Below are 72089 nucleotides of genomic sequence, written 5' to 3'. Positions count from 1 at the left end.
CCGCTCACAGATCGTAGGTAGGACGCACGCATGTTATGCTTTATATACACTGCGCATGCGTGAAACTCCACCCGCCCTTGCCGTTCTTTCTAGTCTATTCCCCACCCCTTCTCGTTTGACGCAGTGGGGAAGAGCACATGGTGGAGACACAACAGGTGCTTGCTAATAGCAGCAACGAGGAGGAGGAGGAGGAAAGGTCGGAGCCAGAAACGTCACGATCCCGGAGGAGAAGATTTAAGGCATCAAATATATCCTTTGTAGAGATGGTGGAGATGGTCGACATATTGAAGAGGGCCGACTATGATGGGAAGTATGGACTTTACCCACACCCAAATGTCAGAAAGGCCAAGATCATGCCGAAAGTTGTGAAGAGTCTGCATAGGAATTTTGGGGTACGTTGATCCAAGGATCAACTGAGGAAACGGTGGTCGGACGTCAAAATCAGGGAGCACAATCAGTATAGAAGGATCAGGAGAGTGCTGCAAAAAAATAAATAGTTGTGCTGTGTTCCTATTCATTCTTTTTATAACATTCGTGCTGCTCCATGTGCTTTTCTTTACTGTTGTACAGTTTAAAATGGCAACTTTCATGTTCATGGACACATTATTCGTTCATAGGAAACGTTGTTCGTTCGGCCAATAAAACACCATGTTTTATCCAGATGCAGTTCAAGACATTTTTTATGGCCTACTTCTCTTAAAATAATTTTGTTGTCTAGATGGGTTAGTAACTAAAATGAAGTGCAAACTAGATTCTGTGTAAGGAGAGGACACTCAGCAGCAGTTTACACATCTGGACGCTGGAGCACTAGTGTGGGACACCAGAACACCCTTTTTATTAGGGGCCCCACACAGGTGCTCCAGTGTATACTATAGGGGTGTCTCCATCTGTGAAGCTTGTACAAAATAGGTAAGTATTCAAGCTTGACAAAGGAAAAAAATATTTCTTCATCTTGCAACTCGCCAAAAGAGACAATTGTACCCCACTTCCAAGCAATGTTTCATATTCCTATTTCTGCCATCAAATATCTGTGTGCTAAGTATACCTATTTTTTTTAACATAGGGGAGAAAAGACTCGGAGGACACCACTTATCAAAGGACACAACAGACCCCCCACCCCCACCCCATGAAGAAGTGGAAATCCCCCAAACCCAACCAGAGGAGGAGGAGGGAGACGTTGTGGAAATAGTCACCACAACAGTGTCTGCGACCACAGCTTCAGGTAAGAGATGGATGCCTGCATATTTATAATACATGGTGTGTTTTTTTTTTTTTATATATATTTTAGGTGTGGAAGAAGGTCATTTCACCAGTGAAAGTGCCCAGATCCTGATCGGGGAGATAATGGGGTGTAATAGGGACTTGGAAAAAATCAAGCAAAACATCAATGATGTTCAAAACAAAATGAAGAACATCATTGATGTTTTAGGGAGAATTTAAAACCCCTAGAAATCCCTAACTTATTTGTGCTTTGTGTTTTTTTTTTCTGACAATTTAGAGACAATTTTGTGACATATTATAGAAAAGCCAAATTTTGAAGATGCGCACACTGTGTCAACATGTGCTATCTGCCATCACGGGAGATCAATGTACGCGTTTTGGGGGTGCAACCCCTTCCTCAATAATAAAGTAGCTGAGAGAAAGGGGTTGCACCCACAAAACACGTCCATTGATCCCCCATGATGGCAGCTAGCACATGTTGACATTCGGCAATTTGTGTGCATCTTCAAAATTTGGCTTTTCTAGGGGTGACTTCACCCCATCTGCTGAACACAATGTCAAGTCTGTAGTGTGAGGCCGGGTTGCCGAGAGGGCACCCTTTGCAGCCTAAGTGCAGTGCGTCCCTGGATTTGGGTACAGGGAATGCAATGCACAGAGGTGCACGGGTTGCCAGGGATACAGCAAGCTGGCTGGTTGGCTGTAAGTAGCTAGAGTGCGTTGTGGCAGCCGTGCGGAGAGAAGTCTTGAATGGTAACAGCAGGGTAAACCAGGAACAGGGTCCGCAGCCAGGCCAGGGGTTTAGATACCAAAAGACTGTCCGAGAGAGGTACAGGAACAAGCCGGGTCATACACAGAGGGCAGAAGATCGGAGAGTAGTCAACCAAGCGGGGGTCTGAGCGAGGAGATAAACAGGAACACAGGTCAAGCCGAACAGAGGTCAAGCAGGGGTCTTCAGAGTATACAAGGCACAGGAGCACAGGAGCTGTTTGATAATCCAGCAAACTGCAAGTGTCAGTGGCAGGTTTAAATAGGCCGGGGGGGGGTGCCCACAAGATTAGGGCGTGCTCACTAGACTCGCCTGCCACCATGACGGTTACTGGTGGAATTGCCCACAACACGGCCATTTCCCTGACAGTGCCCCCCCCCAAGGGGCAACCTCTGGTTGCCCAACCGGGCACATCTTTCGGGGTAACGAACTCGGAATCTCTGCAAAAGTCTAGGAGCATGTATATAGGCTGCAGGTTCCCAAGAACTTTCTTCTGCTGGGTAACCCTTCCACTTTATAAGAAATTGAATGATCCTACCTCTCCGGCGGCAGTCCAGGATGGCCTCAACTTCATACTCTGTTTCATCTCCCACAGAAACTGGAGGCGGAGGATCTTCTTTCCTTCCTGAAAAAGGACTAGAGATAACATGTTTAAGTAAGGAGACATGAAACACAGGGTGCACTTTATAAGAACTCGGGAGTGACAGTTCAAAGGCTACTGGATTAATCTCCCGTCTAATCTTGAATGGGCCAATAAATCTTGGTCCCAATTTCCGGGAGGGACAAGGAAGTTTAGGATTTGCCGAGGAGAGCCAAACCTCATCTTCAACCTTAAAGCTAGGGCTCTCCCCCCTCTTTTTATCATATTGTTCCTTGTAGTCCTCTTGGGCCTTTTGCATAGTTAACCGAAGAGTTTGAAAGTTAGTCTGAATGGATTTTATCCTGTCTTGAACTGCTGAAACTGAGGTCTCTGGAATGACATTAGGTAGAAATGAAGGATGGAACCCATAGTTGGCCCAAAACGGTGATTGATCGGTGGTTGAGTGTACTGAGTTATTGTATGTGAACTCCACACAGGGGAGTAACAAGGACCAGTCATCCTGGGAAGTGGAGCAAAAACAGCGTAAATATTGTTCTAAGGTCTGATTAGTCCTTTCAGTCTGACCGTTGTTCTGGGGGTGATAGGCAGAGGATAGGCAAACTTCAATAGACAAAACTTTGCAGAGCTCTTTCCAAAATCGGGAAGTAAATTGGACCCCTCTATCAGACACAATGCTGTCAGGAAGGCCGTGAAGTCTGACTATCTCTCCTTTGAAGGCCTTTGCTGTGTCTGCAGTGGAAGGAGTACCTATCATAGGCACGAAGTGTGACATCTTGGACAGACGATCTACAACAACTAGAATCGTTGTGAATCTTTCAGAGGGTGGCAGCTCTACTATGAAGTCCATAGATATATTCCTCCATGGTTGTTCTGGTACCGGCAAAGGACGTAGCAGACCCCAAGACTTAATGTTGGACCCCTTGTTTCGCTGGCAGGTAGTGCAGGAGCTTACATACTTTTTGCAATCAGTTTTCAAGGTAGGCCACCAAAAGGATCACTGAATAAGATCCATAGTTTTCCGTACACCGAAGTGGCCAGCAAGTTGATGATCATGTAAAGTTTGTAAGACCTGGATTCTGGCGTGTTGTGGGACAAAGATCTTGTCCTGATACCAGAGATAACCCCCCTGGCTTCTTAAAGAGGAAGTCTCTGGTTCCTGGCATTGGAGGGAGGCCTGTTCAAGAGAAGACCTTAGATCAGGTTGAATCAAAAGAAAGTTCTGTGGAGACAAGATCGTACTGGATGTTATTTCTTCTGGGGTATCAGGAAACATTCGGGATAAAGCATCGGCCTTGCCGTTCTTGGAGCCAGGGCGGTAGGTGATGTGAAAGTTGAATCGTGAAAAGAACAGAGCCCAGCGAGCTTGACGGGGTCTCAGGCGTTTGGCAGTGCGGAGGTACTCGAGGTTTCTGTGATCGGTGAATATCATTATTGGGTGCGTGGCTCGCTCAAGAAGGTATCTCCACTCTTCTAAGACTGTCTTAATGGCCAGAAGCTCACGATCACCTACGTCGTAATTCCTCTCGGGCTGGCTCATTTTCCAGGAGGAGAAGGCCACAGGGTGAAGCAGAGACTTGGGTCCTAGGCGCTGTGAAAGTACTGCTCCTGTAGCTACCTCTGAGGCATCGACCTCTAAAATATAGGGTAGGGCAGGATCAGGGTGTCGAAGAATTGGTGCAGAAGTAAACAAAGACTTCAGTTTCTCAAAGGCAGATTGGGCTTCAGAGGATCACAGGAAGCGAACATGTAGGCGGGTTACTTGGGTTATGGGCGAGATGATGGAAGAAAAGTTCCTTATAAACCTTCTATAGAAGTTTGCAAACCGTACAAACCTTTGTACACCCTTCTTGTCTGACGGAGTTGGCCAGTCTAGGATTGCCTGCACTTTCTGTGGATCCATAGCTACACCACCGGAGGAGATGATGAGCCCTAGGAATTGTATGGATTTCTTTTCAAAGTCACACTTTTCTGCTTTCGCGTAAAGTCCGTGTTTTTGTCCGTGTAGTCAGCCAAGCCAGGGTCCGAGCGAGGAGATAAACAGGAACACAGGTCAAGCCGAGCAGAGGTCAAGCAGGGGTCTTCAGAGTATACAAGGCACAGGAGCACAGGAGCTGTTTGATAATCCAGCAAACTGCAAGTGTCAGTGGCAGGTTTAAATAGGCCGGGGGGGTGTGCCCACAAGATCAGGGCGTGCTCACTAGACTCGCCTGCCACCATGACGGTTACTGGCGGAATTGCCCACAACACGGCTATTTCCCTGACAGTCAAACACGGTTTATAAATACTCATGTCTGATATTGCCTTCACTTTCTATAAAAGTTGAACTTTGTACGTTCCAGAGTTGTGTATTTCTTTTTTTTGGTTTTAAACTGTTTTACCTTAAAAGGCAATTTCTACTTTTAATGTGACCTACAAAATTGTTATACAACAAACATGTTGGTTTGTTCTAAAAACCTTTTATAAATGCACATGTGATTGTGCTTTGATTAAAAAGATTGAGAATCAACAATGTGTGGCTTCTTCTTTCAATGCTCAAAAGCATTTTTTTTGTAGTAAAGTTGGTGTTTTCAGTGACAATGGGGGTTATTTACTAAAGGCAAATTCACTTTGTACTACAAGTGCAGTTTCAGTGCAGTCTCTCAAGTGCACTTGTAGTGCAAAGTGTATTTTCCTTTAGTAAATAACACCCAACATTGCTTTCTAATTTTACACAATTACGCCATTTTCAGGACTCCCCAAATTTCAGGCATGGTCAGCTAAAAGAAAGCCAAGCAGTAAATCAAAACAAATATTTGTTCAGTTTAAAATATATTTTTATTGAAAAAATGTCTCAGACGTTGTCTGGCATATCGATGGCCCCCGCAAAGTATTCCATGTATCTTAGACGGACCTCGCGGGCACTCTGGGGGGGCAAGCCAGGACGGCCAGCTTCAAGCGCCGTCAGGGTTGGTTTATTAATATGAATTCCGGCCTTAACTGAGCCAGCATAGTTCCAAGAATTTCTCCTTAAAAAGTTGTGGAGAAAACAGCAAGCCAGGATGATGTGATTGAGTTTATATTCCGCCATGTGTATCGGTGTAAGAAATAGGCGGAACCGGCTGGCCATTATTCCAAACGTGTTCTCCACCACTCTTCTGGCTCTGGCCAGCCGGTAATTAAAAACCCTCTAGTCCGGGGTGAGGGTCCTCATAGGGAATGGCCACATAAGATGGTCCCCCAGCGCAAACGCTTCATTCGCAATGAAGATGAATGGTAGTCCTTCCGCATTGTCTTCTGGAGGTGGCAAGCCCAAGCTTCCATTCTGCAGACGCCTGTAGAAATCCATGTGGGCGATGACTCCACCATCTGATATCTGGCCATTCTTCCCCTCGTCCACACACAGGAACTCGTAAGTAGCCGACACCACCGCCAACATCACAATACTATTGAACCCCTTGTAGTTGTAATAGTATGACCTCGAGTTGGGTGGTGGGAGGATGTGGACGTGTTTCTTATCAATTGCCCCGACGCAGTTAGGAAAGTCCTACCGCTGGGCAAAGTGGGAGGCCACAATCAGCCATTACTGTGGGTTGGAAGAAAACTGTGGAGTCAAACAAGAAATATAAATTAATCATTTTGCACATAAACATGGAAAGCAGATTAGACACAAACATTCTTGGCCAACATCAGTATAACATTTATTTTAATGAGTATTAATAGACAAAGTTATAAGGTCCACCTATCAGATTCCTCCCCCCCTCTCATGGGCCATTTTAAAAATTTTAGGGGGGGGGAGATGTTTTGGACAGGTAACCCTCTCCACTTCATTGAGAGATGAATGCCTAAATAATGTGTATTACTTTGGCCAACCCCTCCTTACTTACACTATTGTCAGCCCACTGGACAGGTAAGAAGTGTCATAATACAAAGATATAAATACACACTGTACACATTTTAGCACATTTTTACATTCTGCTATTACCTATCAAGATAATAATAGGATACAAAAACTTTAAACAGTACCATTTGAAAGTATTCAGGCAGGCCCTTGCACTACATGCTTTGGGGAATTCATCCATAAATCTGACCACAAAAGAGGTGGGTATAGTGTGTATGGATTTGGCAAAGTCAGCAGATAGAGGATTGGTATCAGCTGAGTTAGCAGTTGGGGGGGGAGGGTTCCAAATGATTTTGGGACCCAAAAAAAAAACCTCTGGCACTCTGCCAGAATTTAAAGCACAAATCACACTTTTACACATTTTAGGGGCTATTTATGGTAAAGCACTACTATGGAGCTGACAAAATACATTGTTAATTGAGTAGACGAGGTGGATATAGGCCCAGGAGAGCATGCTGGGGAGGTAAGTGAAGGCAAATATGTATGAAGGACAAAAACATTTTTTTTAAAAACTCAGCATGCATGAGGACAAAGGGGACATTCACAGCATATTACAATGATGGTAATTAGGGAATGAGGAAAGAAATACAATACATTATCAAACATTAAATACAATAAAATGTGATGTTAAAGGATAAAAACAGAACGCACTGAAGAACAGCAAGGCCTGTAAAGAGCGACCTGAAAATCAGTAACGAACGGACAAGAACACAATGACAAGTCAATGGGAACTCGCTGCGCACACTGAAGACCAGATACAAACCCCCAAGCACAAACTGAACAGCAGAAATACGATCTGAAAACCACGAGTCTGAAAAAGCGTGAATCGTCTCTCAACAAACTTTTACTAACACGAAATTAGCAAAAGGAGCCCAAAGGGTACCGCACTTGGTATTGAACTGCCCTTTTATAGTCTCGTCGCACGTGGTGTACGTCACCACGTTCTCGGCGTTCGGAAATTCCGACAAGTTTGTGCAACCGTGTGTATGCAAAACAAGTTAGAGCCAACATCCGTCTGAAAAAATCCATGGATTTTGTTGTCGGAATGTTCGATCAACGTCCAAGGCATAAGGGCGTAAATTTTTTATTTCACTCCTCTCTACCTATCACAGTTTCGAAGGCCATAAAATGCCAAGATAGCACAAACCCCCCCCAAATGACCCCATTTTGGAAAGTAGACAGCCCAAGCTATTTGCTGAGAGGCATGTTGAGTATTTTGTAGCTCTCATTTGTTTTTGAAAATGAAGAATGAAAAGATACATTTTTTTTTCTTTTTTCAATTTTCAAAACTTTGTGACAAAAAGCGAGATCTGCAAAATACTCACCAAACCTCTCAGCAAATAGCTTGGGGTGCCTACTTTCCAAAATGGGGTCATTTGGGGGGGGGGGTTGTGCCATCTGGGCATTCCATGGCCTCCGAAACTGTGATGGGCAGTGAGGAGTGAAATCAAAAATTTACACCCTTAGAAAGCCTGAAGGCGGTGCTTGGGTTTCGGGGTCCCGTACGCGGCTAGGCTCCCAAAAAGTCTCACACATGTGGTATCCCCATACTCAGGAGAAGCAACAGAATGTAGTTTGGGGTGTAATTTCACATATGCCCATGGCATGTTTGAGCAATATATCATTTAGTAACTTTGTGCAAAAAAAAAAATTTTTCTTTTTTCTGCAACTTGTGTCAAAATATAAAATATTCCATGGACTCGACATGCCTCTCAGCAAATAGCTTGGGGTATGGGCGTAGCATAAGTGGTTGCAGGGGTCACAATCGCAACCCCGCCACTAGCTCCAGGGGGCCCCTGCTGCCTCCCTGTCATATTATCATATCCTCCACAAAGTCCAGCTCCGATCTGCCCTAGGGCGCCAGAGAGACGCTCCAGTATTGGGCTTCCACTTTGCCGTCCACACCCCTCTGTTTTCATTGACTGGGGAGAAGCTGTGAGCCATTTCCTGAATGGAGAGGAGCATGGGGGGAGAACAGTCAAGGATGGGGAAGTGTCTGTGCTGTGTGCTGGCAACATGGAATGGTAACCGAGCTCAGCAAGTTAAGAGGAGAAGAGTGCCGTCCTGTAGCCACGATGGGACGGATGTTACTGGTGAGGTATGACACCGCTCAGTGTCTTCTAGTCACTAGCTGGGATTCTTTGTACCCCCCCACCCGGGGATGTCCACTTACCCCACTTCCCTGACAACTGGGGAAAAGACACAAACCTCCGGGAGGTGACCTTCCCCCAACTCCTGCCAACACTGACAGAGAAACCTTCAGAAGTTGCTAAAAAAAATCCCTTAACAACTCCTGAGGGGCCCCTGAGGGGCTGCATTCTCCAGATTTCATGTCACATGGCTTTGCCCCCCCAGATCTAAGTTTTTCCCCCCCAAAGCCCCCTGACCACCCCTTCCACCCTGGATGCTATGCCCGCTGCTGAGCTTCTTTCCCAGTACAGCACTCTATACTGCTCCTCCTCCGCAGGGCTGAAATCACATTCCTTTACAACACAGCCAGTTAGCCATGATCTGCACAGGGTGTATCTGCCTACTGCAACTACACTGCCGTTCCGACCAGAGATATTCACAGGTCAGAACGGCAACATAAAAGCCAGATACACCCTGTGAAGGCTGATAGACTTTGTGTAAAGGAATGTGATTTCAGCCCCGTGTATTTTGGGGGGGGGGGGGGCTGTTTACAGTGCTGGAATGGGAAAGGAGCTTTGCTAAATAATCTGCCAGGGGTCCCTGTCCTCTGATTCTCCAGCAGCGATCCCTGTCCTCTGATTCTCCAGGGGTGATGCCTGTCCTCTAATGTAAGGAGGAACTCTTGGAACTCTAAACTCTTAAGCCACTTTGAGTATCTTGGCGTGCGGTGGGTGTATCTGCACACATGGTGGAAGTGGTGGGTGGTAGTGGGGGGGGGCCCAGGTCAACTTTTGCATCGGGGCCCACAAGCTTCAAGCTACGCTTCTGGCTTGGGGTGTCTACTTTCCAAAATGGGGTCATTTGGGGGGGGGGTTGAACTGTCCTGGCATTTTATGCACAACATTTAGAAGCTTATGTCACACATCACCCACTCTTCTAACCACTTGAAGACAAAGTCCTTTTTGACACTTTTTGTTTACATGAAAAAAAAATTTTTTTTGCAACAAAATTACTTTGAACGCCCAAACATTATATATTTTTTTAAAGCAAGGGTCCTACAGATTAAAATGATGGGTGTTTCATTTTTTTTTTCACACAGTATTTGCGCAGCGATTTTTCAAACGCTTTTTTTTTTTGAAAAAACACACTTTTTAAAATTTTAATGCACTAAAACACACTGTATTGCCCAAATGTTTGATGAGATCAAAAAGATGATCTTAGGCCAAGTACATGGATACCAAACACGACATGCTTTAAAATTGTGCACAAACGTGCAGTGGCGACAAATTACATACATTTTTAAAAGCCTTTAAAAGCCTTTGCAGGTTACCACTTTAGATTTACGGAGGAGGTCTACTGCTAAAATTACTGCCCTCGATCTGACCTTCGTGGTGACACCTCACATGCATGGTGCAATTGCTGTTTATATATGACGCCAGACCGACGCTTGCGTTCACCTTTGCGCGAGAGCAGGGGGGGACAGGGGTGCTTTTTTTTTTTTAATTATTTATTTTGCTTTTTTATTTTATTTTTAAACTGTTCCTTTCATTGTTTTTAATCATTTTTATTGTTATCTCAGGGAATGTAAATATCCCCTATGATAGCAATAGGTAGTGACAGGTACTCTTTTTTGAAAAAATTGGGGTCTATTAGACCCTAGATCTCTCCTCTGCTCTCAAAGCATCTGACCACACCAAGATCGGTGTGATAGAATGCCTTCCCAATTTCCCAATGGCGCTGTTTATATCCGGCGAAATCTAAGTCATTAAATGCTCGTAGCTTCCGGTTTCTTAGACCATAGAGATGATTGGAGACATTCTGGTCTCTGATCAGCTATATGGTCAGCTGGCGGAACCACCGGCTGCATTCTCAGGTTCCCTGTTAGGACAGGAGAGCCAGAGAAAACCATGGAAGACGGTGGGGGGGGTCATTCCCTCCCACTGCTTGTAAAAGCAGTCCAGAGGCTAATTAGCTGCTAGGATTGCTTTTACATGAAAGCCGTCTGAAAAGAATGATACTAAGATGATACCTAAACCCGCAGGCATCATTCTGGTATAATGGTATACCAGTACGTTGCTGGTCCTTGTTGGGCATATAGTGTAATCTTTTTTTTTTCATGCAGCCTGAACAAAAAAAGAGATTGATCGGTGGGTATGCCCACCATTAGAATACCTGCCTTCATCCACCCACTTCTAATGTTGGGCATACATGCACCATTTTGTTTTTAACTGCGGTGGTGAAATCACCTCCTACAGCGCTGGAGTCACGGCTTTACGTATCGTGGGAGCAAATGCTGTTGCTGTCAAGATAAATAAATCCGCGCTGCAGCCGAATGGCGTACCTGCTAAGCAATTGATAGTTAACAATACAACAAAGTAACACTACAGTATAACAGTAAGACTTTCCATACCTGCAAAGCAAATAAAAAAAAATAGTATAAAATTACAATTTTTTAACGCAACCTGTGCCTAAAATATATATATATGCCGAAGCATGGGGGCATCCGCCCCAATAGTTAGGAGCAAATCGCTCCTCCACCCCTGCTGCCCCCATGCTTCGTCATATTTGCTCTTTTTTTTAACTGTGGTGGTGAAATCAACCCCCTCGACAGCGCTGGAGTCACGGCTTTATGTATCGTGGGAGCAAGCGCTGTTGCTGTCAAGATAAATAAATCCGCGCTGCAGCTGAATGGCATAACTGCTAAGCAAATGATGGTTAACAATAAAACAAAGTAACATTACAGTATAACAGTAAGACATACCATACCTGCAAAGCAAATACAAAAAAAAAATAGTAAAAAATAAAACATTTTTTTAACGCAACCTGTGCCTAAAATATATATATGCCGAAGCATGGGGGCATCTGCCCCAAAAGTTAGGAGCAAATCGCTCCTCCACCCCTATTGCCCCTATGCTTCAGCATATATGCTCTTTTTTTAACTGTGGTGGTGAAATCAACCCCCTCGACAGTGCTGGAGTCACGGCTTTATGTATCGTGGGAGCAAGCGCTGTTGCTGTCAAGATAAATAAATCCACATTGCAGAATAGAATACAGTAAAAAAGAGCAGAACAATAGAGAGAGAACAGAGAGAACAAAAAAACGAGAACTATTTTTGTTTTTTTTTATTTTATATTTTTTTGTGTGATCAAAAGTCTGCAGAAGAATTTCAGGGTACGAAGATCGAAAGATCAGCTCAGGAAGCGGTGGTCGGACCTGAAATTGAGAGAGCCAGAGCAGTACCGAAAGAGTGCTGCAAAAAAGTAAGTAGTTGTGCTGTGTTCCTATTCTTTATGTCTTTATTCCGTTCGTGCTGCTCCATATGCTTTTATTAATTGTAACGTTTAAAAGGGCAACTTTAATGTTCATGGGCCCATTATTCGTTCGTATCAAACATTTTTCTTTCGGCCTCTAAAACACCATTGTTTAGGCCATATGCATTTTCCCACATTTTTTTTGGGCCTACTTGGATGCCAAATAGTTGTTTGTGTAGATGGGTTTGTTACTAGAATGAAATGCCAACTAGATTCTGTGTAAGGAGAGGACACTGAGCAGCTGTTTTCACATCTGGACACTGGAGCACTAGTGTGGGACACAAGAACACCATTTTTATTAGGGGGCCACACAGGTGCTCCAGTGTATACTATAGGGGGGTCTCCATCTGTGAAGCTTGTACTAAACAGGTAAAGTATTGCAGCTTGACAAAGGCCAATAAAAAAAATACATCTCTGAACTCGGCTAAAATAGACAATTGTACCCCACTTCCAAGCAATGTTTCCTATTTCTAGTTCTGCCATCAAATATCTGTGTGCTAATTATACCATTTTTGTTTTACATAGGGGAGAAAAGACTCGGAGGACACCCCTCATCCGAGGAGACCACAGACCCCCCACCTCTGGAAAAGGGGAACTAACACCAACACAAGAAGAGCAGGAGGAAGAAGAAGATGTGGTGGAGATTGGTACCACAACAGGTGAGTGTCTGCGACCACAGGCTCAGGTAAAAGAGATGGATGGTGGCAGATTTTTGATACCTGTTTTTGTTTTCTTTCTCTCTTTTTAGGTGATCGTGAGGTTGTGGATCCAGAACGTTTCACATCAGAAAGTGCCCAGATCCTGATCGGGGAGATCATGGGGTGTAATGTAGAACTGCAAAACATACAGCAAAAAATCAATGATGTTATTAAAAAAAATAATAACATCATTGATGTTTTGGGGCGAATTTAAAACCCCACAAAATCACTTTTTGGATTGTGGTCCAATCTTTTAAATATTTTTGCAATGTTTTGAAAAGCCAAATTTGGAGGATGCACACAGTGTGCCAACATGTGCTATCTGCCATCACGGGAGATCAATCGTTTTGGGGGCCATGATCTTGGCCTTTCTGATATTGGGATTGGGGTAAGGCCCATACTTTCCGTCATAGTCGGACTTCTTCATGATGTCGACCATCTCCAACATCTCCCCAAAGGACATATTTGTGGCCTTAAAGCGTCTCCTTCTGGATCGGGACGTGTCCGGATCCGGGCTTTCCTCCTCCTCCTCCTCGTTCCTGCAATTAGCACGCACCTGATGTGACTCGGCTATGTGCTCTTCCCCCACTGCGCCGAACGAAAAGGGGCGGGGAATAGACTAGAAAGAACGTCAGGGGCGGGCGGAGTTACACGCATGCGCAGTGTGTATAAAGCGTAACACGCGTGCGTATTACGTACGATCTGTGAGCGGAGGGAGGAGCTTTGGATGCGCCGATCGTAAGAACGAAGGTAAGAGACAAACTTGTGCCTATACTGCTTCTACATTGAAGCCTATATTGTAACAAGATTAGGAGAGTTTTGTCTGACATTAGGCTTTGTCTTGTGTTGTGTCTTGCAGTGAACATGGATATGCTAATGAAAGATAATGACTTCATGTCAGTATTCCTAGATATGTTAAGGGAGCTGCCCTGTCTGTGGGAGATTAAACACCCCCATTTCAAGAACCAAGCAAAGAGGAAGGCAGCACTGGTGCAATTGTGTGAAATTGTGAAGCAGGTGATCCCCACGGCAGACATCACCTATTTAAAGAAATTAATTGGTGGCCTGAGGAGTACATATCTGAGGGAGCGCAAGAAAGTCCTGGATTCACAGAAATCCGGAGCAGCAGATGACATCTATGTCCCCAGGATGTGGTACTACGACAGGCTGCATTTTCTGGCAGGCCAGACTGAACCCAGGCCATCCCTCTCCAGTCTTCCTTCCACGCTTCCTTCCCCCCCGGCTGAGGCTTCTGACGCCCAACCTGGGCCTTCCAGGCCACATGTGGAGGAGCCCAGATTGAGCCAGGTATAGCATTCCTCTAAATATTTCTGCTTGTCCAATCAATGATGTTACCTAGATGTTAGTTGGGAGTACTAATTTATGATTGTGATTGATGAAGCAAAAACTAAAACCATGTCCTTTTTTCATACACAGGGAAGTCTCAGCCAGGAGGTGGCCGGGCCGAGCTGGCTGGCTGATCTGTAGGTCCCTCCACTCCCCCTGGAAAGAGAAAGTGGCAGGAGGAGGAGTGCCCTAGAGGAGGCTACCAGAGGACTCTTTTGGAGGGCTACAGAGGTCCTGGGAGCACCACACACTATGGAGGAGGACATTGCTGCCGTCATTGCCTATAAAATGCAGAGGATGGAGGAGGGCCAACAAGTCATGTGTGAGGCGCTCATATTGGAGGCTCTTAACAAAGGTATGAGGGGCCAAATGACAGCTCAGACACACCTTTGCGATGGTCCTCCTCCTCCTCCTGCAGGTCCTCCTCCTCATCCTCCCTCTCCTCCAGGTCCTCCCAGTCCTCCTCCAGGTCCTACTCCTCCTCCTGCCACATCTCCAACTGCACAGCCACAGCCGGGAAGGAAGCGTGAAAGGAAGACCAGAAAGTGAGGACCCTGGATCCAGTCTGGTCGGCCAAAAGATGCAGCCTCTTGTGGTACCACAGCCTGGGGACACACATGTCATCTGCTGCTATCCGGATCTCTGCGAATTCTGGACCAGACTGCCCTCCCTTACATATGGACTCCTCAGGCCACCAATTTTGATGTTCAAGAATTGATGTCTGCCGTGGGGGTCCCAGGCTTCGCTAATTTCTCTTGTTGATCCAGTGTTGCCTTCCTCTTTGTTTGGTTCAGAGCCCTTAATAAAGGATTTTTGTTTTGAATTATACTCTCCTATGTGTTTTACTTCAAAAATGACAGTTTGTTTGTGAGGATTCAGGTACATTTCAAATATACAATGTGAAATGAACAAGGGACACCAACAACAAACAATCTCCTTGAGATTAAATAATAAAAGATATCAATGGTGTTGGGGTAACTTGACACACAAAACACACACAAAAATATTCTGGAGGAAAAATAAAAATAACATTGAACAAAGATCAGCCTTTGAAAAAATCCAAACATTAAATAAAAAAAAGGCTTAAAATCCCCCAAAAAATTAAATAAAAAAAAAAAAAAAATTCTGTCAGATGTGACAACTAATAACAATATATTCAGGGAATCCCAATAAAAAAACAAAAATAAAACTTTGTGAGAAGTCTGTGTGAATATGAGCAGCAAAACTACTTAATTCTTGTCACATTATAAAGAAGAGAGTGCGCTGTATTAAACCATTTTTAACATTGCAGCGTGACGAAAGTGCTGTATCCATTGCGAACGCTAAGTTTACCAGAACGAGCTGTTCCGTCTTGGAATGTCTTCTGAGCATGCGTGGCACTTTGTGCGTCGGAACAGGCCACACACGGTCGGAATTGACGCGATCGGATTTTGTTGTCGGAAAATTTTATCTCCTGCTCTCCAACTTTGTGTGTCGGCAAATCCGATGGAAAATGTCCGATGGAGCCCACACACGGTCGGAATTTCCGACAACACTCTCCGATCGGACATTTTCCATCGGAAAATCCGACCGTGTGTACGGGGCATAACTGTAACGGTTTGGTTCCAGGTTCGAGTCTCCCAAAATGCGATGGCATCTTGGGAGACCCTGTGAAAGTGTGCCTAGTCTGTGCAATGCTGTACCCTACGCTAATACTCAACTAGTATATGGTAGTGTTCAAAACATTCACCAATGCAAAGACCAGGATTGTTAGGACAGAAGGGACAAAAATATCGGGTGTCACGCCTATATCCGCACTTTCTACAGACACATTTTCTTTGGGGGGGCTCGTTGAGTAGGGGTACTCGGGAGGACATACGGAAAATGTCTCTCTTGCAGCCGGCTTACTGCATTTGGATTGGGAAAGTGAGGTGGAGCACCATCTGGAAACAGAAGGCTCTGACGATCTCTTCCTGGAATTTATGGAAGGATCCAGTCCATCCTGAAGCTTTGTTTAGCACATGAGCGTTCAGCAAAGCCAATTGAAATAAGTATACAGACACTTTCTTGTATCAGCGTCTGGCCTTACGGGCAATTAGGTACGGCGCCAACAACTGGTCGTTGAGGTCCACCCCTCCCATATTTTGGTTATATTCGTGGACACAGAGGGGTTTCTCCACAACACCAGTCGCCGTAGGAATTTGGACCGTCGTGTCTGCATGAAGGGAGGAAAGAACGAAAACATTCTTATTATCCCTCCACTTCACAGTGAGCAAGTTATTACACTTCAAGCAGGCTCTCTCCCCCAGCCTAAGATGGGAATCTACAAGCCGCTGGGGAAAGCCCCAGCGATTAGATCGCAAGGTGCCACATGCTCCAATCTGATGATCAAACAAGTGACTAAAAAGTGTCATGCTCATGTAATAATTGTCCACATACAAATTGTACCCCTTTCCGAATAAGGGTGACACCAAGTCCCACACAATCTTGCCAGCGCTCCCTATGTAGTTAGGGCAGTTTGGCTCTACATGACTATCTCTTCCCTCGTAAACCATAAAACTACATGTATAGCCTGTGGCCCTGTCACAGAGCTTATACATCTTGACCCCGTATCTGGCATGCTTGCTGGGAAGATACTGTTTGAATGAAAAGCGGCCAGAAAACTTAATCAGGGACTCATCAACGCAGACAACTTGATGGGGAGTAAACAAGTCTGCAAAAGGTTGGTTGAAGTGGTTTACGAGGAGCCAAATTTTGTAGAGCCGATCGTATCCAGGGTGTCCACGAGGATGACAGAGTTCATTGTTGTTGAAGTGCATGAACCGCAAAATCTGCTTGTATCGTGCCCTGGCCATGGAAGCAGAGAACACGGGCATATGGTGAATTGGGTCAGTGGACCAATATGACCGCAACTCATTCTTTTTAGTTATGCCCATGTCGAGGGATAGGCCCAGAACTGTCTTAAATTCGGAAACCGCAATTGGTTTCCAATCTCTAGCAAGGGAGGACTGGGGATTAGCGGCAATGTATTGACCAGCATACAAATTGCTTTGGTCCACAATAGATCTATAGAGATCTTCAGTGAAAAACAGCGAATAAAAATCAAGTGACGTAAAATCAACTGTTTCCACCTGAATGCCGGGTTGATCAGTGAATGGGGAAAGTACGGGTGCTGCAGAAGTGGTGGGCTCCCAATTAGGATTGGCGAATTCTGCAGGAATTTCACTATGGGCTCGACTGGCCTGTCTTTGTCTTCTTGGTGGCAGCGGGACATTACTCATGCTTGCCACCTTGCCAGCTTGAACTGCACTTATGGGACTCGCCACGTCACCAAGTGTTACTGCAGTGCTGGTTTGACTACGACCAGGGTGTACTAGGCCGCTGGTGCTTGCCAGTTCACCAGAAGGAATAGTGGCACTAGTACTTCTCTGCTCCATACAAGAGCCCTGCGGTTCTTGCACCTCAACAGCAGAAGAAGATCGGGGTCTGGTACGCCTGACCTTGGCAGGGACCACAACTCCGTCGTCAGAGCTATCTGTCATGGAGCCGCTGTCATCCATAGGATCGTATTCTGAGCCTGAATCTGACAGATGAGTGACTTCCTCTTCACTTTTTGTCATGCTCAGAAACATGTAGGCCTCTTCACTACTGTACCTTCGATTTGCCATTTTGGGCTCTAAATTTACTGGTACACTAGTGAGACTCACAGGTAAAAAAGCTCCTAGGCTGTCAGCAACTGTATCAAACGCTACCAAAAAAATTGTTAGCGATCGCAGGGATCAGACCTGACTCTGCGAACCCTGCAGCTATGTGTGTTTAGTGTTTTGTAAGTGACAGTGATCGATCGATACTGCACTTGGGTGGGCTGGGCTGGGCGGAAGGGCAAAATGCAGGTGCTAGCAGGTATCTGGGCTGATCCCGCTAACACTGCGTTTTTGGGAGCCCTAAACTGCTGGGGACGCTAGCATAGATCTGATCAGATCAGATATTGATACGTTCAGATACTATACCACTAAGGGAGATGTATGCTTCGTGCGTGGGTGTTAGCGGTACTGGCACTGATCTGACGCTGCCTGGGGCGACGCAGACCCTATCTGACACTAAAACCTAACTGATATCACCCGCCGGGTAACACTTATATGGTGATCACTGGTGAAAGGGTTAACTAGGGGGCAATCAGGGGGTTAAAACCTTTATTAGGTAGTATATGGGGGTACCTGATGCTATAAAAAGCTGACAGTGAACCTAAATACTTACCTTGCTAGCTGGCGTCACCTGTGACACTAATACGGCGATCAGCAAAAAAGATCGCTTAGTGACTGGCGACAAGCGAAGAAGGGGTTAACTGGGGGGTGATCAAGGGGTTAAACCTTTATTAGGGAGGGTTAGGGGGGTACCCTAGACCTAAAGGGGCCTACCACTAACTGCCCTAACACTTATAACAGTCACAAATGACACCAATGCAGTAATCAGTAAAAAAATAAAAACTGCTATTGGTGTCACTGTGACAGGGGGTGCAGGGGGGTGATAGGGGAGTGATCGGGGGTGACTGGGGGGTGATTTGTGTGCCTACATGTTCTACTGTTAGTGTAGTTTTGGTGCAGACTTACTTGATGTCTTCTCTCCTCGGAAGCCATAACGAAAAGGCTTCACGAAGCGAGATGAAATCACTTCCTCTGCTTCAGTTTACATTACAGAAGCAGAGGAAGCTTCTCATTCGCCAGGAGTGATCGCGAGTGGGTGGCCATGAATCGGTGGCCTCCCCCTCAGCACAGATCGTTCCTGGAACGATTCCGACCGCCGCAGGCACCGGGGGGGCGATCGGGCCGCCCACCCGCTGGGAGGCAGGGACGTACAGGTACGCCCATTTGCCTGCCCGTGCCATTCTGCCGACGTACATCGGCGTGCAGCGGTCGGCAACTGGTTAAATAGTGTTGTTGGTTTGTGCTGCTCAGATGCAGTGTGTATGCAGAAATTTCAGCTTTGTTTGGACCTAGAGCAAGAGTGAAGATAAAATATTCTGATCAATAGCTGGGGATGGCTGAGATGGGTCACTTTTTTAAGTCTGCAATATCTAGTTTGTGTCCAGACCATCAGAAAGTGCTTCAAAACCTTGGGGAACCTTTGCATTTAGTTATGTTAGGCATTTTTTATACTGTTGATAAGTTACATAACTTTAAATTCACATCAGTCCTTGACCTCAAGGAGCTTGCAATCTACGCACTAGGCAGAGCCGTCTAATATTGTTTGGACCCTAGGCAAACATTTTCTTGGCCCCCCCTCCATTCTAAGATATACGTTAAATAGCAGCTAGACTCAAAATCAGTTTACTGCAGCAGATCAGGCAGTGAATGCGATTGGTTGCCAGAGCTTGCATCATATCATTACCGCTCACTGACTGGTTGCTAGAAGCCAAAGCACATTATTTCTGCTTGCTGATTGGTTGTTAGAAGTTAATGGACATCATTACCGCTCACTGATTGGCTGCTAGAGGTTTCTGCACATCATTACTGCTCACTGATTGGTTGCTAGAGATTACAGCAGATCATTACTGTTCACTGATTGGTTGCTAGAGGTTACTGCACATCATTAGCTCTGCATCAAATTGTGAGTGTGGGTAAACTGCACTAACAGTGAGGCATTGTTATAAACCAGGATTTCAGGAGTGCACTATATATACAGACTGCAGGCTTCTGGAGTGCACTACATAGAGAACAGGCTTGAAGAGTGCGCTATGTATAGAGTGCATGGTTGAATAGTGAGCTTTGTACAGGCTTCCGGGTTGAGCTACGTACAGAGTGCCTGGTTGAGGTGTGAACTACGTACAGAGTGAGTGGTTGAGGGCTGAGCTGTGTACAGACTGCAGGGTTGAGGGGTGAGCTACATGAAGAGTGCAGGGTTGAGAGGTGAGCTACAGGGTGTAAGTGAGTGCAAGGTTGAGGGGTGCACTATTTACAGAGTGTAGGATTGAGGGGTGCGTTATTCACAGAGTGTAGGTTTGAGGGGTGTGCTACCTGCAGAGTGCAGGATTGAGGGTTGCGCTACTTGCAGAGTGCAGGGTTAAGAGGTGTGTTACGTACGTAATGCAGGGTTGAAGGGTGTGTAATGTGAAAAGTGCAGGGTTGAGGGGTGTGCTACGTAAGGAATGCAGGGTTGAGGGGTGCGTTATGTAATGAATGCAGGGTTGAGCGGTGTGCTACTTAAGGAATGCAGGGTTGAGGGGTGTGTGATGTGCAAAGTGCAGAGTTGAGTGGTGCGTTATGTAATGAATGCAGGGTTGAGGGGTGCGATACGTATGGAATGAAGGGTTATGGGGTGCGTTATGTAAGGAATGCAGGGTTGAGGGGTACCCTATGTATGGAATGCAGGGTTGAGGGGTATGCTATGTGCAAAGTGCAGGGTTGAGGGGTAAACTTTGTATGGAATGCGGGGTTGAGGGGTGCGCTACATATGGAATGCGAAGTTGAGGGGTGCGCTATGTATGGAATGCGGGGGTTGAGGGGTGCGCTATGTGCAAAGTGCAGGGTTGAGGGCTAAACTTTGTATGGCGTGCAGGGTTGAGGCCTGTGTATATCCAAGTTCTTCATCCCCCTAAGTACAAAGCTCTCCCCCCAGATTCCAGTTCAGAGCTTATCCCCCGTCTCCCCCCCATCCCCTTGGAGTGCACTACATAGAGTACAGGGTTGAAGAGTGCGCTATGTACAGAGTGCATGGTTTAGGAGTAAGCTTCATACAGGCTGCCGGGTTGAGCTATGTACAGAGAGCGTGGTTGAGGGGTGAACTATGTACAGAGTGAGTGGTTGAGGGGTGAGCTGTGTGCAGACTGCGGGGTTGAGGGGTGAGCTACATGAAGAGTGCAGGGTTGAGCTACATAAAGAGTGCAGGGTTGAGGGGTGCGCTATTTACAGAGTGTAGGATTTAGGGGTGCGTCATTCACAGAGTGTAGGGTTGAGGGGTGCGCTACCTGCAGAGTGCAGGAATGAGGGCTGCGCTACCTGCAAAGTGCAGGGTTAAGAGGTGTGTTACGTACAGAATGCAGGGTTGAAGGGTGTGTGATGTACAAAGTGCAGGGTTGAGGGGTGTGCTATGTAAGGAATGCAGGGTTGAGGGGTGCGTTATGTAATGAATGCAGGGTTGAGGGGTGTGCTACTTAATGAATGTAGGGTTGAGGGGTGCCATAAGTATGGAATGAAGGGTTAAGGGGTTCGTTATGTAAGGAATGCAGGGTTGAGGGGTACCCTATGTATGGAATGCAGGGTTGAGGGGTATGCTATGTGCAAAGTGCAGGGTTGAGGGGTAAACTTTGTATGGAATGCAGGGTTGAGGGGTGTGCTACATATGGAATGTAAAGTTGGGGGGGTGCGCTATGTATGGAATGCGGGGGTTGAGGGGTGCGCTATGTGCAAAGTGCAGGGTTGAGGGATAAACTTTGTATGGCGTGCACGGTTGAGGCCTGCTGTGTATATCCAAGTTCTACATCCCCCTAAGTACAAAGCTCTCCCCCCAGATTCCAGTTCAGAGCTCATCCCCTGTCTCCCCCCCATCCCCCCTTCCAGTGTAGAGCTTTTCTTCCTCCCCAAATCCTCTCCCAGTATCTAGAAAACCTCACAGAGGGCAGCTACAGAAGAGCAGCTAAACTCACAGAATGTCCATGCAGGCTGCTGGCAGCACGAGGAGCTTCTGCTTGTGTACATTCCACGCCCCCCCCCCCCCCTCAGCTCTCACTCCTCGGCTCACATATAGAGATTGATGTGTAGAGCAGAGGGATCTGCACGGCCGCCGACAGAGAAGCGCTGTCACTTGTATATACAGCGGCCAACAAGTGGCCTGAACTCCGGCAGGCAGCAGCGCGGGCTCAATTGGCAGCTTGTTTGGGCCCCCCAACAATGATTGGGCCCTGGGCAGCTGCTCTATTTGTCCTGTGCTAAAGATGGCCTTGACACTTGGGGCATTTTGTTTTTTAACAGGGGCCAGTTAACCTACCAGCATACATTTGGCGTGCGGGAGGAAATTCATGCAAGCATGGTGTGAATATTCCATACAGGCAGTGTCCTGGCCTTGATTGAAATCAGGGAGCCCAGTGTTACAAGGCAGATGTGCTGCCCCAAGCTCATGTTCAAATAGAAAACCCTAAAAGCATACACTTTCTCTCTAAAAAAAGGTGGTGAAGTGTTATATATATAACTTGTGATCTGGAATGGCAAGACTCATGTATTGTGACACCAGCAGTGGTATGTCTTCACTGCTATACATCACTGTACGTCAATATTGCTCAAAAATAGACCTGGAAAAAAATAGATAGTGTCAGCTTACTTTAGGTGATCTATTCTACATCACTGGAAAGAAAATAAAGTGTGCTTGTGGGATCGTAAGGGAAAAATGTCATGGCTGTTTGAAATAAACGATGGCATATCTTTACCGTATTGTCCATTAGATTCTTTGCCAGCTGTCTGGGTTTGTAGGCAAAGTGGTCACCAGCCTGTAAAATGTTTGAAGGCTTTCCTTATTATCCCAGAATTATCCTGTCATCATGGAGGAGTGGAAGAGGACTCCAGTGGCAACCTGTGAAGCTCTGGTGAACTCCATGCCCGAGAGGGTTAAGGCAGTGGTGGAAAATAATGGTGGCCACACAAAATATTGACACTTTGGTCCAATTTGGATATTTTCACTTAGAGGTGTACATACTTTTGTTGCAAGCGGTTTAGACATTAATGGCTGTGTGTTGAGTTATTTTGAGGGGACAGCAAATTTACACTGTTATACAAGCTGTACATCACTACTTTACATTGTAGCAAAGTGTAATTTCTTCAGTTTATTCAAATGAAAAGATATAATAAAATATTTACCATAATTTGAGGGGTGCACTCACTTTTGTAAGATACTGTAATAGGCAGTGCCTCCACCTAGAACAAGGCTGGCTCCAGCGTATGTAGAGATAATCCCTTTCTAGGACAATAACTAGTAACTCACCCAAAAAAACTGACAGCAGTAGTACTAATACACCCAGCGTAGATTTCTAATGCCCCGTACACACGATTGGACATTCCAACAACAAAATCCATTGATTTTTTCCAACGGATGTTGGCTCAAACTTGTCTTGCATACACACAGTCACACAGATCTTGTTGGAAATTCCGAACGTCAAGAACGTGGTGACGTACAACACGTACGACGAGCCGAGAAAAATGAAGTTCAATAGCCAGTGCAGCTCTTCTGCTTGACTGCGAGCATGTGTGGAATTTTGTGTGTCGGAATTGCGTACACACGATCGGAATTTACAAGAACGGATTTTGATGTCGGAAAGTTTGAGATCTCAAATTCTGTGAGATGGAAATTCCGATGGAAAATGTCCGATGGAGCTTACACACGAATTTCCGACAACAAGCTCCCATCAAACATTTTCCGTCGGAAAATCCGATCGTGTGTACAGGGCATTAAAGATATGCAGACATACCAGCAGGTGATTAGTGTAACGTTATATATGATAAAGTGATGGGATTACATACAACCAAAGCAAAAACAAGAAGAATGTACATATGTCTCAGAAGAACAGTGTATATATGTATCTATATATATCCGGATATATAACTAAAGGCCTTTAACACCAATACCTTCAATTAGGCACCGTGGCACAGTTCAGTTGCAGGGGCCCCTGATGAGCTGGCTTGCAAGGTGTAACACAATCCGGCTTGAGAGGATGAACGCTGATGCATCTGTGCGGTGGCTTCCTGGGGACACTTGTACAGATGAACACCCCGATGGCGAAGAAGTCTGGAATATGTCACCTGCAAGGCAAATAAGGCCTATCTAGCCTATCTCTTGGTTTCTAACCTGACTATAGGCTATCAATACTACCGGACCGCTACCTATCTAAATGGCCATCAGAAGCCTATGCTGTCGCTACCCTGAGCTGTTTACCGTTCCCTAGGCTAATACTAGCTAGGAACCCCCCAGACCAAAAAGGTATACTGTTGCTTTAAATAATGACATGGCAGATATATACTTCAACACAAACCAGTCACTTGATAGGTTATAATCAAATGAGCTTTACTCTTATACACTTGAGAATAGCCCAAGTATTTTGCAGTAAGCAAATAGAAAGTTTCAGTGAATCAGAGTAGCCTCTGACAGCTATATCTGATTTCCACACAGGAGTGACAGTAATATAACAAACAGTGAGCTACACAGTGCTGTAACACTTGCCTATATTGTCCCTTTTCAGCCTGGAAGGATGGATACAGCACAAAATCATGTCTTGCCACTCTCTCTCCCTTCACTTCCTGTAAGACATCCACATATATAGCCTTGAGGGGCCCCCTGCCCCTTAAGTAGGGGCATGAAACAACCTCTTAACAGGAAAAAGCTGTTTGTAATAAGAACTCTATGATAGGTACCAGGCATGAATGTAAACAACCTCACTAGAGATGAGCCGAACAACCCCCTGTTCGGTTTGCACCAGAACATGCGAACAGGCAAGAAATTCGTTTGAACACACGAACACCATTAAAGTCTATGGGACTTGAACATGAATAATCAAAAGTGCTAATTTTAAAGGCTTATATGCAAGTTATTGTCATAAAAAGTGTTTGGGGACCTGGGTCCTGCCCCAGGGGACATGGATCAATGCAAAAAAGTTTTAAAAACTGCCATTTTTTTGGGAGCAGTGATTTTAATAATGCTTAAAGTCAAACAATAAAAGTGTAATATTCCTTTAAATTTCGTACCTGGGGGGTGTCTATAGTATGCCCGTGAAGGGGCGCATGTTTCCCATGTTTAGAACAGCCTGACAGCAAAATGACATTTCAAAGGAAAAAAAGTCATTTAAAACTACTCGTGGCTATTAAGGAATTGTCGGTCCGACAATAAACATAAAAGTTCATTGATAAAAATGGCATGGGAATTGCCCACAGGGGAACCCCGAACCAAATTTTTTTTTAAAAATGGCGTGGGGGGTCCCCCTAAAGTCCATACCAGGCCCTTCAGGTCTGGTATGGATATAAAGGGGAACCCCAGCCAAATTTTTTTTTTAAATGGCGTATGGATCCCCCTCAAAATCTATACCAGACCCTTATCCGAGCACGCAACCTGGCAGGCCGCAGGAAAAGAGGGGGGGAACAAGAGAGCGCCCCCCCTCCTGAACTGTACCAGGCCACATGCCCTCAACATTGGGAGGGTGCTTTGGGGTTGCCCCCAAAGCACCTTGTCCCCATGTTGATGGGGACAAGGGCCTCATCCCTACAACCCTTGCCCGGTGGTTGTGGAGGTCTGCGGGCGGGGGGCTTATTGGAATCTGGAAGCCCCCTTTAACAAGGGGACCCCCAGATCCCGGCCCCCCCTGTGTGAAATGGTAAAGGGGTACAAAAGTACCCCTACCATTTCACAAAAAACTGTCAAGAATGTTAAAAATGACAAGAGACAGTTTTTGACAATTCCTTGTAACGTAACGGGTGACCCCGCCCCCCTCTGACATCACGGGGAATGCCACAGGGAAGTCCCCGTCAAGTCCCCGTGCGTCAGAGGGGGCGGGGTCACCGGGTGGCCCTGCTCTCCTTTATTTAAGAACAGTCAGAAGACGAGAAGCCCCCCATCATGGATGCAGAGCGGCCCGAGAAGAAGAAGGGAAGAAGACGCCGCGGAGGAAGATGCTGGACGAGAACACCGGAGGAAGAATCAGAAGAACCAGAAGATGGAGGAAGAAACTGAAGGAAGATAGAAGAAAGAAGATGGAAAAAAGAAGACTTTAAATTGTAAGCTCTAAGGAGCAGGGCCCTCTGATTCCTACTGTATCAAAGTGTATTGTATTTGTATTGTCTACCCTCAAGTTGTAAAGCGCTACGTAAACTGTTGGCGCTATATAAATCCTGTATAATAATAATAATAATAATAATAAATAAAGGAATTGTCATAAACTGTCCCTTGTCATTTTTAACATATTTGACAGTTTTTTTGTGAAATGGTAAGGGTACTTTTGTACCCCCTTACCATTTCACACAGGGGGGCTGGGATCTGGGGGTCCCCTTGTTAAAGGGGGCTTCCAGATTCCGATAAGCCCCCGCCCGCAGACCCCCACAACCACCAGGCTACCCCAAAGCACCCTCCCAATGTTGAGGGCATGTGGCCTGGTACGGTTCAGGAGGGGGGCGCTCTCTCGTCCCCCCCTCTTTTCCTGCGGCCTGCCAGGTTGCGTGCTTGGATAAGGGTCTGGTATGGATTTTTGGGGGGACCCCACGCCATTTTTTTTAAATTTTGGCGCGGGGTTCCCCTAAAATCCATACCAAACCTGAAGGGTCTGGTATGGATTTTGAGGGGGACCCCCAAGCCATTTTTTTCTAAAATTTTGGCCGGGGTTCCCCTTAATATCCATACCAGACCTGAAGGGCCTGGTATGGAATTTAGGGGAACCCCCACGCCATTTTTAAAAAAAAATTGGGTTCGGGGTTCCCCTGTGGGGAAATCCCATGCCGTTTTTATCAATGAACTTTTATGTGTATTGTCGGACCGACAATTAAAGGGGTTGTAAAGGTAAAAATTTTTTCACCTTAATGCATTCTATGCATTAAGGTGAAAAAACTTTTGACAATACCGCCGCCCCCAGCCCCCCCGTTTTACTTACCTGACGCCTCGAATCTTCGCTGCTCGTTCTCGTCATCTCCACTGCAGCTCAGCCTGGTCGCTGATTGGCTGCAGTGGATGGATTGAAAGCAGCGCAGCCATTGGCTCGCGCTGCTGTCAATCACATCCGATGACGCGGCGCGCCGGGGGGCGGGGCCAAGTGATACAGCGAGCGGCTATAGCCGCCGGCTGTATCACGGGAGCGCGCCCGCAAGCACTCACCACCATGCGAGGGAGCTCGCATTAAGGTGGTGAATGCTTGCGGGGAGGAGCTGAAACAGCCTCCGAGGGACCCCAGAAGACCAGGTTCGGGGCCACTCTGTGCAGAACGAGCTGCACAGTGAAGGTAAGTATAACATGTTTGTTATTTTTAAAAAAAAATAATTTTACCTTTACAACCCCTTTAATTAATAGCCACAAGTAGTTTTAAATGACTTTTTTTCCTTTGAAATGTCATTTTGCTGCCAGACTGTTCTAAACACGGGAAACATGCGCCCCTTTACAGGCATACTATAGACACCCCCCAGGTACGAAATTTAAAGGAATATTACACTTTTATTGTTTGACTTTAAGCATTATTAAAATCACTGCTCCCAAAAAAACGGCCGTTTTTAAAACTTTTTTTTGCATTGATACATGTCCCCTGGGGCAGGACCCAGGTCCCCAAACACTTTTTATGACAATACCATGCATATAAGCCTTTAAAATTAGCACTTTTGATTTCTCCCATAGACTTTTAAAGGGTATTCCGCGGCTTTCAAATTTGCCGCGAACACCCCAAATTGTTCGCTGTTCGGCGAACTGGCGAACAGTCGATGTTCGAGTCGAACATGAGTTCGACTGGAACTCAAAGCTCATCCCTAAACCTCACAGACAGTGTACAAAACAACACTTCTCTACACATGCAAAACTGTATCCATATGACATTTTTATCATTTTTTGAGACAGCTAGAGCTTTCTTTTGGTGGTGCTTAACCACTTGCCGACCGCCGCACGACTATATACGTCGACAGAGAGGCACGGGCAGGCAAAAGGACTTACAGGTACGTCCTTGCCTGCCCGCGGGTGGGGGGTCCGATCGGACCCCCCCCCGGTGCCTGCGGCGGTCGGCAAATCTCCCCCGGCGATCGGTGGTGAGGGGGAGGCCATCCATTCGTGGCCCCCCCCTCGCGATCGCTCCCAGCCAATGGGATCATTTCCCTGCCTCTGTATTGTACACAGAGGCAGAGGAAATGATGTCATCTCTCCTCGGCTCGGTATTTTCCGTTCCGGGCCGAGGAGAGAAGACTGCAATGTGAGTGCACAACACACACACACACAGTAGAACATGCCAGGCACACAAAACACCCCGATCCCCCCCCCGATCGCCCCCGATCCCCCCCCAATCACCCCCCCCCCGTCACAAACTGACACCAAGCAGGTTTTTTTTTTTTTTTTTCTGATTACTGTATTGGTGTCAGTTTGTGACAGTTACAGTGTTAGGGCAGTGAGTGTTAGGCCCCCTTTAGGTCTAGGATACCCCCCTAACCCCCCCTAATAAAGTTTTAACCCCTTGATCACCCCCCGTCACCAGTGTCGCTAAGCGATCATTTTTCTGATCGCTGTATTAGTGTCGCTGGTGACGCTAGTTAGTGAGGTAAATATTTAGGTTCGCCGTCAGCGTTTTATAGCGACAGGGACCCCCATATACTACCTAATAAATGTTTTAACCCCTTGATTGCCCCCTAGGTAACTCTTTCACCACTGATCACTGTATAACCGTTACGGGTGACGCTGGTTAGTTCGTTTATTTTTTATAGTGTCAGGGCACCCGCCGTTTATTACCGAATAAAGATTTAGCCCCCTGATCGCCCGGCGGTGATATGCGTCGCCCCAGGCAGCGTCAGATTAGCGCCAGTACTCCTAACACCCACGCACGCAGCATACGCCTCCCTTAGTGGTATAGTATCTGTACGGATCAATATCTGATCCGATCAGATCTATACTAGCGTCCCCAGCAGTTTAGGGTTCCCAAAAACACAGTGTTAGCGGGATCAGCCCAGATACCTGCTAGCACCTGCGTTTTGCCCCTCCGCCCGGCTCGGCCCAGCCCACCCAAGTGCAGTATCGATCGATCACTGTCACTTACAAAACACTAAACGCATAACTGCAGCGTTCGCAGAGTCAGGCCTGATCCCTGCGATCGCTAACAGTTTTTTTGGTAGCGTTTTGGTGAAATGGCAAGCACCAGCCCCAGGCAGCGTCAGGTTAGTGCCAGTAGCGCTAACACCCACGCACTGTACACCTCCCTTAGTGGTATAGTATCTGAACGCATCAATATCTGATCCGATCAGATCTATACTAGCGTCCCCAGCAGTTTAGGATTCCCAAAAACGCAGTGTTAGCGGGATCAGCCCAGATACCTGCTAGCACCTGCGTTTTGCCCCTCCGCCCGGCCCAGCCCAGCCCACCCAAGTGCAGTATCGATCGATCACTGTCACTTACAAAACACTAAACGCATAACTGCAGCGTTCACAGAGTCAGGCCTGATCCCTGCGATCGCTAACAGTTTTTTTGGTAGCGTTTTGGTGAACTGGCAAGCACCAGCCCCAGGCAGCGTCAGGTTAGTGCCAGTAGCGCTAACACCCACGCACGCACCGTACACCTCCCTTAGTGGTATAGTATCTGAACTGATCAATATCTGATCTGATCCGATCAGATCTATACTGGCGTCCCCAGCAGTTTAGGGTTCCCAAAAACGCAGTGTTAGTGGGATCAGCCCAGATACCTGCTAGCACCTGCGTTTTGCCCCTCCGCCCGGCCCAGCCCACCCAAGTGCAGTATCGATCGATCACTGTCACTTACAAAACACTAAACGCATAACTGCAGCGTTCGCAGAGTCAGGCCTGATCCCTGCGATCGTTAACAGTTTTTTTGGTAGCGTTTTGGTGAACTGGCAAGCGCCAGCGGCCTAGTACACCCTGGTCATAGTCAAACCAGCACTGCAGTAACACTTGGTGACGTGGCGAGTCCCATAAGTGCAGTTCAAGCTGGTGAGGTGGCAAGCACAAATAGTGTCCCGCTGCCACCAAGAAGACAAACACAGGCCCGTCATGCCCATAATGCCCTTCCTGCTGCATTCACCAATCCTAATTGGGAACCCACCACTTCTGCAGCGCCCGTACTTCCCCCATTCACATCCCCAACCAAATGCAGTCGGCTGCATGAGAGGCATATTCTTTATGTCCTCCCGAGTACCCCTACCCAACGAACCCCCCCAAAAAAGATGTTGTGTCTGCAGCAAGCGCGGATATAGGCGTGACACCCGCTATTATTGTCCCTCCTGTCCTGACAATCCTGGTCTTTGCATTGGTGAATGTTTTGAACGCTACCATTCACTAGCTGAGTATTAGCGTAGGGTACAGCATTGCACAGACTAGGACACACTTTCACAGGGTCTCCCAAGATGCCATCGCATTTTGAGAGACCCGAACCTGGAATCGGTTACAGTTATAAAAGTTACAGTTACAAAAAAAGTGTAAAAAAAAAAAAAAAAAAAACACAAACAAAAATATAAAATAAAAAATAATAGTTGTCGTTTTATTGTTCTCTCTCTATTCTCTCTCTCTCTATTCTCTCTATTGTTCTGCTCTTTTTTACTGTATTCTATTCTGCAATGTTTTATTGTTATTATGTTTTATCATGTTTGCTTTTCAGGTATGCAATTTTTTATACTTTACCGTTTACTGTGCTTTATTGTTAACCATTTTTTTGTCTTCAGGTACAGCATTCACGACTTTGAGTGGTTATACCAGAATGATGCTTGCAGGTTTAGGTATCATCTTGGTATCATTTTTTTCAGCCAGCGGTCGGCTTTTATGTAAAAGCAATCCTAGCGGCTAATTAGCCTCTAGACTGCTTTTACAAGACTGCCATAGAGTCTACTTTCCAAAATGGGGTCATTTGGGGGGGTTTGTGCCACCTGGGCATTCCATGACCTCCGAAACTGTGATAGGCAGTGAAGAGTGAAATCAAAAATGTACACCCTTAGAAATCCTGAAGGCGGTGATTGGTTTTCGGGGTCCCGTACGCGGCTAGGCTCCTAAAAAGTCCCACACATGTGGTATCCCCGTACTCAAGAGAAGCAGCAGAATGTATTTTGGGGTGCAATTCCACATATGCCCATGACCTGTGTGAGCAATATATCATTTAGTGACAACTTTGTGCAAAAAAAAATAAATAAATAAATAAATTGTCACTTTCCCGCAACTTGTGTCAAAATATAAAATATTCCATGGACTCAACATGCCTCTCAGCAAATAGCTTGGGGTGTCTACTTTCCAAAATGGGGTCATTTGGGGGGGGTTTGTGCCATCTGGGCATTTTATGGCCTTCAAAACTGTGATAGGTAGTGAGGAGTAAAATCAAAAATGTACGCCCTTAGAAATCCTGAAGGCAGTGATTGGTTTTCGGGGCCCCGTATGCGGCTAGGCTCCCAAAAAGTCCCACACATGTGGTATCCCCATACTCAGGAGAAGCAGCTAAATGTATTTTGGGGTGCAATTCCACATATGCCCATGGCCTGTGTGAGCAATATATCATTTAGTGACAACTTTTTGTAATTTTTTTTTTTTTTTGTCATTATTCAATCACTTGGGACAAAAAAAATGAATATTCAATGGGCTCAACATGCCTCTCAGCAATTTCCTTGGGGTGTCTACTTTCCAAAATGGGGTCATTTGTGGGGGTTTTGTACTGCCCTGCCATTTTAGCACCTCAAGAAACGACATAGGCAGTCATAAATTAAAGGCTGTGTAAATTCCAGAAAATGTACCCTAGATTGTAGGCGCTATAACTTTTGCGCAAACCAATAAATATACACTTATTGACATTTTTTTTACCAAAGACATGTGGCCAAATACATTTTGGCCTAAATGTATGACTACAATTGAGTTTATTGGATTTTTTTTAGAACAAAAAGTAGAAAATATAATTTTTTTTCAAGATATTCGGTCTTTTTCCATGTATAGCGCAAAAAATAAAAACGGCAGAGGTGATCAAATACCATCAAAAGAAAGCTCTATTTGTGGGAAGAAAAGGACGCAAATTTCGTTTGGTTACAGCATTGCATGACCGCGCAATTAGCAGTTAAAGCGACGCAGTGCCAAATTGTAAAAAGTGCTCTGGTCAGGAAGGGGGTAAATCCTTCCGGAGCTGAAGTGGTTAAAGAGGAACGGCAGTCTCCTCACATAATTTGTAATAAAAACATCTTTGCTATTCTGAAGCTTCCCTCTAACCACTTTGCATATTATTTTATATATACTGTGACTGTGTACTTGCCAAATATGCTGCAGAAATCTCCTTCCACTAAGTCTGGCTGCAACCATTTTAACTGTGGGCAGCTGAAGCTGCTGCCTGTTCACTTCCTGGATGCACAGAGGCACACCGCCAGCTCTGGAGCTCTCATTGGCCTCTTATGACTTATCCCCCCTCCCTTCCTGGCAAACCTCACAAGAGTGAGAGAGAGAGAGCTGTGCATGATGTCATAAGCCTAGGCTTTTTGCCAGACAAGAAACAGGAAGTGGCTGTATAAGGTATTTACTGGCAGAGAAAAAAAATGTTTTACTATCCAAAGTTAAAACAACAAGGGCAGAAGATTAAAAAGATGCAAAGATGAAAAAATGACTGACGTTTCGCTTTAATCATCTCTGGTTTTTTTTATTTTTTGCTAAACAAATGAGAAAAGACCAAAAACTTTGAGGGAAAAAAAGTTTCTGTTATAAAATTTTGCAAATAATTAATTTTACTTCTTCACTGATATGCGCTGATGAGGCTGCACTGATGTGTACTGATGAGGCTGCACTGATGTGTACTGATGAGGCTGCACTGATGAGGTTGCACTGATAGGCACTGATGTGGATGCACAGATGGGCAATGATGGGCACTGATAAGCTGCACTGATAGGCACTTATAGGTGGCACTGATGGGGCTGCAATGATAATCAGGGCACATCAGTGCACACCAGTGCCCTGATTATTAGTGTAAACAGTGTGCTGACAGCCTTCCCGGTTATCGGCACTCCTTTCCTCACACAGACACAGCGTGTGAGGAAAGGACTGTCGATAACCGGCATGTCTGTTTACATGTGATCAGCTGTGACTGGAGACAGCTGATCACATGGTATAGGGCCGTCTGTTGTGATTGACCCTTTACCTCAATCTGTGATCGGACACAGCGGTCACACAGCGCACCCGATGCATGGCCCAGGGGGTCCATAAACGTTATGGACGCCCTCCCAGAACTATATTACTGCGCTGTAGCCATCTTGACTATAGCACAGTACTAAAATGGTTACGCTTTGACAATAAAACCTGGAAGCTGATTGGTTACTATGCACAGCTGCAGTAGATTCTGTGTGCACCAGTTTTAGTAAATCACACCCACTGCCTGTTTTAATCCTGTAAATGCTGCACCACCACAACACAATCACGTGCATCACACACAGTTGCAGGGCGGCTGTGGCGTGACTCTAGGGGGTATAATTTTTGCCGCAGAATGTAGAAAATCTTGTCCAGCTGCCTGTGCAGTTTAAGGGGGTGGTTAGGGGCAATAAAAACATGGCCTAACCGCCTGTTTTTACCTCCCAATTGCAAGTGTAAATCAGCCCCAACTTGCAGTTTACTAAATAGGTGCAAAGTTAGAAGCAATAATGCAAACCCAGTTGATGAAGGCAAAGATCATGCATACACTGAAGAATAGTAAAAAAAAAACAAAAACAAAAAAAACATAGATTCAGAATGGCAAAGAACACAGAGTCTGAATATGAAAAATGCACAAACTTGGGCACTTCACAGCAATGTCTCTGTGGCTCAATCAGGGTAACATGGCTGCATAACATAGTCTGTATAAGACTCTATAACAGAAAGTCAAGCTGCCTGCATAGCAGTTCCAACAATGGAAAGCCTCTCACCTGGCTGTAGATGACTTGCTCAGCTACCTCTGCTTCATCAGGTGTGAGGGCTACAAGCTGAGGAATGTATACGCTTGGTCAAATTCAGGAACTCAGAGAGTTTGGGAACTGGCATTAAAGGGCCTGTGGCTGCTTCAGAGCATAGTGAGTAAATGGGTACTTTACTATATAATTTAGGAAGGTTTGTGACAAGATCTCTGCAACCCAGTTGGCCTTTGTCACCTGATATTGCCAAAAGCAGTTATATGGAAAAACCTTAATATCTTTTTTGGTAAACTGTTATGTAGCGCTGGTAGATTTGCAATCTACCGCATGTTAGGTAAATTTAGTAATTTGTTCGTTAGGAAGGTTAAGTTTGCCTCTGTTCCAGCTTGGCTGACGTTGTGTGTGTTTCCGTGCTGATTGGTGGGTGTCGCTGTTATCACTGTTAGTGTTGGAAAGGCAACGTGTTGAAGCGTATGGATGCTCTTCTGTCCCGGAGACAACTCGGTGGAGGTGGCCCCCAGAGTTGCATTCTGGGCGAGGGTATTTATGGGAGAGACGCCATATTTTGGGGTTTGTTTTACAGCCACCTGCTGGCCCTCGTGGCCGACAGGTATGCATTAAGGAGCTACCTAGTGGTCCTCCGTTCCGGAGGCCCACGATACTGCGGCGCAGGGGTGGGTCCAGAGACTTGTCTGGGGCCTACCACCGCGGCCGAGGAATGGTCCTGAGCTGTCGGTCCTGTGTGACGAAGCTGGACAACCGAGGAGATCCCAGAGGAGGACCCGTCTTGGAGGGATCACACAGAGTCCTGGTCTATAGAGGGGCCTGGTGACTCGGTTGGAGGATGCATCCGAAAGTAACTATACAGCATAGTGTTGCCGGGTTAGCTTAAAGGTTCAGGCACTGTGACTGACATTCATTACAGAAAATCTGATACATCCTGTGGCAGAGGATCGTACGGGTTTTGTTCCCAAGCAAGTCTGTGGCAGAGACTTTGATTCGTGCTGCGTACTGGCTGCTAGGCTAGTGAGAGAAGCCTATCCAGGAGAGCAAGGAGTGTGTCCCACGAGGGGAGCGCATTCCATACAATATCTGAATTCTACCAAGACATTTGTCAAAAGAACCCTACAAGAAGGTGTTTGAGTTTCTTCTGCAGTTTCCTTTCTGCCTCTTTCCTGCTATTTACTAAGTCAAGTGTTTAATAAAGCATTGAAAACGTACTCCAGTGTTGGTGCGTGTGTCGTCCAGAGGTAAACTCAACGGAACCCTAGCCCCGGTGCCGGTGAAACAGAGGGAAGCAGAGTGAAGGTAACAGACCCGCTTAAACCAGCAGCTCCACCGTGAGTTATTGCTACATGTGGGGGCATCGTCCGGGATTTGTTGACCGTTAATTCTCGCAACCCAGTGGAGTGTTTTACCGGGAGTTTACGGAGAGAGCTGGACTTTGAAAAAAAATCTTTCAGGCAGAGAAAAGGTAAAACTGCAGGACTTTATTTCTGAGTGTGTAGACAGCGGGCGCCAGTAAAAGGCCCGAGAGCTACGTGACTAGAAGAATAACATAGGGAGGAGTTACGCTTCTTGCTACCGCGTGGGACGTGTGTATGTGTTTGGCGCCAGAGGAAAAGAGGAGCCTCGTGATCGTGCTGAGAAGATCAGAGTGTGGCTATGTCTTTTCCAGGGATGCAACCAGTTGTGGGACCGAGAATGTTCCCTACAAGCACCGTGATGAATACTGTGCTATCTGGAACTCTGCTTACGGATACTGGAGTTCGTTTGAAGCTGCAGGGGAGGTTTGTGCTGTATACCTCAGGAGATGTTGAGGGACTGGGCATGATCTGCCATCGATGCGAAGGATTGGCCGTGCATCTTCGTCCATTTGGCCGATGTCCGCAATGTGGAGAGTACTTGTTTGTGGTGGAGCAACCTACCACGTCGCCCCGTGCTTATCGGATGGATTGGGCAACAGGTATCGCCACAGTAGAAGCTGCTACCGTTACAGAGAGAGAGCGACAGGCCGCCACTTTGCCTGTTGTTGCTGACAATGTTCCAGAAGGAGACACTGCTGCTGTTGTCTCATCAAGGGACATTACTTTGGTTTCTGCGTCCACTACGCCTACTCCTGTGGTGCCTACTCAAAGGAAGGTGGGCTATGTAAAGGCTTCCTGCGGCTGTGGTCGAGGCCTACCCCAGAGGTTACCTGAACCGGAGCTACCAGAGTCCACGTTAGGAACGGGTAAACCACTATTGGGGAATGTGTTCGGGACTGTAAATAAATATTTGCCAGCAGAAGAGTTGGGAGATTCGGAAATAGAATCCATGCCGGATCTTTCCGGTGATGATGACCTATTTGAGACTATGTCACAAAGTGAGGATGTTGCCTCCACTATGACTTTCCCTGAATGGACAGCCCTGAGTTATGGGAAGACATCGCCCTGTGTGGAGCCACAAAGTACTATTGCTGGGACTTTCCCAAAAGTTGCTAGTTCACTACAGACACCGGCTGGGTCTATGGTGAGCAAATCATTGGATTCCGGTGTACCGCCTGGTATGGGGAGAGACAGATCATTGCCAAAACTTGCTCACTTACAGAGGATGTTGAACAAGCGTGTGGCAGCAAAGTATGGTTTGGAATTCCCCTATGTGCCCCGGGATATCATGCAGGAGATTGAAACTAATCGGGAACTTTGGTACGGTGAAGCTGTTTGGGACTATTTGTCTGTACCTAAGCCCTTCAGAAAGACTGGATGTTCTGTTAAGATGGATGAATGTTTTAACAAATGCTTTGAACATTGGAATTTCGGTCGGCACATCTATGCTGACAAAGTGGTAATTTGCAGGCCGGGAAAGGACAATCTGGTATATTTTATTACCACCATGGATAAAGAGGGAAAGCCACTGACATTGCCAGATCCCCGGTTTTACTGGTAACTATGGACAAAAGAACTTTGAAGTTATTTAGCTAGTTAGCGTCAGGGTAAAGAGATCTGCGTGGTAAAGATCTACCTATTCTGTTCAGTGTTTAAATCCAAGGACTTCCTTTTGCTAGCTGGATTTTTGTTTCATGTGGAAAAAAAAAAAAAGAAGAAGAATTTTATATAGGGATGGACTCCTAAAGAATATCTTTTTTGGTATAGATTATAGGAAGAGAGTCTCATTTTTTAATAGAGGCTTTGCTCCTAATGTTGTACAGGATATACATACAGTCAGGTCCAAAAATATTGGGACATCGACACAATTCTAATCTTTTTTGCTCTATACACCACCACAATGGATTTGAAATGAAACAAACAAGATGTGTTTTAACTGCAGACTTTCAGCTTTAATTTGTGGGTATTTACATCCAAATCAGGTGAACGGTGTAGGAATTACAACAGTTTGTATATGTGCCTCTCACTTTTTAAGGGACCAAAAGTAATGGGACAGATTAACTACTGAACCTAAAGATCAAAAGATAATATCTTATGATAACACCCATAGAGGAGAAATCAGGTCAAATATAGGTGATATTAATAAGAAAAACAGAGCTGACCAAAATAATAATAAGAAAAGGTCCAAGACTTAGATACCGTTTTCTCAGTTAAAACAGAAATATGACCACCTGAAGATTGAGTATGACAAGATGAGAGGGGAATGTGATAAATTATTAGAGCAGTTGAAGGGGGTACAGGGTGTCATAAATGAAGATGTAGATTCTCCAGATCTGTTTTTGAATGCAAATGACACTTCTCTAGCAGTGGGGGTGAATTAGCTTCAAACTGTAAACATGTAAATAGTTCTTTGTTTTAACTTCAAACAACGCTTAAGGACCTCGCTAATGAGTTTTTGTTGGAGAGTTTTGTTTTTCAGATATTTGTCCGGAGATGCTGGTTTGCATGTGAATAGCAGAAGCACTAGAAGTATCTGAAATTGCTGGCTAGTGGGGGAGAAACGCTGAATAGACAATATATCACTATTCAAGGATTTATAAAGAATTCATGGACTCTCTCAATATTCATTAAGCAATGGACCCTTTTTTTTTTTGAACATTCAAAAATTTTTTTTTTCATTTTTTTTAAATTTTCTTTTGCTCTTAATTTTTTATTTTCATTATGTTTTATTTATTGAACTGTATCTTAAAACCAAAGAGAAGCATTTAAACCTAAAATAATTTTCATAACATCTGTACATATTACATAATGCGTATTAATCAATATATTTGACATCTAAGGTGAGATGCTGCACAATGGCTTGGCATAGAATAAATTATAGTATGTTGGGTGGTTTTCCTAAATTTATAAGAGGGGTGAGTGAAATTCATCACTCCAGTCATGATTTAAAACTTTGTTGAATCAGTTGTTTATAATATGCTAAAGACTATGACAAATATGGATGAAAAAGACCTTTCTACCTTTCATGGTGAGGATACTGGCAAGAATTTCCACTGCCGCTTTGTCTGGATAGAAGATCTGATAAACACTGATGTCAAGCTGATTCTATCTGAACTATCGTGTGGGAGTATATGTATATGTTGGTATACCATTCAGGTATAATTATGGACTGAATGATCCAAGTAACTGCTCTATTGAAGGCAATGAGGGATCGGCCTACAGCAAATTACAAAAGCAAATTGTGGCTGGCAATCAACAAATTCTGGTACTTGACAGGTACACAACCGGTCATCATTGTTCAAATAGGAAATGGAAAGAAGCAGATGTGAATTGTAAAATGCTTACAAGATGGACTCATGAATGTCAAGTGCAAGGAAATAGTTTGCAGCACAGTTTTTACTGCCGTATCCAAACCTTTTGACCTTAAAAGTGAGTGCTTGTACATTGATGGTTCTTCTTACTATAAAGATGAAAGTAGAGTGTTTGTGTAAAAGCATCTTTAAAAATGAAAAGCTTGAGCCTGGAGATGAGAAAATCCTGGACTTATGTGGATTGGAGCTCCCAGAGCATACCAAATTTACTTTCGGTGAGATGGTGAAAGAAGTGATGAAGTCAGACCGAAGAATGGACTGTGACATCAGCTCGTCTTTGCGCAAATCGTAATGATATTTTTTGTTGTTTGATTTATGGGTCAGTTTTAGTAGTTAGAACCGACCCAAGTGGGGGTATATGTTGTAATATGTTCACCGATTTATGTGGGACATTATATTATTATATGTATGAACACATATAGTAAAATATTGACCAGGCCAGAATTCAGTTCACAATGGTCGATTTGTCCAAGCCAACTCAATTTTAATATAACAGCTGATGTCCCTTTGATATGTTGATTGAAAGGCAGGTCTACCTAGGTGTGTGAGGTATGGCCTGTTAACCTAATTGAACATTTCAAAGGGGTACATTGTTTAAAGGACCATAGAAGAAGTATTTATTGATGGTAATTAGACTTGAGGACTCAAAAGGGTGTTCAGGTGATATCTATTAATCTAATCTAATTACACATATCAAAGGGGGCTTGTTGATGTTGATATGCGGGAGTGCAGATTGGGGCGGTTTATAACTGCAGCTGTTCACGGCTGGGGGTTTGTTGTCTGTCTGAAAGACTAAAGCATATCAAAGACCTAAATGGAAATGGCCAATCAAATTGCTCAGCCATTTAGTGTCTAGTGAATATAACATGGCGTTCAGTCTATAGTTTGATATAGTCTTGTCTGTGTATGACTATGAAGGCGCAGGTCTAGGAAAAATGGGACTCTAAATTATATTTCCTCTGTCGCATTTTTTGTCATCTGTGGACTTTGGATCTTGTTCTGTGTTGGAAGTCAATAAAGTGCATCTCTCTGGAAGAATTGGGTTGCTGCGGAGGAGTACTTACATCATCATTATAATAACTACTAATTAATTATCTACCCACTATATAATAAATCACTAAAAGTACTTCCTTCTGGGCGGATCTGGTATACTGGTAGTCCTGGCAGCTGCTTACAGATAATATAAGGCTGTAACTTCCAGCGATCAGCCAGCTTTTGTTTCCCAGGGACACCTAAGTTTCTCAGTAACAGTAAGTTACACCCTCACCTTCAAGTCAAAATGTATTTTGTTTTGCTGCCCTTGGGCATCTGAGGCAGCCTGAGCTTTCTCATATGCTGCTTTTAGACTCTTTCTCAAACGGTCCACATATCCTCTGTCGGACATCATCAAAGTATGGTCCAGGGATGTGCCGAATGCTAAGTCAACTAACAGTCAAGCTTCTCTTCCAAACATCAGCCTATATGGTGAATAACCTGTGGCATCATTTTCAGTGCTATTATAGGCATGTACAATAGCTGCAATGTGCCTGCTCCAATGTTGCGTCTTTTCAGCCGTAAGAGTCCCAAGCATATCTAGGAAGGTGCGATTAAAGCGTTCTTGCTGAGGATCTCAAGGGTGGTAGGGAGTGGTTCTTGACTTCTGAACACCTAACAGGTCTAACAGTTGTTTAAAGAGTCTACTCTCAAAGTCTCTCCCCTGGTCAGAGTGAATACGCTGAGGTAGGTCATAGTGGACGAAGAACTTCTCTACCAGAATTTTGGCCACCGTAGGTGCTTGTTGGTCTTTAGTTGGGAATGCCTGGGCATACCGGGTCACCACCAGAACATTTCCCTGTCCACTCGAGTCAGGCTCCAGACACAGAAAGTCAATACACATTAATTCCAGTGGTCCTTGACTTTGAAGAGGACCCATTGGGGCAGCTCTGTGGGGCAAAGTCTTCCTCTGCATACACCGTATGCAGGAGTGACAATATCCCTCAACTTCGACCCGCATAAAGGGCCAATAGAACCGATCTTGCACCAGTTTGAATGTCCTCTCAGGCCCTAAGTGGCCGTGATTGTCATGCAAGGCAGTCAGCATGGTCTCTCTATGCATCCTTGGCAAGAATAGCTGCCACTTATCTTCAGGATCATCTGAGGGGCCCCTTCGGTAGACCACCCCATTGCATAACTGCAGTTGATCCCATTATTTGTGTACTAGTCATGCTCCTGTGGGAGAGTCTGTTAGCAGTAGATTTGGGCGTTGGCCCTCCAGGGCCTTCAATGTTAAACTACAGAGGGGTTCTGCTATCTGGTCTTTTCTTAAGTCCCTATCTGAATGTATATATATAAGTATGACCTTGGTGGTATGGATGTGTCATTGCCATCATCCCATGTGCTTATGTAGAAAAAATTATAATACCTCTTAAGGGATTTTTAAGGCAATGGATTTTAAATTTAAATTTTAGTAAAAGTAAATTTATTTAAATCGTTCAGAGTAAAATTATACAAAATTATACAAAGAAAACAATTACATCAAAAATTACATATTCACATACAAACATGAATCTACATATACATTGAATGATGGTGATAACAAAATACTAATGAGAAGAGAAGTGATGTATCACACTACCCAATACAGTCACCATAGATGACCCCCATGGTATGGAGTAGTGGAATTTCCAACGTGTTTCAACATTTATATCTTTACAAAGAAAAGTCTTCTTCAGGGAAATTACATCACAATCTAGAAAATCAAAAATCATAATATTACAATTTATATACATGTATGCATATATATCTCTTGCATTGGTTGGATTCTCATGCGACTTACGTCCTCCCAAGGCGTCTCGTAGGTGTGTGTGTTATTTCATGCCGGGGGCCAGAGGCTTCCCCTGCCAGATGGCCTGTGTTGTCCTATAACTCTACAAGACGGCTGGATACAAAAAAGATCCAGATTGACGGCATCCGATGCCTTATGGTTACCTATGAAAGGGGCAGACAATGGTGGAAATGAGTGGCACCGGTAGGGCAACTGCGAGGGGGGGGCTGGGGGCCAGGCGGTATGGGCTTGGGTGCAGGGGGTGGCAGTGGGGAGAAAAGGGGGGTAGGGGGGGAAAAGAAGGGGGAGAGGAAAAGAGGGGAAAAAAGGAGGAGAAAGAAAAGAGTAGAGAGGGGGGAGAGTGGAAGGGGGGGAAAAGAGAAGGGAGGGGGAAAAGGGGGAAAAGGGGGGATGGGGAAACAAGTGGGGAGTGGGGGACCCGCCAGTACCATGCATCCACCCACACACCCGCCCCACACACATCCCCACCCCACCCATGTACACAGCCAACCCCACAGGGGATGCCACCTGGATAAGTTCCCCTTAAAAAATGGGTTTAGCCATGAATATTGATACTCCATTGTTAGGGGACCCCATTCCTATGGGGTGTATATGGTAAAAGACAAAAGGTACTTACATTTTCAAAAGTGCAAATGACATAGCCCAAAACCGAAAAGGTCCATGGATCTCTGGACCAAGGATTCCCTCTGCTGTTCCTAAGTGACTACCTCAGGAGAAATGACGCCATTGCCGTCTCTGGCGTCCTATATGTGGTGTGGGCCAGGATGTGGGCGGAGGCAGAGCACCGCGCTAACCAATGGCGCGGTTGATCTGTATCCCTGCTGTCAAGTGCGCTCGGCGTGAATACGCAGAGCGTCACCCTGGCAACAGACTCCGCCGAATGGGCGGAGACAGAGCGCCGCGCCAGCCATTCGTGCGGTTTGTCTGTATTCCTGCTGTCAGGTGCGCTCTACGTGACCACGCAGAGCGTCACCTTGGCAACAGACTCCGCTCTGAAGTCCGCGCGTGTGCGTCATGGTGGTTTCCGTCTTATTGCGCGCCCACACAGTGACGTGCCTGGATCGTGTGCTGCCGTATTGGACAGGGGCTGTGCCCAAATTGAATACGATGTAACAGTGTGATTGTACATCGGAGGTGTAACATTATATTCACGGTGGATAAGGATAGAAAACTATCCTAATACATCCCCCAATATCTATCAGATGTAAAGTCCCCCCGCATGAGGCAAGTTTGAAGAGGAGAAAAAATTATAATAAATAAATGGGTGGGTAACGCAAAACCATATAGAGAATACAATAAACCACATTAAGTCCCCCCTTCCTTAAGGAGGAATATAGCGAAGGGGGGGTTAAGGACTAGTGACCACCGACACAGAAATCCCTGCCCTGCTTGGGAAGCAGGGCAGGGAGAAAGGGAGGGCCCCCCTGTAAACTGCAACAGCGGGGCCCCCCTGTGTCGGGTAGGTATAGGACTTTCCAGGCTTGACCTCTGGGCCTATAAAGAGCCCCGAGCTCCCGCATGATACACCCTTGGGTATGATGCCAGAGGGGACAGCAGGACACAGGAGACGGATCAACCATGAGATACCATGCTAGTAATCAAAAAGTGAGAAATACATGAAAAAGAAAAAAAGGAGTGACAAAATACTGTATAATAATATATCAGTTAGGTTATTCCACCCGGTGGGGTTTAAGAATATCAACCCCAACCTTGGTGTATTGTAGTAACAATTTTGTAAATGCACAAAATATAAAAATCGTGTGAAATATATTCGAGTAAGGTTTGACCCCCCAAGGGTTAAACAGTCTCCAAGTTGTGTCCACATTACAAGCAAGGGGTTAAACAAGGGAGGGGGGGAGGGGGCAGGGTTAGTGTTGAGTTTCCCCGAGGGGAAGGACAGACCAGTAGAAGAAGTATCTGGCCTAAACGATAGAAAAATCAAGGTAGGGTGGAGGAGGTGCCCTTAGTTGGTTTTGCCCGATCTAAAGCCCTCTAAAAATGGCCTAAAGCTCTCCGTTTCATTGAGACCAGGGGGGTGGTGGCCCTAAGGCGCCTGATCCAGCGCATTTCGCGCTGGAGCAAGACCTTGTTCCAGTCACCCCCCCTGGTGGGTATATAGAGTCTGTCAAAGACCGTAAAATTGACCTTGGGCATCCTGTAATTGTGTTGTTTAGCTACATGCCTGCCTAATGGTAGGTACAGGTTACCGATGCCCATGCTATGGGTGTGCTTCTCAACTCTCTTGGTAAGCTCCTGTCGGGTTTTCCTGACGTAGAAGGCCCCGCATTGGCATTGCATCAGGTAGATAACTCCCCGTGTTCTACAGTTCGCAAAGTGCCGTAGTTGGAAATTTTCCCCGTTAGGTAATGTAATCATGGTTCTTCTGCCTATAACACCACATTGTGTACATGATCCGCAAGGATATGTGCCCCAGGTTTTGCAGGGGTCTGTTCTTGTGCTTCCTTTGTATTCACTCTGTGTGAGCATGTTTCCTATGGAGCCGGATTTTTTATAGGTGATCTGGGGTCTGGAAGTGACCATGCTCCCTACAATGCGGTCTTCTGTAAGGATTGACCAATGTTTAGAAATGATCTTTCTTATTTGTTTATGTTCATTGGAGAATCTCATGATGATTCTGGTTGAGGTGTCTTCTTTCTTCACGTTTTTTTTTTTAAAGATTAGATTTCGTCTATCAATATTTTTTAGGCGATTGAAAGCTTTTTTGAGAGCTGTTTTTGTATATCCTCTTTCCATCAATCTGACAGTCAATTCATCGGATTCTTGTTGGAAGTCCTCGTATGTACTACAATTTCTTTTAAGTCTTAGAAATTGGCTGAAAGGAATGGATTTTTTCAGTGGCTCTGGATGGAAGCTATCTGCGTGTAGCAGTGTGTTGCCAGCTGTATCTTTTCTGTACAGATTACTCGAGAGTCCTCCAGTTTGGTCTTTAAAAATGGTAATATCCAGAAAATTGACTTCTTTCGGATCATAAGTCATAGTGAAGAAAAGATTAAAGCTATTTCGATTCATGGAGTTCAAGCATTCCTTAAGTATATCCTCAGGACCATCCCAGATAATAAAGATATCGTCTATGTACCTCTGCCACATGCAAATGTGGTCAGAGTACATAGACGATCCCTCTCCCAATAGGAAATCTTTCTCCCACTCCCCCAGGTACAGGTTGGCATATGAGGGTGCGCAGCACGTCCCCATAGCCACTCCCTGCACCTGGAGGTAGTGGGAGCCCTTGAATAGAAAGGTATTATGTTTCAAGATAAATTCCAACATTTGGAGTACAAAGGTATTGAACTTCCAGTCTGTAGTTGGTCTTTGCCTCAATACCCGTTCAACAGCTGCTACTCCTGCATCATGGGGAATGCTATTATAAAGACACTCCACGTCAATAGTGACTAAAAGAGTAGAATCGGGGATGGTCAAGTTATCCAATATCTGCAGTAGGTGGATCGTGTCTCTAGTGTAGGAGGGCAAGTCCATGACGAGGGGTCTAAGATGGTAATCTATTATCTGGCTGATGCCTTCCGTCATTGAACCGTTGCCAGAGATAATAGGCCTCCCTGGCGGGTCATCCAGGCTTTTATGCACCTTGGCCTGACTCTTTTCTTAAATGGCTTGTCTTCCTGAAGGCGAATCAGGTGCTGGGCACTTTTCGCACTCCCCACATCAAAGTCATTTTTCGAGAATATATTCTGCCATCGCAGAACCTGGGCTTTGACCTTTTCTTTCCACTCAGGTGATAGTGTGGTATTTTGTGGGTAAACACCCCAAATCAGATGGTGAGACTGGGGTGGCTGGATTTACTTGTCCTAACAGCATTCGGGCTCACAACGGCGAGGCTGTAACATTCCGGATGCTGACAGGGATCTTCCCACGACTACGTTGCAGAGCCCTAGTTGATATGACTTCTGGGATTACCTCCACTCCTGTGTCTTCTCCCTGGCGGTCATCTTCAAGGACATACCACCTCTCCAGGTTGTAGTATCTTCTTACTTCTATCCAATCACCAAATCTTCCCTACTCCTTCATCTGGGGCTCTCTGTTCTTCGACTAGGTGCTTATACACTTGTCTCAGCATAGGGTGTATGCCTTTGGTTGAGGTGTCAATACAAGAGGAGTGAGCAGCCTTCTGACAAGGTCAGTTTTCTTTCCTATCATTAGAGAACTCTTGTTGGCTCCTGATGGGCGAGGGCATACAACGGCTAAGGTATCAAACGTTTCTGTTGGTTTCGATCACAGAGGGGTCAAAAGTCAACTTGACCAGTAAGTATCCATCATATGGAAAATTTTGGGTTCCAATACCCCATATCTCCAGTTCCACCAATTTCTGCCTGGGTACTTAATTGAGGTGCTGGTCATAAAAGTCTCTATATAGTAGGGTAATTTGGGCCCCCATGTCCAGAAGGGCCCTTGTATAGATGCCTTCTACTTGAATTGACAAGTGAGAAGGTCCCACTAGTTTGTCAGGGAATCTACCAGAAGTAGGATAGTTAGTTTGTCCTGTCGTCTGTATTCGCACCCCCTTCTTGATGGGCTTTGGGTTTTGGGTTTTGCTGGCATCTCTGTTGGGCTCCAGAGGGCTGGTATGCACCGACTCTCCGCAACCGGGCACTTGAGGTCGATGAGAGCGGATTGTCTGATCATTCAGAAACAGCAGTGAGGGCCCTCTGCGACAGTTTAGGCTTCCTCTATGGCTTCCCTGAGTCTTTGCCTTTTGAGTTAACTGCTTGAAGAATATTATTATCTAATATTCTTGTATCTCAGAGACGTTTCTGGATGAATAGCAAAGTCTTTGTGTAAATATGTCTGTGTCCTCTCTCCTAGAGGGTGTGTGAAGGAGAAGTGTGTCTGTCTTTATCCAAGGCCGCATCTCCATCAATATGTTAGGAATTCATTTCATATTAGAAATTGAAGAATCCTTCGTTCGTACAATACTTCCAAAAAAGTTGTTTATTGTTCAGAAAGATAAGTAAAGACAAGACTTACATAGTGACATCTGGTAACATATGGTGTGGTGATGGCTTCAGAAGGAGGAAGAGATATCAGATGTTACATTCTCCAAAGTGTAGGGTTCCTTCCCTCTCTTCCAATTGTGTGCGGTAGTGTGTGCTGTAGTGTTTGCCTGTTGATCTTTCTTTGCCTTTGTCCTTGAATTGTCCATCTTCAAACATCAAAATCCGACTTTCATATTAGCTCACCCAAAGAGTACATCTGCCCGTTGTACCTACAATGGTGGCTTTTTTAAATAACGTGAAGTCTTAGTTCCTATTTCAACACTTATTTTTCTTCTTGGGCAACAACCCAATATTTTCTTATGTGAGACTTTCTCACCTTCTTAGGAACTAACCTTGGCAGAAATTCTCACATACGTAACGTTACGTTTACACAAACAAAGTCCTGGATTTCCAAAATAACTTGAAGCATACCATCCAATTGGCCCCTTTCAATCAACTTCTTAGGCTGGGTCTTTTTTTTTTTTCTTCGTACAAAGTTACAAACTTGGGCTAGAGGTGAGAAAAACAGACAGAGAAAAAACTCATCCTTGTCCACATCTGACGCAACACAAACGCCTCCTTCTAGGTTCTTTGATCGTTTTTTTCACAAGACTTGATCAATCACGGAATTGTGTTAGTCTCCCCCCCTTTGTCAAGGAGTGGGGAAAAAAAATTGACCACTATGGCTGGCTCACCAAATGAAGAATATTATTAATATCTAATATTCTCAGAGGCGTTTCTGGATGAATAGCAAAGTCTTTGTGTAAATATGTCTGAAGAGGGTGTGTGAAGGAAAAGTGTGTCTGTCTTTATCCAAGGCCGCATCTCCATCAATATGTTAGGAATTTGTTTCATATTAGAAATTGAAGAATCCTTCGTTCGTACAATACTTCCAGAAAAGTTGTTTATTGTTCAGAAAGATAAGTAAAGACAAGACTTACATAGTGACATCTGGTAACATATGGTATGGTGATGACTTCAGAAGGAGGAAGAGATATCAGATGTTACATTATCCACCTCTTTCCTAAATAGTCATTCAACCCTACTCAATTCTTATACTGTTTCATAATGTTATGTCAGTGTCAGACCTTCAACCTTGTGCCACTCCCTCTCGTGACCGGGTTTACCCTTTGTCGGTCTTGGAGGATAAAGCCATGGAGGAGTATGTTGCAGACGCACTTTCCCTGGGTTTCATCCTTATATCCTCCTCTCCTGCTAGTGCTTGTTTCTTCTTTGTGAAGAAGAGGAGCGGTGAACAGAAACCTTCCATTGATTATAGGGGTCTCAATCGCTTCATGATTAAGAATGCCTACCCGATCCCGTTGATTACAAAGTTATTTGACCGCCTCAAGGGAGCAACGGTTTTCACTAAGCTTGATCTGAGAGGGGCTTACAATCTTGTGAGGATTAAGGAGGGCAACGAGTGGAAAACTGCGTTTAATACCAGAACAGGCCATTATGAGTATCTCGTAATGCCTTTTGGCCTTTGTAACGCCCCGGCAGTTTTCCAGGAATTTATTAACGATGTCCTCCGAGATTTGTTGCAGTTATGTGTGGTGATTTATCTCGATGATATCCTCATATTTTCCAAGTCCCTGGAGAGCCACCACACAGATGTCTGTCGTGTGCTTCAGAAATTAAGAGAGAACAATCTCTATTAGTATCAGTAAACTGGAGAAGTGTGAGTTATGTCATTTCCACTGCTGGTTTTTCGATGGACCCAGAGAAACTTTTGGCAGTCCTACAGTGGCCTCGACCCGTGGGGTTACGTCCTCTGCAGCGTTTCCTGGGTTTTGCCAACTATTATCACAAGTTTATATATGGAGAAGCATGAGTTATGTCATTTCCACTGCTGGTTTTTCGATGGACCCAGAGAAACTTTCGGCAGTCCTACAGTGGCCTCGACCCGTGGGGTTACATCCTCTGCAGTGTTTCCTGGGTTTTGCCAACTATTATCAGAAGTTTATACGTAACTTCTCGTCTCTGGTCAAGCCCCTGACCGATATGACCAGAAAGAACGGTAACCCACAGAGTTGGTCTCCGGAGTCCATTAAGGCCTTTGAAAGTCTCAAGGCTGCCTTTGTTTCTGCTCCTGTGTTGGCACATCCTGATCCTACGTTGTTGGCCTCCTTCTGTCTCAACGTCCTACCTCTGAGAGTGCTATGCATCCTTGTGGCTACTTTTCCAAGAAATTGTCACCTGCCGAGTGCAATTACGAGATTGGTGACAGAGAGCTGTTGGCAATCATTTTAGTCCTGAAAGAATGGAGACAGTGGTTCTCTTTCTTACTGACCATATGAATCTCACATTCTTATCTGAGGCTAAATGCCTCTCTCCCAGAAGGGCGCGATGGGCTCTTTTCTTGTCAAGTTTCAATTACATTGTCTCATTCTTACCCGGTACTAAGAATGTAAGGGCTGACGCCTTGTCACAACAATTTTCCTTCACTTCCAAGTCGGTTCCAGTTCCTATGATTCCTCCTGATCGTATTCTGGCTACGGTTCGCATCAGTCTTACTTCTCTTTTGGGTGACAAAATTCTTGTTGCTCAGGTCGATGCTCCTCCTGAGAAACCTTGTGACCGCTGCTTTGTCCCAGAGTGTCTCCGTACTGCCGTGCTCCAGACTTACCATTCTCCCAAGGCAGCTGGCCACCCTGGTAAGAATCAACTCATTTGGGCCATTTCCCAACAATTCTGGTGGCCTAGTCTACGTGCTGATGTAACTGCCTTCGTAGCTGCCTGTTCCATGTGTGCTCAGAGTAAGACTCCATGACACCTTCCAGTGGGCCTCCTATAACCCATACCCAATGGAGAGAGGCCCTGGACCCACCTGTCTATGGATTTCATTGTGGAGTTGCCCAACTCCCAAGGCAACACAGTTATCCTTATGGTGGTTGACCGGTTATCAAAGATGTGTCATTGTATTCCACTTAAGAAGTTGCCCACTTCTAAGGAACTGGCTTCCATTTTTGCTTGGGAGATTTTTCGCTTACATGGGCTACCCAAGGTGATTGTCTCGGACAGGGCAGTCAGTTTGTGTCCCGGTTCTGGCGAGCCTTTTGTTCACAGCTGGGAATTCAGCTTGCTTTCTCCTCTGCGTATCACCCGCAGTCTACTGGGGCTGCAGAACAAGCCAATCAGTCCTTGGAGCAATTCCTACGTTGCTAAATTTCTGACCATCACAACAACTGGTCAGACCTATTACCATGGGCAGAGTTTGCTCACAACAGTGCCTTGAATTCTGCTTCCCGATTGTCTCCATTTATGGCGAATTATGGTTTCCAACCTTCCATGTTGCCTAACTCGTTTGTTCTGCAGAGTATTCCTGCGCTAGAGGAGCATCCTTGTGGTCTTCGTTCCACTTGGGCACAAGTCCAGGAGGCTTTGCGTCTTGCTAATGATAGGTACAGACTCCATGCTGACCGCAGATGCCAGCCTGCACCTTCCTACCAGGTTGGGGACAGGGTGTGGCTGTCATCTCGCAACCTCCGACTTAGTGTTCCCTCACTGAAGTTCGCACCTCGATTTATTGGGCCTTTCCGTATCCTTCACAGGATTAACCCAGTGGCTTACACGTTGGACCTTCTTCCTAGTATGCGCATCTCAAATGTGTTTCATGTCTCCTTATTGAAACCGTTGGTCTGCAACTGCTTTACCACCTCGGTGCCACGTTCTCACCCTATACAGGTTGAGAACCATGAGTATGAGGTACAATCCATTGTTGACTCCCATAGGTTCCGTGGGCGCATACAGTACCTGGTGCATTAGAAGGGGTACGGTCCAGAGGAACGCTCCTGGGTCTCATCCTCGGATGTACATGCTCCTGCCCTCCTCCGTGATTTCCATAGACGTTTTCCCCTCAAGCCCGGTGGTCCTCCGAGGGGGAGGGGTCATTGAGGAGGGGGGTACTGTCAAGCCTGGCTCAGCCCTTGCTTCTCTAAGTTGGCCGCTCAGCTTTTGGCTATTTGCCAGCTCTCATCTCTCTCCACAATTAACCAGCTGTTGTGGATCTGCTCGTCAGTCCCGCCTACTTAAAGATCTCCAGCTCACTTCATTCCTGCTTTTGCCTTGGTCAAATCACAAGAAACCCTCTCCTACGTTCCTGTTTAAAGACTGGCTTTGCTGACATCCCTTCTGTCTCCTTATCCTGCTTGCTATTCCTCTACTTGGATCCCTGGCTTCTGGCCTGGCTGATTACCCGATATGGTTACTGAACTCTGGCTTGGCTGACTACCCGATCCAGTTACTGGACTCTGGCTATGCTTTGACTATGCTTACTCTTTACCTTTTTATTTTTATTAATAAACACGTGTTATTTTACTGTACTTCTGTCTCGGTCTGGTTCATGGTTTCTGACAGTCAGCATATCCTAGAGTAACACCCATTCTTGCATATAAGCTTATATGGCTTCAGTTTAAAGTTAAGTTACATAACTCCACCCATCGTCCTGACATAGTAACTCATAATAGAAGTACCTACACAGCAAAACAACTTCTCTCTGTCCTCTGTCCTGTAACCTTCAGAGATTAACACTAATTACATTATAACATTCATGTGTTTCATATATTTTTCAGAAACTTTTATCACTTAAAATATTAATTAACTCAAAATCCTCCAACACTGTTGTAGGTGGGCACCCGTTTGGCTTCTTCACCAGGGCCCTCTGAGGTTTCCTAATGGCTTTTCGGAACCAGCTGACATGTTTTAGCGGACTTGTGCAGTTGTGTCGGTAATGACCCACTCCTCCGCAATTAGGACAGACTATTTGACTCATAGGCTTCTCTGCAGAAACGACTGTAGGGTTCAAAGTCTGCTTCGGCTCTAAAACATTCTCGTTAGCTGGTGGGCTGATCCTGGCTGCTAGCAGCATCATCTATCCTAATCTCTATCATTTGCGACACCTGGGATTTCAAGAGCTCTATCTCTGTGTCATCACTAGTTGCACTAATCAATCACCAGAATCTGTCACTGACCTCAGTGACAGATTCTGGCTTCAGGTTTCTTTTTTTTCTCTCCAACAGAGCTTCTTCTTCTCGCACCGTCCGGATTAATTCAGTGTACTTCAAAATTCCACCATCTCTTCGAGATTTCAACCGGATCATAATAGGATCTAAGGGCTGAGTCCCCCTTAAAATCTGTGTCAACTGACCTGGGATCTATACCTTTTTTTAGCAGTATCTGGTGCATTATCTAGTCAAGACGCCTCATGTGTTCAGACAGTTTCTCCCCCTCATCTTGGTAGGTATGCGAAAACTGGTACACAAGGTCAGAGGCCATTTCTGTTCTCCCAAACGCGTCTTGCATAATATCTAAGTAGTCGTGAGCAGTACAGTGCTGTTTGCTAAGTTTCAGGTTGCGAATTCTCAAACTCTCAGCGATTCTCTGCTTTTTCTGAGCCTCAGGGATGTCCCACTCATCTCAAAACTCTCTTCACTGAACTGGCTGTTTTCCAGAAAAGGTTCCCAGCTTTTGGTATTCGGACCCAGTGTATAGTGGGTTGCTCTTCTGACACTTTGCCACAAACTCTTCCAAGGTAGCAATGAGTTCCGGCCCTATCATGGCTACAGGTGTTGATAAGGTAGCTTCTTCCGATGAGGCTACTTGGCCTGAACTTTCTGGGCTCACATAGACAGGATCCATCTTGATGCTTTCGAGGGTATTGTCCGGGATATCCCGGATGAGCCCCCACATGTAGCCCCATCCCTGAAGGAGCCGCTTGGTGATTTTGGGTTCTCTGTTCTACGCCTCAACTCCAAGAATGGTCTCAGCCCCTCTGGCACACCTGGTTAGATATAAAATTACTGCAAACACTTTCAAGAATGCAAGTAAAGAAAATACCAATATCCTGGCTGTGGATTGATACCAGAAACACACAGACACAACTGGTAGTGATAAATGAGCTGAATATATTATCACGAAAAGAATACTTGGAAACCTACAGCACTGTTGAACCTTGCTGCAGAGTATCAATACAATAGAAATGACAATCTCTAATATTTTAGCAACTGTAAAAATAGAAAACAAAGCATAATAATCTATATGTCCATCGCACAGGCGCAGAGAGGGAGGAGAGAAAGTCTATTAACTTCTCAGCTCTTTCTGGGCCAGTAAGCACAGTTCTGTAACATTACAGGTCCTGGGTGGAAGAGTACTAGTGTCTTCTGCTAGCAAACGTTGGGGCCGATCAGCGGCATCTCCTCACAGGGGACAGTGATGATCGGTGCCCTGATTACATTAGAGCGCCAGAAGTGCCATTAATCAGTGCTCACCAGTGCCAGCAATCAGTGCCCACCAGTGCCAGCAATCAGTGCCAACCAGAGCCAGCAATCAGTGCCATTATTGATGCCAGTCAGTGCTGGCTTTCAGTACCCATCATTTCCGCCTATCAGTGCTGCCCATCAATGCCCATCAGTGCTGCCCATCAATGCCCATCAGTGCCACCCATCAATGCCCATCAGTGCCCATTAGTGCTGCCCATCAGTGCCCATCAGTGTCACCATGTCGTATCCATGCCGTCTATCAGTGCTCACCAGTGCCACCTATCAGTGCCCACCAGTGTCACCCATCAGTGTCGCCCATCAGTGCTCATCAGTGCCACATATTAGTGCCATCTATCAGGTGCCCATAAGTGAAGAACATTAGTGCCTCCTCATCAGTGCCACCTAATCAGTGCTCATCAGTGCAGCCTATCAGTGCCCATCAGTGCCGCCTCATCAGCGCACATCAGTGAAGGAGAAAAATTACATATTTACAAAATTTACTGACAGAAACTAAGAAAAACCTTTTTTTCCCCAAAATTTTCGGTCTTTTTTTTTTTAAGAAAATAAAAATCCCAGCAGTGAATAAATACAAAAAGAAAGCTCTATTTGTGTGAAGAAAGTGATAAAAATTTCACATGGTTACAGTGTAGCATGACAGTGCAATTGTCATTCAAAGTGTGACAGCGCTGGAAGCTGAAAAATGGCCTGGGCAGGAAGGGGGTGAAAGTGCCCTGTAGGTAAGTGGTTAAATCATATTGATAACAGAAATCACCCAAATGGCCCTGATCAAACGTTTACATCCCCTGGAATGTTTGGCCTTGGTACAGACACACAAGATGACACACACAGGTTAAAACTGCAATTAAAGGTTAATTTCCCACATCTGTGGCGTTTTAAATTGCAATTCGTGTCTGTGTATAAATAGTCAATGCATTTGTTAGATCTCACATTGATGGTCGATGCACTCAAGAGGCTAGATACTGAGCTATGGGGAGCAGAAAAGACCTGCGTAACGAGGTAATGGAATTTTATAAAGATGGAAAAGGATATAAAAAAAGATATTCAATGCCTTGAATATGCCAGTCAGTGTCAGGTACCTTTTGCGAGGCCAAGATGCTGAGAGAGGCTAAGCGCAGTATACCCCTGGAGGTGGTACAGGAGTTATAGGGCTCAAAGAAGCATGGGTTGCCAGTAGGTTGGAGAAGGCTTGAGCTGATGATCACTTGGAGAATTCCAGAAACTTAGTAAAAGCCTGGCTAAGGGTAGAACACAGGAGAGCAGATTGGAGGCTGTGGTGAGACCAGCCAAGGGTCAATCACAGGTAAGTGATAAGCAAGTCTGTGAGCCAAGCCGGGGGTCAACACTGGTAATCAGGCAGGTGCAAGGTTAGCAAAGTCCGTGAGCCAAGCCGGGGGTCAAACACTGGTAATCAGGCAGGTGCGAGTTTAGCAAAGTCCGTGAGCCAAGCCGGGGGTCAAACACTGGTGAAGAGATCAGAGCAGGTCAGGAGGCAAGCTGGGGTCACAACAGGAATCACTTGGAAGTATAACACAGGTTCAGGAACAGGGAAGAGCTGAAGACAATCCAGCAATTTGATGCAGGTATGGGCAGCCTTTATAGGCCAGCAGAAACCCGATTTCCATCTGATGCGCGAGCCATCGCGCCATCTTGCTCCGTTGCGCACCCGCATGCGCCGAACCATCATTCTTCTGCACGGGTACGCGCCAGTAACATTTGCTGAGACTATTTCACTGACATTGCCCCCCCAAGGGGCAGCCTCCAGATGCCCAAGCTAGCCATGTTTCTTGGAGGTTTGTTGTAGAAGGCTTGTATAAGATGTGGAGCTTGCACATTGCTAGAAGGCTCCCAGGAATTATCTTCTGGGGGTACCCCTTCCATTTGATGAGATATTGTACTTGCCTCCCTCTTTTTTTGCAGTCCATAATGGCTTCCACTTAAACTCCGCTTCGCCTTCTACCAGAACTGGAGGTGGTGATAGTTCTTCCCTCCTGGAAGAGGGACTTGGGACCTACAGTTTTAGTAGCGAGACATGAAAAACTGGGTGACACTTGTAAGAGGCGGGTAGTGACAATTCAAAGGCCACCGGATTTATCATTCTCTTGATCTTGAAAGGCCCAATTAATTTTGGTCCTAATTTCTGTGATGGGCAGGATATCCTAATGGGGCGTACACACGGTCGGACTTTTCGTCTACAAAAGTCCAACGTACGCCGACGGACTAAAGCTGGCTGGTAATCCGATCGTGTGTGGGCTTCTTCGGACTTTCAGCTGACTTTTTCAGCCTCAAATCCGACGGACTTTAGATTTGAAACATGCTTCAAATCTTTACGTCGTAACTACGACGGACCCCGAAATCCGCTCGTCTGTATGCTAGTCCGACGGACAAAAAAACGACGCATGCTCATAAGCAAAAACTAAACGGAAGCACTCGGTCTAGTAAAACTAGTGTTCGTATTGTAGGTAGCACATTCCTCACGCTGCAAAATCTGTGATCGTTGAATGCAGCGCATTTAATGTCTTCTTTACGAATGCTATAAAGAACGAAGATGTTTTGCTGTTCATATTCAAACAGAGTGCTCCCAAACAGATTTCTGGATTCTTTTTCTCTTTGATCTCATGAATGACATGGTATGCTTTTTCAAAACAATGTTTCCATACTAATAATACTTTTTAAACTTTTTTTTTTTTTGGTGGAGTCATCTTTTCTTGTAATTTTTATCCAGATATTTATTTTATGATTGTTGTGGAACTTTTTTTCTGTTTATCTATAAATTTTTTTGTAAAGTTACCACAGGGAACCCATTTATATATATATTTTTTAAATTTTTTTTAATGTTTGTAAAGTTACCACAAAGAACCCTTTATAATTTTTGTTTTTATAGTGATTTGTTATTTTTTTTATATAAAGTTAACCCAAAGAACCGTTTTTGGTTATGTATCTTTTTTTTTTTAAATACTTACCACTCGAACATTATTAACATTATTTTAATCTATTTTTGGTGTGTTTTTGCAAAATCAATGAGATTGTTATCCCTTGTTAATTTAAAACATTGTGTCTAAAATCTATGATTTAAAATAAAAAACCTAAACTCAAAAAAGATCCATTTATTTATGGTCTAAATAAAATAAAGAGGAAGTCAACGCTGGAAAAAGTATGTGTACAAGAAAATGGGGATCTTGAGGAGTCCATATAAGAGGGAGCACAATCTGGTGCAAGAATCCCAGAGATCAACAGCACCAGCAGATGATATAGATGTCCCCAGACTGTGGTACTACAACAGCCTGCGTCTTCTGTCAGACCAGACTGAACCCAAGTCATCACTTTCTTCTCTTCCCTGCAGCCTTTCCTCCACGCTGCCCTGCAGCCTTCCCTGTAGCCTTCTTTCGAGGCTGTGGCTCTGGTGTTTCAGTTGTGGCAGGAGGAGGAGGAGGAGGGGGGGCTGCCTCATGTAGTTGGGTGTTTCGTGTTAGCGTGCCCTGCAGCCCCTTCTGGATTGTTTCCCCAAATAGTCGCTCACAAATGAGGCGCTGCTCCCAATCCATTTGAAGAAGCCTGCTGGCTAAGTAGCAGCCATAGGACTCTTCCGCTTCGGGGGGGCTCTTTAAAAAACGGGTGGCCTCTTGCATGAGGCGCAGGGATGCCTCCTGTGTGACCGTCCCCTTCCTGGCCCTTTTTTTGAAAAGGTGGAGGGGAGGCACTTGGGATTCGGTCAGGCTCCTACTGGGCCCAGCCACCTCACTTGGCCCAGCCACCTCACTTGGCCCAGCCACCTCACTGGGAGCAGCCACCTCCTGCCTGACACTGGGCCCAGCCTCCTCCAGGATGATGGTGAATCCGGCCTCCTCCAGGCTGTCCATGGGCCCGGTCTCCTCCTGCCTGCCACTTTCCCCACATTCCTCCTGGATGGACTCATCCTGTGTATAAAAAAAGGACAATAGTTTTAGTATATTTTTTTGGGTTCATCAATGACACACAGTTTGCTTCTCATGACTAGCAAATTCAATGTGAATACATCTCTTTAATAAAAGAGTCTAATCAGACACCCTAATTATTTCAAGCAGGTGCCAAACATATTTAGCCACTACTGTCAATTTATATGTATACACAATTTTGAGGGCAAAATTATTTTAGACAATTATAACATCCAGTTAACATCATTAATATTAGTACAGTAAATATTTGTTAAAATAATTTACCTGACTCCAGATGGTCATATCCGGTTCATCCAGGATGGAAGACCCAGCTTGCTCCTCATCAGCCTCTGCTGGGGTGGAGGGAAGGGTGGAGGGAAGGGTTGAAAGTGATGCCCTGGCTTCAGTCTGGTCATCAAGAAAACGGAGTTGATTGTAGTACCACAGCCTGGGTACATAAACATCATCTGCTGATGCTCCTGATCTCATTGATTCCTGGATCTTCTTATGTTCCCTCTTATACATGTTCCTCAAGACCCCAATTTTCTTGAGCAATGTCTCCATTGTTGCTTCCGGGATGGTCGCCTGGACAAAGGACAGAAGTCTCTCCAGCGTTGACTTCCTCACATGCTTTGCATAATACTGTGGGTGTTTCACCTCCCACAAATTCCTCATCTCTCTATATTTAGAAATAAAAGCAGTAAGGAACTCTGGATCCTTAAATAGGGGATTCATAATGTCTGTATAAAAGATAAAGTCACAAGACAAAAAACACTTTTATTGGGTTTCTGCTAAACCCTCATCATCTTATCCCTATGTAGGCCTCATCAATCTGTCAAGCCATATAGGCCGCTTGCTACAAAGTCTTGACCAAAAGTATAAATTTTAAATTACCTTCGTTTAGTAGCGTCCCGGTCCACTATCACCTACGCACAGAACGTACGTACGACACAATACGTAACAGCGCTTTATACACTGCACATGCGTAATACTACGCCTATTTGGCCCGCCCCTGACGTTCTTTTTGTTTACGCATATAACCCGCCCTTGACTCTACGCACAGAACGTACGTACGACACGTGCACAAGGCCCCTCTTTATACACTACGCATGTGTGAAACTCCGCCTGCGTCGCCCGCCCCTGACGTTCGATTTTAACTCATGTTCTCCGCCCCTTAATTCTACGCACAGAACGTACGTACGACACGTGCGCAAGGCCCCTCTTTATACACTAACCATGTGTGAAACTCCGCCTGCGTCGCCCGCCCCTGACGTTCGATTTTAACTCATGTTCTCCGCCCCTTAATTCTACGCACAGAACGTACGTACGACACTTGCGCAAGGCCCCTCTTTATACACTACGCATGTGTGAAACTCCGCCTGCTTCGCCCGCCCCTGACGTTCGATTTTAACTCATGTTCTCCGCCCCTTAATTCTACGCACAGAACGTACGTACGACACGTGCACAAGGCCCCTCTTTATACACTACGCATGTGTGAAACTCCGCCTGCGTCGCCCGCCCCTGACGTTCGACTTTAACTCATGTTCTCCGCCCCTTAATTCTACGCACAGAACGTACGTACGACACGTGCACAAGGCCCCTCTTTATACACTACGCATGTGTGAAACTCCGCCTGCGTCGCCCGCCCCTGACGTTCGATTTTAACTCATGTTCTCCGCCCCTTAATTCTACGCACAGAACGTACGTACGACACTTGCGCAAGGCCCCTCTTTATACACTACGCATGTGTGAAACTCCGCCTGCTTCGCCCGCCCCTGACGTTCGATTTTAACTCATGTTCTCCGCCCCTTAATTCTACGCACAGAACGTACGTACGACACGTGCACAAGGCCCCTCTTTATACACTACGCATGTGTGAAACTCCGCCTGCGTCGCCCGCCCCTGACGTTCGACTTTAACTCATGTTCTCCGCCCCTTAATTCTACGCACAGAACGTACGTACGACACGTGCACAAGGCCCCTCTTTATACACTACGCATGTGTGAAACTCCGCCTGCGTCGCCCGCCCCTGACGTTCGATTTTAACTCATGTTCTCCGCCCCTTAATTCTACGCACAGAACGTACGTACGACACGTGCGCAAGGCCCCTCTTTATACACTACGCATGTGTGAAACTCCGCCTGCGTCGCCCGCCCCTGACGTTCGATTTTAACTCATGTTCTCCGCCCATTTTTAGTTACGGCGCGTAGTGGGGTGAATAATGGCGGAGACACATGACATGTTTACTACCTCAGGTAGCGAAAAAAGCCCGGAGGCCGGAACGTCAAGATCTGTGAGGCCTAGATTTAAGGCCTCCAATATGTCCTTTGAAGAGATGGTGGAGATGGTGGCCATTCTTCAAAAAAAGGACTATGATGGGAAGTATGGGCTGTACGCCCGGCCAAATTTGCGCAAGGCCAAAATAATGGCGAAGGTGGTGGACACTTTACAGGCTTATTTTGGGGTACAGCGCTCCAAGGATCAAATTAGAAAAAGATGGTCTGACCTGAAACTCAGGGAGCCGGATCAGTTCAGACGGATCCCTAAAGTGCTGCAAAAAAGTAAGTACCTGTGTTTTCATCTTGTGTTGATTACCTCGTATACCGCTCCATGTGCTTTTCATTCCTATACGATTGTTTGCATCATTTGAAACGATCTTTTAATAAACATCGTTACATATCTATATATAATATATACATATATATCTCTCTCTATATATATATACACATAGACATATATATATATATATATATATATATATATATATATATATATATATATATATATATACACATATACATATACATATATATATATATATATATATACACACATATACATATATATATATATATATATATATATATATACACACATATATATATATATACACATATATATATATATATATATATATATATATATATATATATACATATATATATATATATACACATATATATATATATACACACATATATATATATATATATACGTATATATATATATATATATATATATATATATATATATATACATATGTATGTATGTATATATGTATGTATATAGATATATAGGTAGATATATAGATAGATATAGAATTTTTTTCTTTTTTTTTAATTAAATTAATATCTATTTTTAGATTTAGATTTTGTTTGAGATTGAAGATTTATATTTAGTTATAGATATATAGAGAGAGAGAGATCCAAAGATTTTTTGATATATTTTGATATTGATATCTAGATATCGAGATATCTATCCATCTTGATATGTCTTTAGAAATTAAAATCTTGAAGTCTACTAGGAACTCTACACAAACAGACAATTTGTACACCACTTCACTACAAATGTTTGAAGATTAGTATGTACTAAAATATCTGTGTGCTAAGTATATTAATTTTTTGCTTCACATAAGGGAAAAATCACTCAGCCAACAAGAGGAACCCAGTCCCCCCCCAGCAAAAGAACATACTTGGGAAATCAGCCCAAGCCCCACTGAGGATGTGGAGGAAGGAGAGGTGGGCGACATGGGCACCCCACCAGGTGAGTGTCTGACACACCAGCTTACGGTAATCTATGCATGGCTGCCTTTTATTTTATGTAATTTTTCTACTCTATTTTAGGTGATCTGGTTGTGCTTGAGTCAAGCAACAGCGCCACCCCCGAGGATGTTCATGAAGTATGCAACATGGGCACCCCACCAGGTCAGTGTCTGAGACACCAGCTTTATGGTAAGGTAAACTATGTGTGCATATTTCTAAACATATTTTTTTTTTCATTCCACTTTAGGTCCAAGTGACTATTTCACCACAGACAGTGCCCAACGGCTAATTGCTCAAATAATGGCCTGGAATGGGCAGATCGATCAAATGCGGAATTGGCTGGATCGTATGCAGCAGGAAATGAAGGACATGATTGATGTTTTGGGTCGAATCTAAATGCCCTTTTTTAAACCCCAAAACATCGATCATGTCCTTCATTTCCTGGTTTGCTGACCCCATTCTGGGCCTTCTCTTTATTATTTTCAGTTAAATTATATGCCTGTTTAACAACATTTAAAAAAGGAGGCCTATTTTTCAAAAAAAACAAAAAAAAAAATAAAAAAAAGGATTTGAAAAAAGACAAAAAAAAAAAAAAAAGGATTTTAAAAAACACCAAAAAAAAAAAAAGGATTTGAAAAAAGACAAAAAAAAAAAAAAAAAAAGGATTTTAAAAAACACAAAAAAAAAAGGATTTGAAAAAAGACAAAAAAAAAAAAAAGGATTTTAAAAAACACCAAAAAAAAAAAAAAAAAGGATTTGAAAAAAGACCAAAAAAAAAAAAAAGGATTTTAAAAAACACCAAAAAAGAAAAAAAAGGATTTGAAAAAAGACAAAAAAAAAAAAGGCCTGTTTGCTAAAATCAAAATGCCCAACAAATTTTATTTTTGATTATCTAAAAATATTTAACTCTAATTATATTATTCTAAATTTATTTAATATATCTTTATATTTTTGGCTAGGAACATTTTATACTAAATGCATAACTGAATGGATACCAAAGATTAAAAACATCTGCTTAGAATTAAATAAATGTGTGGTTTGTTATTTCATTGCTCAGTATCAGTTTGTTTATAAATTTCAAAAAAGTGGTTTACAGTGGCAATGGAGCTTATTTAGAAATTTACAAGGAAAATACAGTTGGCACTACAACTGCTCGACCATAACCTAGGAGAAAGCCCAAAAGAAAGGCAAGCAATAAATATAATTCAAGATTTCATCAAGATTGTTTTTATTTTAAATATTTAGATATCCTGGCCCATTGCAATGGCCCCCCTACCCATAAAATAATTAACATATTGCTGTCTAACTTGACGGGCACTTTGGGGGGCCAAGCCAGTATGGACAGTATCCAGGCCCGTAAGATTCTCAACGATAAGTCCGGCCTCAGGCCCAACTGGCACCATATAATTTTGAGAATGTTTGTGCAAAAAGTTGTGCAGGATGCAGCACGATAAAATGATAAAATTAAGTTTGTATTCCGCCAAATTAACGGAGGTTTGAAACAGGCGGAACCGGCTGGCCAGAATCCCAAACGCATTCTCAACCACTCTTCTAGCTCTGGCCAGCCGGAAATTAAAAACCCTCCTCTCCGGGGTGAGGGTTCTTTGGGGGAATGGCCTCATGAGGTGCTTGCTCAGAGCGAAGGCTTCATCGGCAATGAAGACAAAGGGGAGTCCTTCCACGTTATCCGCATCAGGTGGCAATCCCAGGCCACCACTCTGGAGACGCTGGCAGAACTCCGTCTGGGCAAATACTCCTCCATCCGACATCCGGCCATTCTTCCCCACGTCCACATATAGAAATTCATAGTGTGCCAACACCACCGCCATTAAAACTATACTGTGGAACCCCTTATAATTAAAATAGTATGACCCCGAATGGGGTGGTGGCACAATGTGGACATGTTTCCCATCTATAGCCCCTCCACAACTGGGAAAGTCCCAACGGGTGGCAAAATGGGATGCCACAGTCTGCCATTCCTGTGGCGTTGAAGGAAACTGGGGAATCAAACAAGAAAACAAAAATCAGTAATTTTGAATCGAACATGGCAAGAAAATTATACAATTAAAAACATTATTCCACAGCATCAGTATAACATTAAATAATGTATATCTTCTGGAAGAAATAATATTGAAAGGCACACTTATCAGATTGCTCACCCCCTCTGATGGAACATTGATTACATTTTAGGGGGTGGTGAAATTACCAAAAAATATTAATTTTAGGACACACAGGGATTTATGGACTAAAAAGGCTACAAGACTGCAGTTGTCCCACTCTGCAAGTGCAGTTGCTCCCCAGCTTAAAGTAAATGAGGTAAGGTAAAAAGGCTTTCATGTTGCAAGGAGTACACAACCACATGCAAGGGCAATTAATGAAAACACTTTGTGGCTTGTATATGATTTGATGATGGAAATCAGCAGAGCTTCTGCTCATTTACTAAAGCACTGGAGCAAATGCACTTGTAGAGTGCACATGCATTTTGCAAAGTGCAACATATATTTGCCTTATAAAAATCAACACCACAGAAGATTCTAGCAAATTATTAGGGGGGGGTTGAAATCAAGCTAATTATAAGCACACTATTTGGATAGAGTTTAAGGGAAACAAAATACAATGCAGCTGACTAAATACATTCAAACTGAGTAGACTAGGTGAATATGTGACCAGCATTGTATGCTGGAGAGGTTATTGAAGGCAAATATACATGCATGACAACAAAGAACATGAAACAAATCAAGCATGCGTGAGAAGAAAAAGGGGACATTCACACTATATTACAATGATGGTAAGTAGTGTTTGAGCTAAGAAATACATTACATTATCAAAGAATAAATAAAAGAACATGTGATGCTAATAAAAGAAAAAATTCTTACCTTAATATAGTCCTTCTGCAGGACCTGGATGATGGCAGAACAGGTCTCTGGGATAATGATCCCCAGAGCCTGGGGGGAGATGCCTGTCGAGAACTTGAGGTCCTGCAGGCTTCTCCCCGTCGCCAAGTACCGCAACGTGGCAACTAGCCTCTGCTCCGGAGTGATGGCTTGCCTCATGCAGGTATCCTGCCTGCTGATATAGGGGGTCAGCAAAGCCACCAAACGGTCAAAAACGGGGTCCGTCATCCGGAGAAAGTTCCTAAAATCCTCAGGATTATTCTCACGGATCTCACGGAGCAATGGCATGTGACAGAACTGGTCACGCTGGAGCAACCAATTCTTGGTCCATGAACTCCTCCTCGCCCTGTTCATGGACTGGTCTTGGTCTGAAGAATAAACTACAGCACCAAACACATACAATGCACGAGCTCGACGACGAGTACGTACAGGTAACATGGCTATAAAACGGTCGGCTGGTCAGAACGCACTTAACAGAACGCACTGAAGAACAGCAAGGCCTGTGAAGAACGACCTGAAAATCAGGAACGAGCGGCCAATAAAACAAAGATTTCTCAATGCCAACTGACCAAACGCACTGAAAAGCAGATACAAACCTCACAAGCACAGACTGAACAACAGTTAAAACGAACTGAAAAATACGAGTCTCACAAGCGCGAATCGTCTCTCACCAAACTTCTACTAACACGAGATAAACACGAGATTAGCAGAAGGAGCCCAAAGGGTGTCGTACGGGCTATTGAACTTCCGTTTTATAGTCTCGCCGGACTTGATGTACGTCACCGCGTACTAGGCTGTCAAACTTTTGTGTGGTCGTGTGTAGGCAAGTCCGTTCGTTAGAAAGTCTGCCGCAAGTCCGCCGAAAGTCCGCAGGAAGTCTGTCGGACCGGCTGTCGGACTTTTGTAGATGAAAAGTCCGACCGTGTGTACGCGGCATAAGATTTACAGAAGACAGCCATACTTCATCTCCTACTTTGAAAACAGGGCTGTCTCTTCTTCTTTTGTCGTGGTATTTTTTATAGTTTTCTTGGGCCTGTTGCTGGTAATTGGTCTGGATGAAGTTTATCCGATCCTGAACCGCAGATACTGAAGCTTCTGGTATGGAATTGGGTAAAAAGGAGGGATGAAACCCATAATTTGCCCAAAAGGGGGATTGATTGGTGGCAGTATGCAAGGAACTATTATAAGCAAACTCTGCACGCGGAAGAAGGGACACCCAGTCGTCCTGAAAGCAGGTTCAAAAACACCGTAGGTATTGCGCCAAGGTTTGATTTGTCCTTTCTGTCTGGCCATTGCTCTGTGGGTGGTATGCTGATGAAAGAGATACTTCTATTGCCAAGGATTTGCAAAGATCTTTCCAAAACCTGGAAGTAAATTGTACTCCTCTGTCGGAAACAATATTGTTGGGGACCCCATGCAATCTAACGATCTCTTTGATAAAAATATTTCCTGTATCTGAGGCAGAGGGTGTGCCAGTGGCGGCTGGTGCTCCATTTTTTTAGGGGGGCGCAAACAAAATCTCAACCAACACCCCCCCCCACGTCACTCGCCCGTGATGGGGCCGATAGATAGATAGATAGATAGATAGATAGATAGATAGATAGATAGATAGATAGATAGATAGATAGATAGATAGATAGATAGATAGATAGATAAATAGATAGATATACAGATAGAAAGATAGATAGATAGATATACAGTTATATAGATAGATATACAGATAGATAGATATACAGTTATATAGATAGATAGATAGATAGATAGATAGATAGATAGATAGATAGATAGATAGATAGATAGATAGATAGATAGATAGATAGATAGATAGATAGATAGATAGATATACAGATAGATAGATATACAGTTATATAGATAGATAGATAGATAGATAGATAGATAGATAGATAGATAGATAGATAGATAGATAGATAGATAGATAGATAGATAGATAGATAGATAGATAGATAGATAGTTATATAGATAGATATACAGATAGATAGATAGACAGTTAGATAGATAGATAGACAGTTATACAGATAGATAGATATACAGTTATATAGATAGATATACAGATAGATAGATATACAGATAGATAGATATACAGTTATATAGATAGATATACAGATAGATAGATATACAGTTATATAGATAGATATACAGATAGATATACAGATAGATAGATATACAGATAGATAGATATACAGATAATTAGATAGAGAGAGATATGCAGTTATACAGATAGAAGAGAGAGAGAGAGAGATGAGATGAGATGAGATGACAGAATGCACAGCATGACTGTAGGACGCAGTGCTGGGAGCCCCCGTGATATACACATACAGCAGATGTGTAATGAAGGCTCCAGCACATTTGTCGGGTGAGCGGCTGCAGCGGAGGTTGATTCCAGGCAGGGCAGAGGTGAAGCACAGCTCCCTCCACCCTTCGATCACAGACTAAGAAAAACACGGTGGACAGAGAAAGGCTGTTAGTAACACATTAACTTACCTTGCTTCTCCATTCACACGTGCCGAAACAGGAAGTGACACGCCACCCGGTGACAGCACCGCCCAGAAATGAAGACATGAAGGAGAATGGCCCAGTCAGCATCTAGAGGCGCACTGCACAGCGCCACAGGGCAACAAAAAAAACAGCAAATGAAGCATTTTGCCTGCATTGGCATGACGCTTCAATAGTGCACCGTGTCCGGCGCCCACCCGCAACACAGTGCACTTCTTAAAGAAACTTTTTTTTTTTTTTAAAGGGACATTTTTTTTTTTTTGACTGGCTTTGGGGGGGGGGGGGGCAGGGCGGCGCCCATGCGCCCCCTATGGACGGGCCGCCACTGGGGTGTGCCAACCATTGGTAAAAAATATGCCATCTTTGAGAGGCAATCCACTACCACCAGACCACCAGGATGGTAGTGAATCCCTCGGAAGGAGGTAAGTCAACAATAAAGTCGATAGAGATCTTCCTCCAGGGCTGTTTTGGAATGGGCAAAGGCCGTAATAGACCCCAGGACTTGGCACTGGACCCTTTGTTGTGTTGACACATGCTACAGGAACTGACATAATTCTTACAATCTTGCTTCCAACTGGGTCAGGAGCGCTGTATAAGGTCTGATGTTTTCTTTCCCCCGAAATGACCTGCAAGCTTATGGTCATGGAAGGTTCTTAAAGCGGGGTTCCACCCAAATTTTGAACAATATCTGTATGTATTCTCTTCCTTGCCTAGATGCTGACACGCCGTTTAAACAATTTTAAATCGCCGTGATTACCTTTTATTTTTCTATTCTTCTTTGCACTTCCTGGTTCTCCTCCCATGGGAGTAGGCGTGTTTCTAGCCTCTCCCAGACTCCTGGGAGCTAGTCTCAGGCTTCCCAGGATGCCACTGAGCATGTGCAGGAACGAGCGGTGAATGCTGGGAGCACAGCATTCACCACATCCAGGAAATAAATGCTTGTGGGCTTCAAATGCCCACAATGAAGATGGAAACCGCCCCAGTAGAAGTCTGACGACGAAACGTGCGTAGGGCGGGTTACGAACGTCTTGCAGCACCTCTAACAAAGGGAATTCGCTAACTTTTGGCATGCTTGATTTGTTCATTTGAAATGTGAGTACATTTGTCTATTAAGTTTTAATAAAAGTCCTCCTATGGTTTTACGCGATGGGCATACCTTCTTTCCTTTACATGTAATTACTACACCACAATACGCAAGTAAAGTTTGGGGGACATCCTTGATTGCTGCACAGTGGCAGACACTGTGACCATCCATACCCCTGCAGGGGAAAGGAGAATCCGGTGAGTGCAAGCATTGTCAGAGCATGCAGACAAGGCACTAATTAAAGAAACCAGCACCTGGATAAGAAGCTTTCCTACAGATATTTGACCCTCAAAGATTGAACACTACAAAATACTCCAAAAAGAACTTGTTTTTTTCATAAACGGAACTTTTCCTATCCAACCAATACTGGTCACAGCACAAGAGTCACTATTTATGATGGATATTTTGCACAATGTTGTATGGATTTGTATGATTTAACACTGGTCACTTTAGTGATGCTGCACTATGCACTTTTGTTGAATAATTGAAGCACCTTATGTTGCAATTGTACCTTTAACAGTAAGGACTTGGCACCAGTCACATATTTATTCATTTTTGGCACACACACTTTAGGAATTATAAAGTCATTTTAAAGAGAGGTGTTTTTTTTTTTTTTTTTTGTCTCCATAAGGGCAGCGCCATACTATTCCTGTTTTCCTTTTTTTTTTTTTTTAACACTTTCCACCTAGATGATATTACATCTATATCCACAACTACTTTATTACTTAACTTAAAGGGCACAATGCACCTTTGTTGAACAATTGGAGCACCAGTTGTTGTATTTTCATTTTGAATAGAAATATTCACCACCAGTCAGTTTTATTCAATTTTTGAACATATACAGGTTTTAGAAGCAATTCTATAAGGATACTAGGCAATACATTCACTACAAAGAAGGAAAAAGGGAAAGAGAAAAAAAAAAAAAAAAAAATTTTGTCTCCATAAGGGCAGCGCCATACTACTCCTGCTTTTTTACCATTTTTTAATACTTTCCACTTAGGTGGTATTGTATGTGTAGAGGCAGCAGCCATATCCATAACTAAAACATTCAATTCATTGCGCGGATTTACCCCATACACCTATAATTCTTACAATCTTGCTTCCAACTGGGTCAGGAGCGCTGTATAAGGTCCGATGTTTTCTTTCCCCCGAAATGACCTGCAAGCTTATGGTCATGGAAGGTTCTTAAAGCGGGGTTCCACCCAAATTTTGAACAATATCTGTATGTATTCTCTTCCTTGCCTAGATGCTGACACGCCGTTTAACCACTTCAGCCCCGGAAGGATTTACCCCCTTCCTGACCAGAGCACTTTTTACAATTTGGCACTGCGACACTTTAACTGCTAATTGCGCGGTCATGCAATGCTGTAACCAAACGAAATTTGCGTCCTTTTCTTCCCACAAATAGAGCTTTCTTTTGATGGTATTTGATCACCTCTGCCGTTTTTATTTTTTGCGCTATACACGGAAAAAGACCGAAAATTTTGAAAAAAAATGATATTTTCTACTTTTTGTTCTAAAAAAAATCCAATAAACTCAATTTTAGTCATACATTTAGGCCAAAATGTATTTGGCCACATGTCTTTGGTAAAAAAAATGTCAATAAGTGTATATTTATTGGTTTGCGCAAAAGTTATAGCGCCTACAAACTAGGGTACATTTTCTGGAATTTACACAGCCTTTAATTTATGACTGCCTATGTCATTTCTTGAGGTGCTAAAATGGCAGGGCAGTACAAAACCCCCACAAATGACCCCATTTTGGAAAGTAGACACCCCAAGGAAATTGCTGAGAGGCATTTTGAGCCCATTGAATATTCATTTTTTTTGTCCCAAGTGATTGAATAATGACAAAAAAAAAAAAAAAAAAATTACAAAAAGTTGTCACTAAATGATATATTGCTCACACAGGCCATGGGCATATGTGGAATTGCACCCCAAAATACATTTAGCTGCTTCTCCTGAGTATGGGGATACCACATGTGTGGGACTTTTTGGGAGCCTAGCCGCATACGGGGCCCCGAAAACCAATCACTGCCTTCAGGATTTCTAAGGGCGTACATTTTTGATTTTACTCCTCACTACCTATCACAGTTTTGAAGGCCATAAAATGCCCAGATGGCACAAACCCCCCCCCAAATGACCCCATTTTGGAAAGTAGACACCCCAAGCTATTTGCTGAGAGGCATGTTGAGTCCATGGAATATTTTATATTTTGACACAAGTTGCGGGAAAGTGACAATTTATTTTTTATTTTTTTATTTTTTTGCACAAAGTTGTCACTAAATGATATATTGCTCACACAGGTCATGGGCATATGTGGAATTGCACCCCAAAATACATTCTGCTGCTTCTCTTGAGTACGGGGATACCACATGTGTGGGACTTTTTAGGAGCCTAGCCGCGTACGGGACCCCGAAAACCAATCACCACCTTCAGGATTTCTAAGGGTGTACATTTTTGATTTCACTCTTCACTGCCTATCACAGTTTCGGAGGTCATGGAATGCCCAGGTGGCACAAACCCCCCCCAAATGACCCCATTTTGGAAAGTAGACACCCCAAGCTATTTGCTGAGAGGCATGGTGAGTATTTTGCAGCTCTCATATGTTTTTGAAAATGAAGAAAGACAAAAATAAAAATTTTTTTTTTCTTTTTTTAATTTTCAAAACTTTGTGACAAAAAGTGAGGTCTGCAAAATACTCACTATACCGCTCAGCAAATAGCTTTGGGTGTCTACTTTCCAAAATGGGGTCATTTGGGGGGGTTTTGTGCCACCTGGGCATTCCATGGCCTCCGAGACTGTGATAGGCAGTGAAGAGTGAAATCAAAAATTTACGCCCTTAGAAAGCCTGAAGGCGGTGCTTGGTTTTCGGGGTCCCATACGCGGCTAGGCTCCCAAAAAGTCTCACACATGTGGTATCCCCGTACTCAGGAGAAGCAACAGAATGTATTTTGGGGTGTAATTTCACATATTCCCATGGCATGTTTGAGCAATATATCATTTAGTGACAACTTTGTGCAAAAAAAAAAAAAAAAATGTGTCTCTTTCCCGCAACTTGTGTCACAATATAAAATATTCCATGGACTCGACATGCCTCTCAGCAAATAGCTTGGGGTGTCTACTTTCCAAAATGGGGTCATTTGGGGGGGGTTTGAACTGTCCTGGCATTTTATGCACAACATTTAGAAGCTTATGTCACACATCACCCACTCTTCTAACCACTTGAAGACAAAGCCCTTTCTGACACTTTTTGATTACATGAAAAAATTATTTTTTTTTGCAAGAAAATTACTTTGAACCCCCACACATTATATATATTTTTAAAGCAAATGCCCTACAGATTAAAATGGTGGGTGTTTAATTTTTTTTTTTCACACAGTATTTGCGCAGCGATTTTTCAAACGCATTTTTTGGGGAAAAAACACACTTTTTTACATTTTAATGCACTAAAACACACTATATTGCCCAAATGTTTGATGAAATAAAAAAGATGATCTTAGGCCGAGTACATGGATACCAAACATGACATGCTTTACAATTGCGCACAAACGTGCAGTGGCACCAAAATAAATACATTTTTAAAGGCCTTTAAAAGCCTTTACAGGTTACCACTTTAGATTTACAGAGGAGGTCTACTGCTAAAATTACTGCCCTCGATCTGACCGTCGCGGTGATACCTCACATGCATGGTGCAATTGCTGTTTACATTTGACGCCAGACCGACGCTTGCGTTCGCCTTAGCGCGAGAGCAGGGGGGACAGGGGTGCTTTTTTTTTTTTTTTTTTTTTTTTTTTTTTTCTTTATTATTTTTTTGCTTTTTTATCTTATTTTAAAACTGTTCCTTTCATTTTTTTTTTTTTTTTTTTTTATTGTTATCTCAGGGAATGTAAATATCCCCTATGATAGCAATAGGTAGTGACAGGTACTCTTTTTTGAAAAAATTGGGGTCTATTAGACCCTAGATTTCTCCTCTGCCCTCAAAGCATCTGACCACACCAAGATCGGTGTGATAAAATGCTTCCCCAATTTCCCAATGGCGCTATTTACATCCGGCGAAATCTAAGTCATAAAATGCTCGTAGCTTCCGGTTTCTTAGGCCATAGAGATGTTTGGAGCCACTCTGGTCTCTGATCAGCTCTATGGTCAGCTGGCTGAATCACCGGCTGCATTCTCAGGTTCCCTGTTGAGACAGGAGAGCCAGAGAAAAACACGGAAGACGGTGGGGGGGGGGGGGGCATTCTCTCCCACTGCTTGTAAAAGCAGTCTAGAGGCTAATTAGCCGCTAGGATTGCTTTTACATGAAAGCCGGCCGCTGGCTGAAAAGAATGATACCAAAATGATACCTAAACCTGCAAGCATCATTCTGGTATAACCACTCAAAGTCGTGAATGCTGTACCTGAAGACAAAAAAATGGTTAACAATAAAGCACAGTAAACGGTAAAGTATAAAAAATTGAATACCTGAAAAGCAAACATGATAAAACATAATAACAATAAAACATTGCAGAATAGAATACAGTAAAAAAGAGCAGAAGAATAGAGAGAGAGAGAATAGAGAGAGAACAATAAAACGACAACTATTATTTTTTATTTTATATTTTTGTTTATGTTTTTTTTTTTTTTTTACACTTTTTTTGTAACTGTAACTTTTATAACTGTAACCGGTTCCAGGTTCGGGTCTCTCAAAATGCGATGGCATCTTGGGAGACCCTGTGAAAGTGTGCCTAGTCTGTGCAATGCTGTACCCTACGCTAATACTCAACTAGTGAATGGTAGCGTTCAAAACATTCACCAATGCAAAGACCAGGATTGTCAGGACAGGAGGGACAATAATAGCGGGTGTCACGCCTATATCCGCGTTTGCTGCAGACACAACATCTTTTTTGGGGGGGTTCGTTGGGTAGGGGTACTCGGGAGGACATAAAAATGCCTCTCATGCAGCCGACTGCATTTGGTTGGGGATGTGAATGGGGGAAGTACGGGCGCTGCAGAAGTGGTGGGTTCCCAATTAGGATTGGCGAATGCAGCAGGAAGGGCATTATGGGCACGACGGGCCTGTGTTTGTCTTCTTGGTGGCAGCGGGACACTATTTGTGCTTGCCACCTCACCAGCTTGAACTGCACTTATGGGACTCGCCACGTCACCAAGTGTTACTGCAGTGCTGGTTTGACTACGACCGGGGTGTACTAGGCCGCTGGCGCTTGCCAGTTCACCAAAACGCTACCAAAAAAACTGTTAACGATCGCAGGGATCAGGCCTGACTCTGCGAACGCTGCAGTTATGCGTTTAGTGTTTTGTAAGTGACAGTGATCGATCGATACTGCACTTGGGTGGGCTGGGCTGGGCCGGGCGGAGGGGCAAAACGCAGGTGCTAGCAGGTATCTGGGCTGATCCCACTAACACTGCGTTTTTGGGAACCCTAAACTGCTGGGGACGCCAGTATAGATCTGATCGGATCAGATCAGATATTGATCAGTTCAGATACTATACCACTAAGGGAGGTGTACGGTGCGTGCGTGGGTGTTAGCGCTACTGGCACTAACCTGACGCTGCCTGGGGCTGGTGCTTGCCAGTTCACCAATACGCTACCAAAAAAACTGTTAGCGATTGCAGGGATCAGGCCTGACTCTGCGAACGCTGCAGTTATGCGTTTAGTGTTTTGTAAGTGACAGTGATCGATCGATACTGCACTTGGGTGGGCTGGGCTGGGCCGGGCGGAGGGGCAAAACGCAGGTGCTAGCAGGTATCTGGGCTGATCCCGCTAACACTGCGTTTTTGGGAATCCTAAACTGCTGGGGACGCTAGTATAGATCT

General features: G+C 44.4%; 1 long non-coding RNA gene across 1 annotated transcript; it reads right to left on the bottom strand.

The window, feature by feature from the left end:
* Nucleotides 1-60992: 60992 nt before the first annotated feature.
* On the bottom strand, nucleotides 60993-65348 carry LOC141134623 (uncharacterized). Its single transcript, XR_012243240.1, has 2 exons — nucleotides 65178-65348; nucleotides 60993-61778 (listed from the first exon to the last, which is right to left on the bottom strand). It is a non-coding gene; the product is annotated as an uncharacterized lncRNA (long non-coding RNA).
* Between the last annotated feature and the right edge of the window lie 6741 nt (nucleotides 65349-72089).

Source organism: Aquarana catesbeiana, linkage group LG03, assembly GCF_042186555.1.
Source record: "Aquarana catesbeiana isolate 2022-GZ linkage group LG03, ASM4218655v1, whole genome shotgun sequence".
Lineage (NCBI taxonomy): Eukaryota > Metazoa > Chordata > Amphibia > Anura > Ranidae > Aquarana > Aquarana catesbeiana.
The sequence above is the reverse complement of the archived record's forward strand: the minus strand, read 5'-3'. Positions and strand labels throughout refer to the sequence as shown.